The sequence below is a fragment of the Camelus bactrianus genome, chromosome 6 (assembly GCF_048773025.1).
Source record: "Camelus bactrianus isolate YW-2024 breed Bactrian camel chromosome 6, ASM4877302v1, whole genome shotgun sequence".
Taxonomy (NCBI): Eukaryota; Metazoa; Chordata; class Mammalia; order Artiodactyla; family Camelidae; genus Camelus; species Camelus bactrianus.
This window is the reverse complement of record NC_133544.1, coordinates 65568601-65629548: the sequence shown is the minus strand read 5'-3', so window position 1 is coordinate 65629548 and position 60948 is coordinate 65568601. Positions and strand designations below refer to the sequence as shown.

At 34.1% G+C, this 60948-nt stretch overlaps 4 protein-coding genes and 1 pseudogene across 5 annotated transcripts; all 5 read right to left on the bottom strand.

The window, feature by feature from the left end:
* Positions 1-349: 349 nt before the first annotated feature.
* Positions 350-9511, bottom strand: LOC105076136 (olfactory receptor 4F4). 2 transcript variants are annotated; one of them, XM_074364804.1, is made up of 2 exons: positions 8275-9511; positions 350-380 (listed from the first exon to the last, which is right to left on the bottom strand). In XM_074364804.1, the coding sequence occupies exons 1-2, from the start codon at positions 9267-9269 to the stop codon at positions 350-352; spliced, it is 1026 nt and encodes a 341-aa protein (XP_074220905.1). In that variant the 5' UTR covers positions 9270-9511. The 2 variants fall into 2 exon arrangements, with proteins under 2 accessions (XP_074220905.1, XP_010962453.2); XM_010964151.3 differs by lacking the exon at positions 350-380 and having other exon boundaries at positions 8089-9511.
* A 3909-nt stretch (positions 9512-13420) lies between these two features.
* On the bottom strand, positions 13421-16825 carry LOC105076148 (olfactory receptor 4F21-like). The gene has a single exon (XM_074364802.1). It carries the CDS (start codon positions 14967-14969, stop codon positions 14031-14033), a length of 939 nt encoding a protein of 312 aa, XP_074220903.1. The 5' UTR covers positions 14970-16825; the 3' UTR covers positions 13421-14030.
* A 7971-nt stretch (positions 16826-24796) lies between these two features.
* LOC105076147 (olfactory receptor 4F15-like) lies at positions 24797-25777 on the bottom strand. The gene is given in 2 exon segments (XM_074364801.1): positions 24797-25575; positions 25578-25777. Coding segments are annotated over 2 exon segments (936 nt in total). The 5' UTR covers positions 25735-25777.
* A 10629-nt stretch (positions 25778-36406) lies between these two features.
* LOC105076145 (olfactory receptor 4F15-like) lies at positions 36407-37342 on the bottom strand. Its single transcript, XM_010964160.2, is given in 1 exon segment — positions 36407-37342. A coding segment is annotated over 1 exon segment (936 nt).
* Positions 37343-50444: 13102 nt separating this feature from the next.
* On the bottom strand, positions 50445-51375 carry LOC105076144 (olfactory receptor 4F21-like; annotated as a pseudogene).
* Positions 51376-60948: the final 9573 nt, after the last annotated feature.

Below are 60948 nucleotides of genomic sequence, written 5' to 3'. Positions count from 1 at the left end.
TTGCTTTGGGTAGTATGGACATTTTAGCAGTACTAATTCTTCCAGTCCAGAAGCACTGAATATCTTTCCATTTCTTTGTATCAGTGTCCTTCATCAGTGTTTTATAGTTTTCCGAGCATAGGTCTTTCACCTCCTTGGTTAAGTTTAGTCCTAGATATTTTATTCTTTTTGATGCAGTTTTAAATGGGATTGTTTTCTTGCTTTCTCTTTCTGATAGTTGATTATTAGTGAATAGAAAGTAACAAATTTCTGTATATGAACTTTATGTCGTGCAACATTACTGAATTTATTTATTAGATCTAACAGCTTTTTGGTGAAGGCTTTTGGTTTTATACATGGGTCTTGTTTTTTATACATTCAGCCACTGCCTTTTAATTGGAGCATCTAGTCCGTATACAGTTAATTATTGATAGCTATGTGCTTATTGACATTTTGTTAATTGTTTTTGTAGTTCTTTTATGTTCTTTTCTTTTTTTGCTCTATTCTCCTGTGATTTGATGACTATCTTTAATCTCATATTTAGATTCTCTCTCTTTTTTTTTAATGTGTATACCTATCACAGATTTTTGGATTGTTGTTACCACAAACTGTATATACAGTAATATACATGCTTTAAGTTCCTGACCTCTTAAGTTTAAGTGAGTTCTAGCAACTCTACATTTTTACTCCCTCCCCTGTTTAGTGTTTTTGACATCATATTTTACATCTTTTCTGTGTATTTACATTTACCGATGAGATTTTTCCTGCTGTAATTTTTATATTTCTAGTTGTGGTCTTTTTTACTTAAAGAATTCCCTTTAACACTTCTTGTAAAGCCAATTTAGTGGTACTGAACTCCATTAGCTTTAGCTGGTCTGTAAAATTCTTTAACTGTTCTTCAAATCTGGATGATAGACTGGCTATATAGGATCTTCTTAGTTGTAGGTTTTTCCTTTCATCACTTTAAATATATCATGCCATTCTCTCCTGAACTGCAAAGTTTCTGCTGAAAAAGCTGACAGTCTCTATTTCCTGCAGTCCTCTGGCTCTCTTATATGCCAGCCCTGCCAGCTTTCACAGCATGATATTTCGGGGGCTCATCTTTCCAGTGTAGGATCCCTGGCTGGGAGTCTGATGTGAGACTCAGATCTGTTATTTCTTGGGGAGAAACTCTGAAGTTGTGATTGTCCTTCCATTTGTGGGCCACTTACCTGGGGATGTGAGTCTTAATTCTGCTGTGTCTCTGTACCTCCCACCCATCTTGTTGTGGGTTAGTCTTTATATCTGTAGATGTGAAAAATATTTTCTTCTAGTTGTTGCCTTATTCTCATTAATAGCTTATCTGTAAATAGTTATAATTTTGTTGTGTCCATGGGAGGAGGTGAGCTCAGGGTCTTCCTACTCTGCCATCTTGGCCACCTATCATCAGTATGTTATTTTTACATCTGGCTTCTTTCACTCATCCACATGTAGTAGGTTCTACTAAACATGTAGTAGAGGTCATCCACATGCAGTATTTATCAGTACTTTATTCCTTTTTTTGGTTGAATAATGTTCCAGTATATGGGTACCCCAAAGTTTGTTTATCTGTCTTTTGGCTATTCTTAATAGTTCTGCTATGAACATGTATATTTAATTTTTTGTTTTGAATTCTTGTAGGCATATTCCTTGGAGTGGAACTGCTGGCTCACCTCCTAACTCTGTTTTTAACATTTTGAGGAAATGTAAAAAATGTTTTTCAAAGTGATTAAACCACTTTACATCCTCATGAGTGGTGTATCAGGGTTTCAGTTTCTCCACATCTTTACTATTTTCTGGCTATTTTGTCCCCACTCTCATTCTTTTTTTTTTTTTTTTTTTGGTTTCACGGTGAGTGTAAAGTGTTATCTTGTGATTTTGATGTGCATAATAACTAATGATGTTGGACATCTTTTCATGTGCTTCTTGGTAATTTGTGTATCTTCTTTTTTTTTTTTTGTGGACAATGCCTATTCAAGTCATTTGTGCATTTCTAATTTTTTTGTATTTTTGTTGCTGCACTGAAATTTTTCTTTATATATTCTGGATACTAAACCCTTACCAGAAATATACTTTTCAGTATTTCTTCTCTTCTCAATGTTGTGTTTTTATTTACTTGATAATGTCCCTTGTGCCACAAAATTTTATAATTTTAATGAAGTCAAATTTCTTTTTGTGTGTGTGTGCTTTTGGTGTCATATTTAAGAACTCATTGCCTGTAGAGGGCCATGAATTTTTTTCTTTTTTCTTAGAGTGTTATAGTTCTAGCTCTTGTTTTTCACTCATTGATACAGTTTGAATTAAATTTTGTATGTGGTGTGAGGTATAAGTTCAACTTAATTTTTTCCCAGTTGGCTATCCAGTTGTCCTAGTACCTTTTGTTTCAGTTATTGTACTTTTAAACTCCTTTTATAATTTTGATATCTTTATTGATATTCTTTATTTGTTCATCTGTTGTTCTCTTGGTTTTCTTTAGCTCTTTGAGCTTTAAAACAGTTTATTTAAGGTTTTTACCTAGTAAGTCCAATGTCTGTGCTTTCTCAGAGATAGTTTCTGTTTATTTCTCCATGAATGGGACATACTTTCTTTTTTATTTGCATGCTTCTTAATTTTAAAAAAACTGAATATTTTGGATATTATAATATGGTAACTTTGGAAATCAGATTCTTTCCCCTCCTCAGGGTTTATTTCTGTTAATTGCTGTGGGATATAGCTGGATTCTTTTTTTTTTTTTTTTTTTTTTTTTTGCCATTGTTTAGTGACTTCTAGATTTATTTTTGTAATTTCTTTATTCTTTGTTATGTTTGTTCTCTGAAGTCTCTATTCCTTTAACATGTCTTGAGTTAGTGATTTGAAAAAGAATTTTTTTTTAAAAAACCAATAGCCAAGAAGAAGAAGAAGAAGAAAAAAAGACAGGTAAAGGAAAATAAGAAAGGAAAGAAAAACGAAAACTAACAAGTTCTTCCAGTCTTTGCTGGTTGGTTGTGTGCTGGGGCATTCCTTCAACACTTAGGTTATATAAAACTCTACCTTAGTCTTCACTTTCTCCTTACATGAGAAAGCAGCCAGAGCTGGAAGCTTAGGGTCTTCTCAGGCATTTTCTGAGTATGTGTTCTGCCCTATACATGAATATAGCTTTCTTAATTCCCCAGTGTAAATGAGTGGTTTTAAATATGTTCATTTCCTCAAAAAAAAAAAAAAAAAAAACTGTCTCCCAGTTTTTTCTTCCAGGCTTTCAGGGCCGTAGAGTTGGTCTCAGTTATAACCTTTTGTCCCAGATGGCTGTGGTTTTTTCATTTGCCTTACATTGTTTTTGAACAATGCCTGCCTGTCTTTCACCTTGAGTGATTTCTGAGTTAGGTGAAACAAAGATGAAAGTCTTTTCATTATTGATTCGCCAGAGTTCTTTATATATTTTGATAAGATATTCTTATCAATATATAAATAGCAGATATTTTTCCATTCTGTATGTTGTCTTTTTCTTTTCTTGATGGTGTCCCTTGAAGAAAAAAAATTGAATTGTGATTAAGTCCAATTTTATTATTTTTTTATTAGCTTATACTTCTGGTGTTACATCTAGGAAGGCCCTGCATAATAAGGCCCTGCATAATCCAAATTCATAAAATTTACTGCTATTTTCTTCCTCAGTATTTTGTAGTTTTAGTACTTATATTTATGTCTGTTATCTACTCTGAGTGAATTTTTGTGTATAGTGTAGAGAATGGGGTCCAACTTTATTATTTTGCAAAAACTACTTATCTTAAGAATTTTATGTTAGTTTGTTAAATGATTAATGGTAATATTTATATTTAACTAGTTTAGCATATCTCAAGATAAACATCTTGGGGGAATTTAACTGTGAGTAATGGAAGAGTAGCTGGTGTTAAAGTTTCCACAGATATTAACTATTAAGTTTGGACAAAATACAAAAAGCAACTATTTGAAGAAACTGGAAAGTAACTCAGAGCAGGCAGAAACTGGGTATAAGTCAGATCTTGAGAGAAAATACAGATTTTCTTTATATAGATTTTTGCCTGAGGGAAAAACTCTTATTTATGCAGCATATGTTAACTAAAAGTCAAGGAGAAAATTAAATTCTTAAAGACCTGCAGAATCAGAGGATGAATTTGGGGACTGCAAGAATGGCTGAAAAATGAGGGGTGACATTCAATAAATGAGGGAGCTTCAGTAATGGTAGTCCTAAATTTTGTTTATAATCTTTACTCAGATCTTTGGCACTTCCATAAAACTGCACATAAGTAGGGTAGGCTTTGTAAAGTAAAAGTTGATAGGTTAAAAATGTTGAGCAGTTTGAGCAAGGCAGACATAAATTGGAACATAAGATGACCTGCATTAACTGCGTCCTAGAACAAGAATCAGTACTCTTCATAGGAAGATAATGAAATCTAGACTCTGTACAATGCATTATTCACAATGCCTACCTAGCTCATATGAAAAAAATAGACATAGAAATAAATAGAGAAATGTGAAGTCTAATTAAAAGAAACAATGATCAATAGGAACTGACATCAAGATGATCCAAATGTTGGAATTAGGGGTCAAGGATATTACAGCATCTATTATAAATATACCCAAGGACTTAAAGAATTCTATAGTAATAATGAATAAACAGATGAGAAATAGAGAAATGGAAATCAAAAGAAAGAACTTAATAGAAATTCTAGTGAGGCTAAATAGCGAATCGAATATTGGATAAAAGTAAATTAATGTAAAATAAAGCAATAGAAATGATCTCATCGGAAAAAGTAAAGAAGATTAAAAAATATGAAGTGAGCTGAAGTGGTCTATGGGACAATATCAAGCAGTCTGACATATGTATAATTAAAATCTCTGAAAGAAAATGGAGAGAATGGGGCCAAAAAATTATTTGCTGAGTTAATGCATTAAAATCTCTCAAATCTTGTGTAAATAAAATGACTTACATATCCAGACACCTCAATTAAATCCAAGTGGGCAAATATGTATATAAAGATAACCACACCTAAGCATGTCCTAGTCAAATTGTTGAATACCAAAAATGAAGAGAATTTCTGAAAAGGAGCAAGAGAAAAATAACTCATTACTTGTATGACACAAAAGATAAGCATAGTAGTTGATATCTTATTAGAAATAGTAGCCAAAATATAGTAGAATGGTAACTTCAGTATTTAGAAAAGCCCATGTATATTAAAATTAAACATAGTATTTATGAATACTTTCAAGGATGAACTTACAAGGGAGATTGGAAAGTATTTTGAACTTAATTTTAATAAGATGACAATATGTTAAAATATGTTATGCAGCTAAAGAATAGCTTAGAAATGTTTTGAATTAATATTCTGATTAGAAAAAGAAAAAAAAGTAAAATAAATTACCTAAATGTCTTACTTAAGCTAGAAAGACAAGCAAATCAAGTTGAAATAAACAGAAGGAAAGAAATGCTACAGATAAGAGAAGAAACCAATGAAATGGAAAATAGAAAAAAATGTAGTAAATTTATGTGTTAGTCTAGGTTCTCCATAGAAACAGACCAATAAGGGGTGTGTGTGTGTGTGTGTGTGTGTATTTTAAGGAATTGTTCTCACACAGTTGTGGAGACTTGCAAGTGCAAAATTTGGCAGGCTGGAGACCCAGGGAAGAGTTGATGTTGCAGCTTGAGTCCAGAGGCACCCTGGAGGCAGAATTCTCTGTTCCTCAAGAGGTGTCAGTATTTTTTCTGTGAATGCCTTCAACTGATTGGATAAGCCAACCCACATTACAGAGGGGAGTCTGCTTTACTCAGTGCTTATTAATTTAAATGTTACTCTCATTTAAAAAAATACCTTCACGTTTAGTTTGGTATTTGAGAAAATTTCTAGCTACTGTGGCCTAGCCAAGTTGCCACATAAAATTAACCATCACAATTAACTAAGTGAAAAATTAAATTTTGAGTTGTGCTTAGAAAAGAATCTCCTTATTTTCTTATTTTAGACAATTTACAGACACACACATAGAAATACCATTAAATCACTTGTTTCTGTTTGAATTACATTTTACAGATTACTATTTTTTATTTAATTTATTTTAAATTAATGTAAAAGCATTAACATGATTTCAAAGTCAAAACTACAAAATAAGACATTTAGAATAGTCTAGCTTTTATTCCTTTTTTAATCTTGTTTCATTCTCACTCCATAAAACGTTTTTAACTTTTAAAATTTGTTTATTATTTAAAATATATAAGTAATTATAAAATACATATTTATAATTATATATACATATAAAGCTAATATATGTATCCCTCTTTTAACAAAAAATTAGCATACTAGAGACATTTTTTCCACCTTACTGTTTTCACTTAACATATGCCTAATTGATTCACCCAGAATGGTAATTAGAGATATTCTTCATTCATTTTTATAGTTGCTTAAAGTTCCATTGTGTATAATTTATACATATAATTTATGCAGTTCTTATTGATTGTCATTTGAGTATTTTCTATTCTTTTGCTATTAAAAATAATGCTTCAGCAAGTAACTTTGTGCATTGGTTATTTTATATTTTGCAAATGTATCTTTACAGTATAATTAGGATTCCAGGGTAAAAAGTTAGTAACGTAGTAATATTTGTAGATATTATCTTGCCGAGAGGTTATACTAGTTTGTATTCTCATAAACAATATGTATGAGTCCTCTTCTTCTGTACAGCTTAAACAATAGTTTGTTTTATTAACTACTGATATCAGATATTTGTGTTATATGTAAAAACTCACATTTCAGTTTAATTTTACTCTGCATATAATCTTAACATGACACATTAAACATTTTTCACGTAACTTAAGGTTCATTTATATCTTCTTATGTATGAACCATAAATTCATGATTTCTGCCAATCTTTCTATGTTTCTTGGTGTTTTTTGTTAGAAGTTCTTTAAAACCGTAGCTCTATTCTTTGTGATTGAGGTTTCAATGCTTTCTCCTAGAATCTCATTTATCTTTTCTCATGCATTTACAATATTACTCTTATGCTGTCAATATTATCAGTCTTTATCATATTCATAGATTACAAAGATACTTATATTTTCTCATAATCTAATAGTTGTATAGTTTAAAAATACTTATGCTTTCGCTCATTTAGAAATTTTCTTGGCATATAGCGTGAAGAATAGACCCAATATATCTTTTTCCATATTGCTATTCAGTTATTCCACCATCACATTAATAGGTCCTTTCTCCACTGACTTGAGATACTGTCATTATCCTATACTAATTTTTTTATGTGTTTTTAACCCACTTATGGAGTTTCTATTCTCTTTTTTTTCTGAGGTAAATGTAATTTTAGTTCTCTTATCATCTGATCCTGTTTATTACTTTAAGCCACACTTTAAAAAATTATATTTCTTTTTTACTTAAAATATTTAATCTTCAGTTTTAGCCTGGTTCAGTGATTCTTTCTGGAGAGAGGAGCTATTTATCAGAATCACCTGTTAAGCTTTTCTTCCAATCTATATTTTCCTCTCCTTCTATGTTGAATTTTTGGCTTGTCTTCCTAGAATGGCAGAGTACATGTGCATGAGTGCACGCCTGCACATAAATATACACACTTCCACTTACAACTACAGTGCCCCCAAAAGAGCATCTGTTAAGATTGGAATGTATCAAGTCCCTCATGACTATTGGGATAAGATAAAGGTTGATGAGTTTTGGCTTGTTGATATATAGGATTTATTATAATAATAGTACCTAATATTTATTGAATCCTGAAAACATGCCACAAAAATGTGCTATTTAACTTTTGTGCTTTTAGAACTTTTAAAAGTTGACTTATATATGTCCTTATAACTAAGCATATTTTTTGAGTTAGGTGTATGGCAATTGCTTACTTGATGTTTTTACGGAAAATGAGGCAAGTAGAAATTTTAAAAATACTGTAAGTCAACTTAGCTTCTGTCCTTCCCTCTATTACCCTAAGACCATTCAGGAAGGCACAGAAGTGTACAAATACTAACATATCTATGCCTTTGATTGTTCTAAGAATTAGTGAGATAGTATTTTCAAAGTCTAATATTAACTTAATATCTGTATTCAGAAATATAACAAGATTGTCAAAGGAAAAATTAAGGCTGTGTATGTGAATGTTCTTTGACAATTGCTAAGGGATATGATAATGGAAGTTCTAGTTTGCATGAGATTTATTAAGTAGCTTATCAACTTTATGCTATGTCATTATCTCTGATTAGTCACACAGTTGTAGGAGGTCTAAGACTTTATCCTAGAATTCATATTCCATTTTCTCAGTCGTCTCATGGCAGTCTTCATGTCTTTGTTCCTTAGTGTGTATATAATTGGGTTCAAAAGAGGAGTGACCACAGAATAAAACACAGCAAGGAATTTATCTAATGATTTGATAGGAAATGGCCAGGCATAAATGAAGATACATGGTCCAAAGAACAAAAGAACTACTGTGATGTGAGCAGTCAGAGTGGACATAGCCTTGGATGACCTCTCAGAAGGGAGATACTGGATGGTCATGAGGATGACAGTGTATGAGATGATTAGGAGAACAAAGGAACACACAGTGAGCACACCACTGTTAGCAATGACCATGATATCTAACCTATAGGTGTCTGTACAGGCGAGTTTGATGACCCTAGGCAGGTCACAATGAAAGCTATCCACCTCATTGGGACCACAGAAAGGTAAGTTCACAGCAAAGGCCAACTGGCTCACTGAGTGGAGGAAGCCAGTTCCCCATGCAACAGCCACAATGCCAACACATACATTGCCACGCATAATTGTAGTGTAGCGAAGGGGTTTACAGATTGCGACATATCTGTCAAAGGCCATGGCTATAAGGATCACCAGCTCACTCCCACCAAAGAAATGAAGGAGAAATATCTGAGCAAAGCAGCCCTTGAAAGAGATAACTTTGCATTTACTGAAAAAGTCAGCAATCATCTTGGGGGCTGTGACTGAGGACAGACACAGATCAATGAGTGAGAGGTTGGCCAGCAGGAAGTACATGGGTGATTGAAGGTGGGAGTCAGAAGCCACAGTTATGACAATAAGAAGGTTTCCAAACACAATTCCTACATAGAACACAAGAAAGAACACAAATAGGAAAATCTGGAGTTCCTGAGAATTGGATAGTCCCAGGAAAATGAACTCAGTCACCATGGTGTGATTTGTTTCACTCATTGATTCATTCCAGGAAATAGCCTCTGTAGTTACCTTGGAAAAGGGAGTGAGAGGAAAGTCAGTATTATTATATTCAGATTCCTCCTTTCGTGTCATTCTGCTCACACTTGAATGACCTTCTATGGTTTGTTACATAAAGGCTTTCAAAATGCACGCAATCTGAACCCACTATTTTATCTCATATTCCTCTGGATCTGCTTTATAGTCCAGTTATCCATGTCTTCTCAGTGTTTCCAATTATGTCAGGCTTATTCCTAATAAAATACCTTTGTTCATGTTACCCTTTCTGCGACAGTAAGTCTGCCTTGCATTTATGTCCTTTATCCCTGAACTCCATATTTACATAGGCTTATTATGACACACATTTTTGAGAAAGTATTTTTAGGGGCCTAGTAGATTGTCAAACTAATTGTGTGTATGGTTATTAGAAACCTTCTTTCTGTCAAACTAAAACTAATCCTCATTCACAATTTTGCTGTGTGAGGCAATTGCAGTGTTTCCGTTTTGTATGTAGTCTATCCTTGAATTCATCCTCTTTAAAACTTATTTTACCGTTTTTGTGAATGTGAATACTAATTATATTCACTTCTTACAGTTATTATGAATTGCAAATGAAGTAGCAAATTAAGGTATTTTGCAGTTTTTATATTTAGTAATTGCACAACATACTTAGATAATTGGTAGTAACATTTATCATCTAGTTCATAGAGAAATCCTAGTTCCTCAATAATTATTTAAATTGTTACTTGTATTCTAGAAATGACAATAATAGCAAGATTTCAGTTGCCTGTATCCCTCTGTTACCCTGTCTTTAAAATGAGTGTACTGGGTCAAATTTTACAAAATTCCCACTAGTCCAAAACTCTGTGAGTTTTGAGGGAGGGACACAATTCCAAAATAATTTTCATCATCTCTCAGAAGCTTGGATAGAAACATGAAAACTAAGACTAATGAAGTGATTCAGCTTTAGGGGAAGTTTAAATTTATGAGGACTCTAAAAGAGAAACAAGGATTTATAAGAACTTGTAGTGGATAGAATTTATACTTAACATTTGGCAATATAAAGATATTTAGAGGAGAAAGACTTAATCCAAAGTAAAATGAAAAATAGAAATAAAATAACAAAAATTAGATTTAAAAATGAGGGAAAGAGGATAAAAGAAAGGGAATGACAAAAAGTGAGGAAAATGTTTGCTGAAAGAAAGGGATTTAATGGGAGATGAAATTGAAAAAGGATTCTGGAATGCCTACTAAAGGATTTGTGTTTTATTTTGTAGAAGTGAAGAAGTATTGAAGAATACTGAGTGATTATTTAATACATTTCTAACAAATGGTAAATAGTTAATACATAATAGTCATTATTAAGATAGTGATAATAGAACATGTGGACAGGATGTGGGAGATAAAAAAGATGATGCCAGTGTTTTTATTCTGAGTAATTCTGAGTATGGTAATAGCTTTAATTATAATAATAATTATGATAAGAACTAGTACAGCAATATGTAATATACAGATCACTTTTAGGAGCAGAAGTAAATTTGGAAGGAAGTAAAGGATAATAATAATGTCACGTAGAGTTACTGTTGGGGTATTTTTGTAAGTTGCTATCTGCTAAATAAGAGCCTGAAAAGTGATGGTCATAAGTTGGGAAAGCCATTTCACTTGTGTATTGGGTAGAGCAAATAAATACTGTCTAGAAGTTTTGCAGTAAGTGAATGGAATGGTAGCCTGAAGGAGAAGCATGGCCATGAAAATACTTGCAGGATGAGGTGTAGGAGTTAACAGGCAAGGAAGATGTAAAACAGAGGAGTGGAAATCAATGGTTCCCTGAAAGACATGAGGGGATGGTTACTCATCAAATTTCTTGGGGGAGTAGTATTACTATTTTGTCACTATTTCCTTAATCAGTTATTCCATGGCCCTTGGAAATTACATTTTTCTCTTCTTTATCCATTCCTTAGCCCTATCCACTAAAGCTCCATGTTACTGTTTTCAAAGTTCTATAAATATTTAGCAATTTTAATTTTATTTCCAAGTATAAAGACAAGTCTAATAGTAAAACAAGTCAGAAACATTCACTTTAGTTCTCTTCTGCTTAGCACAGTGATAAATATAATCATACTATTCAATGACAGTAAAGACGATGGCATTCCTATTGTGAAATCACTTCTAATGTGATTAGTTAGTTGGAATGTTTCTTTAGATTCAAGGAATGTAATTTAGAATTGACCTTGGATTTTTACTGGTATGAAACCATTTCATTTCACTGAGAGAGGACAAACTTGATAGTTATAGCTCTATAGGTTATATAACAAGGATTATGGTTTACCAAAGGATTCTTATTTGCAGCAAAAATATTTTCTATCATGGTAACAAGTAAGAATTCGGATATGCTATTCTTCAACAGAAGGAATTTCTTGCTCACTTAGTTAAGACATCTCATTTCCTAAGTATATGCTGCTGAGGAGACAGTGATAATATGTGACCCTTCACCACTGTAATTCTTTCAAAGCTCATCTCTAACTCTTCAAAAATGATTTAATAAATTTTAGAAGTATTATATATTGCTTCTAAGTTAAACATTAGTTTAGATTTATTAAAGAAGTTCTCCAGAATCTTACACATTGGTTGTAGCAACCACGAAGGGCCAGCTTCAGTTGAACAAGAAAATCCTTCTCTGTGCACACTTGATTAAGCTTAGAAAGTCAGCATTTAACAAAACTTAACAAGACTGTTGTTAAATGTTTGTTTTATACATATTTTATCCCTTTTTAAAGAAAAACACTTTAAATCTTTACAAATTTTACTGAAATTGAAGTCAGGAGACTTGGGGGTTCTAGCACAAATTCACTGTGTAAACTTTGTTCAGTCATTCAAAATCTCTGAGCCTTTGTTTTCCTGTTTTTAAAATGAGTTCATTGGATCGGAAGCTGTCAAAAAAAAAAAAAAAAATCCCCAAACTCTTAAGATTAGGATTTGTACCTTTATGTGAAAGAAAAGTCCAAAACTAGGTTTTATTGGGGTTGCAGGAAGGAGGGAAGTAGATAGATAAGAGAACACTGGATTTGGAGAAATATGGGGAAAGAACCTTCAAATAGAGGGGAAAGAATAAATTAGCCCAGAAGATTCAGGAGAAGGAATTTACACTTACAAGACTTGTATAACACTTAAGTTGTATATCATAACAAGGGCTATCCTTGTTTACATTCATACTAATTCTTCTAAGTATTTAAGTCAACTTCATGATCCATTTTTCCTGAAAATACACACACAGTGAATTCTGCACAATGAGTTATTACTAATAGAAGTATCTCATTGTTAATACTACAGTTTGATTAGTTCTGCTAATATATTTCACTTATATCATTCCACCTACCTCCTTCATAACTGTGAGACTACAGCAATTTTCAGGGCAAAGAAGAGTGCAGATTTTTCTTTTATTTGCACTTTCCCTTGAAGCATAAAATTTCCAATAGAATAAAATCTATGTAAATTTTCCTACTTAGTAAATCATTTGGTTAATTAAGAGCCATTTATGAAAATGACCAGAGGCAGGTGAAGCAATCTGGAAATAGCCAGCCTGAACTTTGGGTACCGAGACTAACTCTTATAGTCTCACAAGCTTTCCCTTGAGGAAATACACACCTTTTTTTTTTTTTTTTTTTTTTTTTTAATTTAAAAGTTATTGTCCCAGTTTCTTGGCTCTGTTAGGTATTTTTACTCCATCACTGAATCTGAAGGTAAAATTTTAAAGAATCATAGTAAAACAAAAAAGATAAAGTTGTGAAATTAAAATCTAGATTTGTTAACAAGACAATAATAATGCTTTAGATTTTATAAAAAAGAAGATAGCTTAGAATTTGTTGAGAAAATATAGGAAAAATACTTTGACCGATAATAAGAAAGTCTCACTTCTTGTCATTTATCATTTTATTGAGCAGCTTTAATTACCATGCAGTGGTTAAAATTGAGCTGAGTTACCACAATTGATGCCCCTTAAATCAGTCATAGAAAAGCAGACAAGTGATTTTTCCAGTATGTTCCTTGATCACCAGACTTTAACTGAAGGATGTCAATCATCTTCTTTGTCCTAAGCAGCCTAGCTTAAGAACGATCATGTTAAATAAGCTGAGATCTGAGTGGGGTACCCTCCTCTAGGAAATAAGTCCCTTAAATACTTTTGGAATTGTAGATACCTTTGTAAAGTGAATCAAGAAATGCTTTGAATAAACTGTTGAAAAAATGGATTATAGGCAAATTTTGCATAATGTAAAGATCAGAGTCTATTTCTAAAATAACAGTGTACAAAATACATTAATAATCAAAGCCTGACAACAGTTCTTAAGAGTTTTAACACAGTGTCACAGTGTTTATCTTCCTCTTTATCTAAGTAAAAGTACAATTAGCATGAGAATTGCTTCCTCCTTAATTTTAATGTCTGCTAGTTTACATAAACCCATGTTTTATCCATTGGATCCACATAATTTCCATAAGAAATATTAATTGATATCCAATAATGCTTATTATAAATATGAAGATACTGATACATTATATATATGTACATGTATATATTTACATGTAGATATAAAATAGCTACATTAAAATTGAATGTAGCCATTGGTGGTACAGTTTGGGTTTGTAGCTTAGTCAGAAATATATTAGCACTTTATTTTTTATGATTAACAAAATTGCTACAACTCTATGTAAATGAAATTCTTTGTTTCAATACTTTCTTTTCTGTAGACTTCCAGTTTTTGAAGGCGATAAGGAAAATGTACACATTCTATAATGTTCATGGTGATCACAAGGGTCTTCATGGTCCATGACATTCATCTGTGCTCTCATCAATGCAGTCTGTTATATCATCTCTCTAGAACTTACACCCTGTCTACTTAGCCTTCTCATTGCCGCCTTCATCTCTCTGTTCCTTAAAGTATAGATGGCAGGATTTAAGACAGGAGTGACAACAAAGTCCACAATGGCAAAAAATGTATCTAGTGACTTAGTAGGGAAAGGCCACACATAGAGAAACATGCATGGAAGGAAAAACAAAAACACTACAGTGATGTGAGCTGATAGAGTGAAGAATGCTTTGGATAAATCCTTTGAAGAATGTTGTCGGACGGTGACCAGAATAAAGATATATGATGCAATTAAGAGAAAGAAGGTGCCCATAGATATGAAGCCACTGTTGGCAGTGACCACAAATTCTAGTCTGTAAGTATCTATGCATGCAAGTTTAATAACCCTTGGAAAATCACAGTAAAAGCTCCCCACATTATTGGGCCCACAGAAAGGTAAATTTATGACAAAAACAAACTGAGACACAGCATGAATCGGTCCAGTGGTCCAAGCAGCCACTACCAAAAGCATGCACTTTTTGGGGTTAATAATAGTTAGATAATGGAGAGGCTTGCAGATTGCTGTGTACCTGTCATATGCCATGGCTATGAGCAGCACCATCTCAACTCCTCCTGTGACATGGATGAAGAACATTTGTATCATGCAGTTGTGCAAGGAAATGATTTTACAATCACTGAAAAGATCAGAGATAATCCTAGGAACTGTGGTAGATGAAAGGCCCAGGTCAACTAATGATAGATTGGCCAGCAGAGTATACATGGGGGAGTGTAAGTGAGAGTCAAAAATCACTGTAAATACAATGAAGAGGTTTCCCAGGATAATTACCACATAGAATATAGAGAAGAAGAGAAGAAGTACAAGCTGCATTCCCCAGGATTGTGCAAGTCCCAGTAACACAAATTCAGTTACCACAGAACCATTTACTTGGTCCATTGAATCATAAAGAAGTGAAGACTCAGAAGTGACCTGAAACGAAAGAAGGAATCAACTTAGAGGTACTGAGCACATGGTGTTAAATGTTGATAATTAAAAATTGGTCCTTTTATTTAATTGACAGTGGACAATTTACAAAGTAATAGGAACCCAGGTATAAAAAATTTAATCCAGCAAAGCTGCGCTTAGCAGCAATCTATTGCTTTAAATGCTCCCATTTATTCAAATACATGAAGTAATTGGGCAACATATGGTATTAGGAAAGAATGCACAACATGAACTTGAGGAATTTGGGTGAAAGAGAATAATAAAAATTAAAAACATAAATAAATAAATGTTGAATCCCAGAAAGTTAGAAGAGTGTATAAGAGCATATAAAAATGTTTAAAAAATAAAAAATGGATAATCTTTAAAAAATATAATCAAGAATAATAAAATTAGTTAGAAATGAGTATAGAAATGCATAATAACAGTCACTATATGTTTCCTACCTGTGCTTAAACACAACCTGCCCCATTAAATTTAAAAGCTTTTGTACAGCAGAGGACCATAAACAAAACAAAAAGACAGCCTGTGGGCTGGGAGAAAATACTTGCAAATGACATGACTGACAAAGGCTTAATTTCCACAATGTACAAACAGCTCATACAACTCAATAACAAAAAACTGAACAACCCAACAAAGAAATTGGCAGATGACCTAAATAGACATTTCTCCAGTGAAGACATACAGATGGCCAATAAGCACATGAAAAGATGCTCAGTATCACCAATTATCAGAGAAATGCAAACCAAAATGACAATGAGGTATCACCTCACACTGGTAAGAATGTCCATCATTAAAAAGTCCACAAACAAATGCTGGAGAGGGTGTGGAGAACCCTCTTGTACTGTTGGTGGGAATGTAATTGAGTGTAGCCACTATGGAGATCAGTGTGGCTATTCCTTAAACAACTGGAAATAGATTTACTATATTATTCAGCAATCCCATTCCTGGGCATATATTTGGAGAAAACTGTAATTCAGAAGGATACATACACCCCAGTGTTCATAGCAGTATTATTTACAATAGCCAAGATGTGTTAGAAACCTAAATGTCCATCGACAGATGCTTGGATAAAGAGTATATATGGAATGGAATACTGCTTAGCCATAAAAAAGAATGAAATAATGCCATTTGCAGCAACGTGGATAGACCTAGAATTTATCATACTAAGTAAAGTAAGCCAGAGAAAGACAAATGTCGTATGATATCACTTATACGTGGAATATAAAAAAATGACACAAATGAACTTATTTACAAAAGAGAAAAAGACTCACAGACACTGAAAACAACCTACAGTTCCCAAAGACAAAAGAGGGAAATATTCAGAGTTTGTGATTAGCAGGTATAAACTACTATATATAAAATAGACAAATAACAAGGTCCTACCGTATAGCGCATGGAGCTATATTCAGCATCTAATAATAACTTATAATGAAAAAGACTGTGAAAAAGAATATATATATGTATAACTGAATCACTCTGCTGTACACCAGAAACTAACACAACAGTGTAAATCAACTATACTTCAATTTGAAAAACTACCTTAAACCACCACATGAATCATATACTTGAATTTGAAATGTAGAGAGGTGAAAGATTGATATCTTCAAAATATAAAAAAGAGTTTAAACCATTTAATAAAACCTCTGAGACCTAACAAATGGACTAATGATAAGAAGAGAGAATTCAGAAATGTAAACTATATAGGTATACATTTGTGTGTGTGTGTATATATATATATCTTTAGAAATCACATAAGATAAAGTATAATACTATTGTTTTCCTATTATATTAGAAAGAAAGTTTTACAATTATTACCAAAACTGACAAAGGCTCTGTCAAATAGTGACCTTTATATGGTGCCAGAGGAAATATAGACTGATTCAAACATTAAAGAAAATATTTTGAAATCATGAATCAAGAATCTTGAATCCATATCATTTGTTGCAATAATACTCCTTTTGGAATTCTATTTGTACAGAAAAATTTTTTCGCACAAACTGTTTATCACACTTTACAGTTGGTAAAACTTTGAACAATTTAAATGCCAATCATTAAGTTTAAGTCTTTTTTAATGTATGTACATGATGGAAAGTAATATAGTTATTAAAATGAATGTTAATGAAAGTTTATAATAGCATTAGGAAGATTTTTCTTTATAGTGTTAAGTGTAATAAAAGTAAATGAATAGCTTAGGACGAAATTTTAAAAACAGTAGTTGATTTAGGTTTTCTTTAGAGCTTTAAAAATCCTTTAGATTTTGAAGTATTTTTCAGTATGCATGTTATACTGATTGATTTTTTTGATAAAAATGTAAAGAGCATGAAGAGTTAAAGGAAAGATTTATTGAGACTATCTGAAAACAAAGATTGACTTATAATTATCAGAAGACAAACTAAGTGAGGAAGTAAAGGACTCTAATATTTGTTTCATCCAATCAGCCCTTTTTTAAAACTGTCGGAAACTGATTCATAAATGCTATTATTAAGGGGGGTGGGATATAGCTAAATAAGCAAAGGGTCCTGATTAAACTTCTTGGAGTTTGTATCAAACTATCGTGAAGTTGAAACCTCTTGAGTTATTCCATTCAAGTAGTTGACAAAGCATCTCCTCTGTTTCACTTTGCCAGGGTTGGCTATTTGAAATGAATTCAGGTAATCATGAAATAACTATAAGGAAAATAGATGTTCTTGTGGTTTCATCCCATTCTGAGTGAGCAAGATTAGTATTATTGCAATGGGAAATATTAAAAGAGATAAAGTAAATGGTCAAAAATAGAGTCAATTAAGTACAGTGGGATAGAAGAGATAATATTTGGGAAGAATATAGGAGATGGAACCAAGTGGGTTTGATTCCTTTCCTATTTCCACAATTACTATTGTTTTGTTGCTTCTTGATAAATTTTTACATCATCTTCTACCTTCTTTCACCTAGGTGTTCTCCTAAATACTCTTCCCAGCATTTTCTCTGAAAACTATGTTTAATCATTTCAATTTATTCATACTACTACCATTGGCCTTCTCATCCATATTTAAGTCAGTTAGGGCACAGGGCATAATACAAAGGATTTTGGGAGGGGAGTTGAAATTGTGGTGCATTATAGAGTTGAGAAGGTCATCCCTGGAAGATTTCATGGTGATACCCTCTACTCTGCTTAGCAGAAGGTGTTTGATGACTTCCTGATTTCACCATCCAATTCAGTGTTTTTGGAGAAATGAAGTTGAATCTGGAGCATCATGTTGACTGCTTAAGATCCAATTTTTATTCTGTAAAACTAAAATGAAATATACAAACCCAATTCTTCAGGACTGTCATCATGCAATTGGGTGTTTCATCTTATAAAAACAAATAAAATCTCTAAATTAATTTGTCAGATTTGGAAATTTCCATTACTATTAGGTTAGTACTGCTGAAGTGGCGTTTGTCTTGGAGTGCAAGTGATAATTAAGATTTTTAAACAGGAAACTCCCACATTATATAAGCCTGTCAGCCTAAAGACTAAAATCTTCCCTTTATAAAATATGATTTAATTTATTTATAACTTTTAGTCATTCTAAAATGGGATAATCACAATACAAATATTGGAACACGAGCAGAGTTAAGGTGGTGGAATCAGAGTCAGTAGCATGTTTAAGGGCAGGAAAGAAGACCCAAAGAAAGAGAAAGAGTGAAGATGGATTAGAAAGAGAGTAGGAGAATAAAAGTAGGGCAGGGAAGGGAATAAGAAGAATCCTAAAGGACAAATAAGGAGGATAAAACGATGGTTAAAAGAGGCATTGGTGGAACATTGCACATCTTTGCTTAGGTTGCCTGTCATGGTTTTAATCAACACATATCAACACATTTTTAAGAGTGTTAATAATGTATTAATATATTATTAACCCAAGAACTTTATTTGGGTTCTCATTTACTGTTTTAGTATATTTTGACTGGAAGGATGGAAAGTAATAGTAAAACTGTAGGGAAAATGGTCACTGATACAAAGAAAAGTTAAGACCTTAAACATATGAGCAATGGCTGTGGCAATGGGGTTTGGTAGAATGGAGTGGGTAGTTGGGCATGGTGGTTCAGCTGACAGGTGAGCCACTTCTGAGATATTAGGATGTAACTGATCAGCCTCCAGTCAGTATTTCACTTTCCCTAGTTCTAATATTCATAGCTTTTTGTAAGTGTTAAATTTAAAGTTCATTATGTAGGGACACTACTTTGTCCAACACTGTATCACTTGACTGAAGCAGACTGACACATAGAGAAAGCTCCAGGAATATTTTAAGAATCAATTGTCTGGAAATAGGTACTAAATTGTTCATATAAGAAACAAAATAATAGTCCTCACATATATAGAGAGAAATTGAATTTAATAATAGCTTCTCTACAAGCTTGTACTTCCTGGTGATAACCCAGTCATATATAGAATAACATGGGTATTTAGGTAAGTGAAGAAGGTCCCACTCTTCCTGGTATAAATATCGGAATTAGTATGTATCATTGTTGGAGAAGTCTTGATGACCTAGAGAGCTTGTTTGGAGAAAAAGGACACACACTTGGTTTCTCCGCCTTCTTAGGAAACACTGGTGACTGTGTGATGTTCCCAGGAGTTCTTCAGAAGCCAAGTCCCCATAGAATTTACTGTCTCTGCTGTTGGAAATTTAAAATTTATCGATTATTTAGGGCCTGGAGAGATACATCTTTAAACAGAAAATGTAGATATATATTAAACAGAAAAGATTATTGGAATTACAGGTTTGTGTAGAGTGGGGAAGAACTTTGAGATTGTCTTGTCCAGTTACTTCATTCTCCAGATAAACAGCCCAGTGAGATTAAATGGATAGCGAGTGTATTCACAGCAGTGCATTCATAGAGCCAGCACTGGAAGTCAGACTAACTTCCAGTCCAGTAGTCTTCCTCAGTCATCCTCTATACCTGCTTAATAGAAAAACTCATTAAAAAGCTATAATTATTTATATTTGATAGGATCACTCTAACCTAATTAGAAGAGCCCTATTCACCCCTGAGTTCTCTTTTCATTTAAAATAAAATCGGCCTTCCTTTTCTAAAAGACTATTTCCTTTTTCATTGGATATTACTCCTCATGATCGCCTTTCCTATTTCTTCAAACAACCTGGCCAGTCCTTGAACAGATCTGTTTCAGAATTTATAGCCCCTAGCACAAGGACAGGGTTTTTTTTTTTTTTTAAATCTGAGCATAGCCTCTCAACCTAGGCATTGGCTGGAGCCTTCAAATGCAGGGAAAGTAACAGCAAAGTAGAGGGAAACACACTAGAATCCTGGAGGTTGATGACTGAGATTTCCTTCTGTTTTAAAATAGAATTTGGTCCTCAAATAGGGTGGGCATAGGTGAGGCCAGCTCTCTGTTTTACACAAGGGAAAATGAAGTTTAAAAGGAGTTGGAAAACACAAAATCAGAAACATGTGAATCCTAAAAATATCTTCTTAAGGAGATAAATTTAAAATATCAAAGAGTATATGTGTGTGCATGAAATTAATTTTATCAGACAATGCAATTCTGTGATTAAAATTTGATAATGGGAGAGAGTTGGTATAAAATAAAAGGACAAAATTATTTCAGAAAGGAGAAAATTTCTGACACAGTATTTTTACAGAGGAGCAGAAATTGAAGGAGGATTGAGAGGGCTAGGGAGAGGGAAGCAGCCACTGCTGGGGCAGTTTTGTAACTTAAAAGTGTCTTTCCTACCTGCCTGTTCAGTCACAGGATGTACCTTTTTAGGAGAAGAGAAATTCAGAGAGCTTACTCTTCATTGTAGTAATCACTCCTAACCCGCCCCTGCGCCAAAGACAAAGCTATATATAAGATTCTTCATAATGGGGAAGTACCTAATTAGCGGCACAAGAGAGTGACCCACTGCTGCTGCAGAGACGGCCAATACCCAGTCCATTATTAGTTTCTCTTGGGGACTAAATCTTCGAGTCACATTGGTTTCCCCAAGAGAGAAGTATTGAAAGAATTGCCTGGTGTTGAAACAGAGGGAAAGAGGGAAGGTTTTGAGGTATTAATGTTGGTTTATATTAAAAAAAAAAACCCTATTTAGGGTGGATGATCTTAGGGTATGAATTGCTTAGAATGACTGAGAAGGTGTGAAAATATATGTCCTGAGTGGACAGGATATTCATAGTACCAAGAATGAAACTTGAAGAAATAAATCTAAACTCTTGATATGCAAAGATAATTCTTATAATTGATAACAGGAGAATAAATTAATCATTTCCCTGTTTTTAATTATAGCAGATGTTTACCTGCAACTGTCTATCTGTGCTCCTAAACTTTGAAATGTTGGGGATGAAGGTCTTGAACGTTTTTGAACTTATCCTTCCTGAGTTGATTGGTTACAAGTCAATTTTGTACTTTATTGGGTCAGTTTCTTAGGAGGTCACAGGAAAACAGATACAAACATAAAAGAGAAAAAATGTAGGGAGTTATTTTGAGTTGTCTGTAATAGAAGCATGTTTACCTGAGAGGGAGATAATCATTCAAAGGACCAGAAACAAGTCATGAATACAAGCCTATTGGATCTCTCTGAAGAAGCCTGGCTTTATCTTTGATGTGTACATGCAAAAAATCTGATCTCCAGGTAATCATGGAGGCCTCAGTGTGTCAAGGCTCTGTTTGTTTAGAGTTATATTTGTTCTAGAAATGTGTTTCTTTTTCTCCTGTTCAGAAACAAGGGAAAACCACGTTCTATAGAATAGCAGCAGAATGATGGCTGGTCTTAAATTAATTTTTTTAAATAGTGACATTCCGGATTGGTGGAAAATTTCTCCTGTGTCCCTTTTCCTGTCCCTCCCCAGAAGGCCCTTCTGCAACGCTGAGCAGTACAGAGCCCCATCATTCTGCCATGCTAATGTGTTCCTGTCCTGATGTGCCTTACTCTAAGTGGGAGAGGTACTAAGCAAAACAGCATGTTAAGATGAATGGAGGAGAATGTAAGCAGAAATAAAGTCCTAGGAAGTGGGCCAGCTAGGCACAGAGCATCTCCTGGAGCTATTTAAGGACTGTCTTCTGGGGCACGGATGAGGGGTTTACTTGGCAGTGAAGAAGGGTCCTATGCCAGAGGAGGAGGACTTGTTAATGCAGAGTCTGTGAGACCTAGGAGTATCAGAGAGGTCTGAGACCAGTGATTTACAGGCTGCCTCAGCTCAGATTAGCTCAAGATTTGAACTAGACAAGCCTGCAAAAGAACTGATCAGTAGATTTCACAATACATTTCAATTTTACTTGAGGAGATAGAGGCAGAGAACATTAAGAAGAGAAAAGGAGAAAGAAAAGGGGAGGAAGTTCTTTAATCCTATGGTTTTTGATTAAATGTAAAAAGAAAACCCAAACACTAAGCCACAAATTATTCTCATTGCTAGCTTATTATTCTCTGTTGGGTTTATTCACTCATTTAATGATAAATGTTTATTGAACCTTTTCTATACTGTTACTGGTGTTACAGCAGTAAACATGATGGGCACAGGCCCTTTTTTATGGAATTTAATATGTAATGAAGAAGAAATACATTATATAAGAAATTATGAGTGTAATTCATGTTACAAAAGTCGTAATAGGGAGTGCTATAATAATACACAATGAAAGGAGAACTCCTGGACCCAGATTTGAGGAATTTTTCCCTGGCAAAATGATGTTGAAACTGAGATTTGAAGAATGAGTAGATGTTAATAAGTGACGCATGAAGGACAAGTGCTTCAGACACAGTGATTAGCCAATGCAGTCTCAGAGGTGAGAGAGTTTGAAGTTTTCAGGCAAGTAAAAAACCCATCACATGGCTCTGGAATTGCAGGGAGAGAGCATGTTGTTCTCTGAGGCTGGAGAAGGGGCTGGAGACCAGGTCTCAGATGGCCTGATAAACTTCGAAACAGAATTAGTGTTTTAATTCAAGGGCAGTGGCAAGTATGTGAAAGGTCTTAAGCATTAATCACATATTTAGATTTGTATTTTTAAAAAATCTCTCTTACTAAGATGAATATATTGGGAATTAAGGAAAATAAGATTTGAAGTTTGGAGAACAGATAGCTAACTTAATATTCTATTCCAAAAATGACATGAGAAGCCTCCAACAAGAATGGTGATATTGTAGAAGAAAATAAGGACACATATTTAAGAGGTGTTTATAAGGTGGAATTAATAGGATTTGCTGATTTACTGAATATTGCAGATCAGAGGGAGGGAGGCGTCTGTTATTACTCCTGATTTTGTGTTGAGCAACTGGGTAAACATTGGTGCCATTTATTGTGACTGGGGACCTTGAAAGAAAAGTAGGTTTGAGGAGGAGACAATTAGTTTAGTTTTAGACTTGTTGAGTGGAAGTTGCCTGTAAAGCATCCAAGTAAGTAGGCAATTAGATTTGTAGACTAGAAACTCAAGAAATAGTACCCTAGCTTTGATAGAACTTAGCTAAAATCTAGACAGAGTAATTAAAGCCATGGGAATGGATGCCACCTAGGGACAGAATATAAAGTGAGAACAGGCCAAAGGTGCAGTTCTGAGGAATATTTATTTGTTGGTTGAGCAGATGAGGGAAATTCAACTGATACTGGGAAAGAATTATCCAAGAGGTAGGAGGAAGACCAGGAGATGGTAGTGCTTCAGAAGCCCAGCAGAGTATTTGAAGGAGGGAGCTGTCAGCAATAATTTAGTAAAAAAGAAATTACTGTTCAGATGAGTAACAAAGCATTAAAAAGAAGTATTAATGACTTATTTATATAGAGGAGGCCAGAGATGTTATTGCAAAGATTTCTGGAGAAATACAAGACAAAAAACTCCACATTAGTTTCTTTTAATTGAGGAGATTTTATTTACAGAGTAGTAGAAACAAATATATGAAAAAGTTACGTGTAACTTCAATAAAGCCTTTATTTCAAATGTAGAAATCTTTAATTAAATTGAATATGCCTCACCATTTTTGGTTTTACTCTTATCCAAGGCTATCAAATGCAGATAGTAAATCTACAGGAGGATTTTTTTTTGACAGACTAAGAAGCCATGTTCAAACACACATCCTAGGATGATTATTCTCTTGTGAAACAGCTATTATTTCTATGCCTTTTTAAAGAATAAACTGGGATGATTGAATATTAGAAGGCATTTATTTTCAAAACAACAGTGAAGAAGAAAAAAGTGCAAAAATCTCTGGTCTATATTTATCTAAAGAATTGTTTCTGTTATAGGAATTCTCTACCTGAAGTCACTCAAATTTAAATACAAAACTGAAATAGCACCCAAAACTGAAAAAGCTCAGGGTATAGTCAGGTTTGAGTTCATGGTTTAACATAAGTAATACATAATTGATTTTATTCTTATTCTAAGTTAAACTAAAATTAAAATAGAAATTTAAAAAATATACTTTATTTGTGATTTACCCAAACTCACATTTTATCTATTGAGTCCACAAGCTTACAGTGATACATATTTACCCATTTTTGAGGTATTTATTTATAATTGAGAGTAATTATAATTAACAAGTCCCAAAAATTGTCACCCAGAAAGTGATATTTGAATGTTAAGTTTACATCTGGAAATCATCTCACTTTTCTCATCTCTCTTCCCCATAAAAGTAGATGAAGTCAATTTATTCTCTGTGATCGGCAAAATAAAGTCACCTCTGATTTGACAGTCAATTTCTGCAGGTGTACCTTTGTTGAACTCTCCAAGTAGTAATTCTTACCATCGTAATGGTGAGTCACGTGACTCTCAGTGTTTTTGGAGAGCCTGAAGCATTTGTACTCTAGATCTGCGCTATTCATTATGAAATCCCACCAGAACCTACAATCCGTTTGCCCAGTCTTCTCATGGCAACTCTCATGTCTTTGTTTCTTAATGTATAGATAGCAGGATTTAAGACAGGGGTGATGGCAAAGACAACAATAAACAAATACTTATCCAGTGCTGTTGTAGAGAAATGCCACACATAGAGAAACATGCATGGCATAAAAAATAAAATTACTACAGTGATATGAGCTGACAGTGTGACAAACGCTTTGGATAAATCTCCTGAAGAACGTTTCCAGACAGTGACCAAAATGAAAATGTAGGATATAATTAAAGAGAAGAAGGTAGCCATGGATATAAACCCACTGTTAGCGATGATTACGAATTCCAGCTTATAAGTGTCTATACAAGCAAGTTTCATGACCTGAGGTAAATCACAATAAAAACTATCTACTTTATTAGGGCCACAAAAAGGCAAGTTTATGACAAAAACAAACTGAGATATAGCATGGATTATCCCAACTATCCAGGAAGCCACTACAAAGGAAACACACATTTTGGGGCTCATAATTGTCAGGTAGTGGAGAGGCTTACAGATTGCAGTATACCTGTCATATGCCATGGCTATAAGCAGCACCATCTCACCTCCACCCATGACATGAATAAAAAATATCTGTGTCTTGCATTTTGGAAAGGAAATGATGTTGCAGTCCGTGAAAAGATCAGAGATCATTTTGGGTACTGTGGTAGAGGAAAGACCTAGATCAAGAATAGAGAGGTTGGCCAATAGGAAGTACATGGGGGAGTGTAAATAGAGTCAATAATTACTGTGAACACAACGAAGAGGTTTCCCAGGGTAATTCCCATGTAGAACACAAAGAAGAACCAAAAGAGTAAAAGATGCATCTCCCATGAATTTGAAAGTCCAGTTAATACGAATTCAGATACCACAGAGTCATTTACTCCATCCATTGATTCAGTCAGTAGAAAAGTTAAAATACTCTGAGGGTAGAACATAATAAAGAATTGAGAAATATGGGTATCATTTCAAACATTAATATCTTGTTTGCCCATCAATGATTCTGTGGGAAATATGTTACAAGTACCAATATGTTGAAGTTAGAAAACATATAGTGAGGGCAACTGAAAAGAAGATAAATGAATAGGAGAAATGAGACAATCAAAAGGTAGACCAGAGAGACAAGAAAAGAAATCTTGGTGATATAACAGGTAAGGTGGAGGAATTAGGTGCAGAGTAACATTTTCCTAGCTGAGAGCTTCTTTACCAAGCTTATTGTGCAATAATAATACTGGCTTCTTTAGTCTTGTTTGTATATATTTACCGTAACACCTTTCATGTCATAAATAATCAGCCATATTTGGAGTGTTCAAACTATTAATCACATTAGTTCACACACTTTAGGAGAATGCACTCTGATTATTCTTTCACTTTACACTTGGGAAATCTTATGCATGAATCACACATAGAATAATGACCAACCAATGAGGGAACAAATGTGGAACTGAAGAGGGATGGTAGCATACGTTGAAAAGCCTTACTTCTCTGATAATCCAATATTTATGATTGCAGCCAATCACTTGGAGAATTAAGATACACTTTAAATCAAGGGGGAACTCCAAACTCCAAAGATGGAGTGTCAGAAGACTCAAAAAGAGGACTTTTCACTACTTTAGAATTGAGAAAGATTTTGAGAGCTCTGTTCTAGGAGTAATGACTGGCAATTCAAACATGAAACAGAAATACTGGTGTTCTTCACTGAAATAAAATATTTAGTCATGATGCACTAAAAGCATGTAAAAACTACAAGCCATGAAGGTCATGACAGCTTGCCCTCAAATATTTGAAGCTTAGTTCTGCAAAAATGCTATTTAAAGGCGACTAAAATTGCTACCAACAATTTAAGAGAGAATATCTGTCATTATTACTACAAATAAGTAGAAATTTTGAGGATGTTTATCTATAACATATATTTGAATCTATTCATTATCTAATCTAAAGTGAAAAGATAGAAGTACATTTAAAAGAGATGTGAGAAGATATGCAGAAAGGGGCTATTGGTAAGATTGATACCAAAATGAATGTGACCCTTATAAATGATGCAAATTTGGATTTGTTGACATGTCTGCTAAATTATTAAGCGGCAAAAATTGGTTACAAATAGGTGTCTTACGTGATATGCTCTTGATATGTAAACATTACAAAACATGTAAGTATATATGTTAATATCTCAAGAAGATCACTTTAGATAATGACACTTAAGGTAATTTTAATATTAAAAAGCTTGAACATCTGTATTTTATATTTTGCTTTGTTGGCCATGTGTTTGTTATAAAAAATTATGAAAATGAAATGAAAGGAAAGCAACAGGAGAGAAAGAAGGGCAAGAAAAGGAAAAAGAAGAACGCTGATAATTAAGGAGTGAGTGAAGTATGCATATATGTGATAGAGGTAGAATATTGTTATTCTTTCTGGCACAAGTTTCATAGTTTTATTAGCCCTTGTTAAACCACCATTTCTTAGACAGTGGATGACAATTACTGGGTGTACTATGAAGGAAACTTGGGTGTTTTATGCCAAATTTGAACCAGATATGTACATGCTTCCTTGTTTAGAGAAAAATTAATATTTGCGAAATTTTTATAGAATCCTGGTGTGTCTTATTTGGAACAGACATACACTGAAAACAGTAGGAAAGCACTAATATAAGTGACCCCTTTAATGTGCCAACTGAATTTTATTATTTCTAATATTCCCTTATATTTTCTAAAACAGATAAGACTGACTGAAGAAATATGTCTAAAGAGAAAAGCTAAAAACGTGAGGTAAAATCAGGCTTACTCATAACTGTGCATGTTGTGCCGATTAACCTGTTTAAAGAGGATTCCATCTTCTGTTCAAGGCTTATCAGGAATTGGTTCTAACATTTAGTTAGTTAATCCTGAAATATTGAGTTCATGCTTAGAGTATGAGGGAAGAGCATATTGAAACCAGTTAAAAATGGTTAGTTCTTTTGTTTTCTTAGAAAATATTAAAGAATCAGAAATTCTCCAGAGGCAGAGTCTCATGAGTTGGTTGCTATCCCCACTGGATATTTTGGCTTTAACATTCAGAACATGGGAAACTCTTCAAGTAGGTAATGCATAAAATCAGAAAGAATGTAGGTCTTCTGTAGTGATTGAAAATTCCCCCTCCTCTAAGGACCAAGAGGAATTATAACCACCCTAAGACTGAAAACCCAAAGGAGCAAAGCTGTTCAAAACTCATTTTGCCAATGTCCTGTTAACTGATGTACTATATTCACTAATTTTTTAAAATCTCTACTTTTAACCACCTTAGCTCACTTGTTATAGAGGTCCTTTTCAGAATCAGTGGACACCATGTTCATTTTTATTATTCTCCCTTTAATTCTGGACCCAGTCATTGGTTCATATCATCAAATGCTTTATTAAATATCCCAAGAGGAGAGAACTGATTGCCCCCAGCATTCTATACATGAGGGCAGAGAATCACTTCCATTGGTGTAATCTGTTAGGAGAATGGGTGGGAATGGAATGGGCAAGACACAGACATATTTGGTCCCCACAACAGGAAATATGAAGTGTCATGTAAGGTAATGAAGAAAGTTGTGAGACAGACAAGATCCTTGAGATACTAACTTACCAAAGAGAGACATTATAAATGTCAGTGCTTTCAGGAGTATCTCCATCTTCAGGCATAATATACTTTGGTAATTAAAACAGCAAGAATGGTACCCAAAGGACTGGAATAACTGGAGACAGAGGGAAATAAAGACAAAGTGGAAGAGAAATATAAGGAGAGAGAGATGCCTGGGATAATTGCTCAACATAAGGGGCATTTTTATGACCTACCTCTTCTCTTCTAGGTTGTGCAGCAGCATTTGTAGAAACTTAATGATTTTGATTTCTTCTTTATAGTGTAATCATGTCCAGGACAAAAATATGTAAGTTCCTTCCCGGTGAGAATACAGTTAATTAAGAGCACTAGGTATTGGTGACCCATTGGTACTTCTGAGATCCCTGGTTTTTATTAATTTCTCCTGGGTACCAGGTTCTACAAGTCATGCTAATTTTCCCAAGAGAAAGAATATCAGAAGAGTTACTTGGTGATGAGAAATTGGAAAAGAAAGAAGATGTATAATATCGCCTGTATATTGGGAGAGATAATGTGCTGGGTGGGTGAGAAATAAGCACCATTTAAAGGAGAAAATGTAGAACCACGAGCTGATTATAGAGTTTCTGAGGTGGGGAAGGGTGAGAAGTCACTCACAGTTCTTGCTGATGCTCTCATTCATGGAGTGGGAGAGAATGAGCCCCATGTATCAATATTTTTTCCCAGAAACAAGCAAGAGGCTTTATGAAGGGGGTTATTCCCATAAACATTCTTGATTCATTCCCATTCAACAATTTTTACCTATTAATTGACATATAGACAGCCAACAGACACGTGAAAAGTTGGTCAACATCACTAATCATCAGGGAAATGCAAATCAAAACAACAAAGATATCACCTCATGCCTGTCAGAATGGTTATCATCAAAAAGACATGAAATACAAGCTCTGTCATTGATGTGGGGAAAAGTGAACCCATCTGCAGTGCTTGTGGGAATTTAAATTGGTACAGCCCTTATGAAAAACATCATGGAATTTCCTCAAAAAGTTAAAACTACAACTATCATACAGTCCATAAATTTCATTTTGGGAAATACAACCAATCAAAGGACACAAAAACAATAGTTCAAAAAGATATCTGCACCTCCAAGTTTACAGCAGCATTTTTTATAATAGCCGAGATATGAAAACAACTTAAGTGTCCACTGATGAATGAATGAATAAAGCAATTGTGGTACATACAGATGTCCCTTCATATCTGCGGTTCCACATCTGATGATTTAACCAACCACAGATCAAAATTATTGAAAAAAATTTCAGAAAGTTCTATGTAACAAAACTTCAGTTTGCCACATGCTGGCATCTATTTACAAAAGCATACACATTCTATTAGTTTTTATCAGTAATCTAGAAGATCTAAATCTGGGAGATTTAAAGTATATGGAAGGATGTGCAAAAGTTGTATGCAAATACTATATACAGCGTTTTGTATAAGGGGCTTGAGTATCCTTGAATTTTGTTATCTATTGGAGAATCCTGGAACCAATCCCCTGGAGGTACCAAAGTGTAAGTATATATAATAGAGGATTATTCAGTCATGAAAAACAAGGAAATCTTACCATTTTAAACAACATGGATGGACCTTAAAGAAATTATATAAGTGAAGTAAGTCAGAGAAGACAACTATTGTATAATCTCACTTATACATGGAATGAAAAAAAAAAAAAAAAGAAAACACCAAATTAATAACAAAAGAGATCAGCTTTGTAGTTACCAGAGGTGGGAGGAGTGGGAGGAGGAGGAATTGGAGGAAGGTGGTTAAAAGGCACAAACTTCCAGTTAGAAGATCAATAAGTATTAGGGATGTAACATATAACATTATGACTATAGTTAACAACTGTGTGTTATATAGAAAAGTTTTCAAGAGAGTAAATCCTGAGAGTTCTCATCACAAGGAAAAACTATTTTTCTTTTCTTTTTATTGTATCTGTATGAGATGATGGACGTTAACTAAACCTATTGTGGTAGTCATCTCACAATATATGAAAATCAAACCATCCTGCTGTACACTTAGTGATGTATGTCAACTATTTTTCCATAAAACTGTAAAAAAAGCTTTGTTTTAAAAATTTTAATAATATATATTCTAATTTTTAATTGAGGAAACAGTTGTTTATAACATCACATGTTTCATGTGTACAAATTATATTTCTAATTTTGTATACCCCACAACGTGATTGCCACCAAAATTTTAGTTTTCATCTGTTACCATAAAGTTAATCCCTGTTACCCATTTTGTCCTCCCCACTGACTCTTCCCTTTTGATAACCACTACTTTGTTCTCTGTATCTAGGTTTATGTTTTGTTTGGTTTGTTCATTTACTTATTATTTGTTTTTTATATTCCACATATGAGTGAAATCATAAGGTATTTGTCCTTCTCTGTCTTTCTTATTGAACTTAGCATAATACCCTCAAGGTCCATCCATGTTGCAAATGGCTGTGTAGTATTCCATTATGTATCTTCTTTATCCATTCCTCTGTTGATGGGCACTCGGGTTGCTTCCATATCTTGGCTATTGTAAATAATGTTGCAGTGAACACTGGGTTGCATGTATCTTTTCTAATTAGTGATTTTTCCTCTGGATAAATACCTGTAAGTGGAATTGTTGAATCATATAGCCTGGAGATTTTTGTTTTGGGAGGTTATTAATTATTGATTCAATTTTTTTAATAGATATAGGCCTACTCAGATTATCTATTTCTTCTTGTGTGAGTTTGACAGATTGTGTCTTTCATGGAATTGGTACGTTTTATCTAGGGTATCAAATTTGTGGGCATAAAGAATATTTATTATTCTTTTAACATCCATGAATCTGTAGTGATATCCTGTTTTAAATTTTTGATATTAGTGATTTGTGTACTCTCCTTTTCTTATTTAGCTTTGCAAGAGGCTTCATTTTATTGACAGGCTCTTAAAGAGCCAGCTTTTGGTTTCATTGATTTTTCTCTATTGATTTCCTGTTTACAATTTCATTGATTTCTGCTCTAATATTTATTATTTCTTTTCTTCTGCTTGTGTTAGGTTCGACTTGCTTCTCTTTTTTCAGTTTCCTAAGGTAGAAACTTAGATTTTAGATCTTTCTAATATAATCATTTAATGCTATAAATTTCCCTTAAGCACTACTTTCACTGTATTTCATAAAAATTTGATAAGTTGTGTTTTTATTTTCATTTTGTTTAAAATATTTTTAAAAGTTTCTCTTGAGATTTATTCTTTGACCTATGTGTTATTTAGAAGTGTATTTTTTTAAATATCCATGTACTTGGGGATTTTTCAGTTATTGTTCTGTTACTGAGTTTTAGTTTCATTCCTTATGGTCTGAAAGCAGACACTGTAAGATTTCTGTTATTTAAAATTTGCCAGGTTATGTGTTATGGCCCAAATTGTGGTCTGTCTTGGTGAAGCTCCATGTAAGCTTAAGAAGAATTTCATATTCTATGGTTGTTGGATGAGGTAGTCTACAGATGTCAATTATATCCGCTTGATTGATGTTGTTGAGTTCATTTCTATCCTTACTGATTTTCTGTCAGCTGGATCTGTCCATTTCTAAGAGAGGGGAATTGAAGTCTCCAACTATCATAGTAGATTCATCCGTTTCTCCTTGCATTTCTGTTTTTGTCTCATGCAGTTTGATGCTGTTTTTAGTTGCACATTTTTAAAAAATTGTTATGAAATCTTGGGGGAATGAACCCCTTTATCATTATGTAATGCCCTTCTTTATCCCTGATAACTTTCCTTACTTTGAAGTCTGCTCTGTCTGAAATTGATATAGCTACTTCTTCTTTCCTTTGTTGTGTGTGTGTGTTTGTTTTTTTGTGGGACGAGTAGGAAATTAGGTTTATTTATTTACTTAATGGAGGTACTGGGGATTGAACCCAGGACCTCAGGTATGCTAAGCACACACTCTACCACTGAGCTATACCCTCCCCACCTGCATTCCTTTGATACGTGTTAATGTGGTATATTTTTCTCCATCCATTTACTTTTAATCTATATGTGTCTTAATATTTAAAGTGGATTTCTTATAGGCAACATATAGTTGGATTGTGGTTTTTGATCCACTTTGACAATCTCTGCCTTTTAATTGATACATTTAGACTATTAACTTTCAAAGTGATTGTTTACATAATGGACTAATATCTATCACATTTGTTATGGTTTTCTGTTTTTTGCCCTTGTTCTTTGTTTTTACTTTTATCTTCCACCCTTTTTCTGCCTTCTGTAGTTTTAATCAACCATCTTCTATGATTCTGTTTGCTCTTCTTTCTTAGTGTATCATTTATACATTTTTACTTTTTTTTTTGGTTGTTAATCTAGAGTTTGCAATATACATTTACAACTAATCTAAGTCTACTTTCAAATAATACTATACCACTTCATGGGTAGTGTGAATACTTTATAATAACAAAAAATCCTAATTCCTTCCTCCCACTCCTTCTATCATTGCTGTCATTGATTTTACTTATATGTAAGCATACATAAGCAAGCATAAACATATTCAATTGACTACATTGTTGCTATCATTATTTTAAACAAACTTATCTGTTAGATCAATAAAGAATAAGGAAAATAAAAGTTTTTATTTTATCTTCACTCATTTCTTTTTCTATGCTCTTCTTTTGTTTATGTAGATCAGAGTTTCTGACCTACATTATTTTTCTTTTCTCTAAAGAACTTCTTTTAAGATGTCTTTTGTGGCAGGTCTATTGAAACAAATTTTTGGTGTTCATCCTACTTGGTATTCTGTGAGCTTCCTGGATCTGGAATTAAGTGTCTGACATTAATTTTGAGGAAATTCTCAGTCATTACTTTTTGAAACATTTCTTCTGTTCCTTCCTCTCTTCTTCTGGTATTCCCATTACATGTATGTTATACCTTTTTTAGTTGTCCCACAGTCCTTGGATGGTCTGTTCTGTTTTTTCTTTCATTCTTTGTTCTCTTTGCTTTTAGGTTTTTGAGGATTCTATTGATACATTATCTAGCTCAGAGATTCTTTCCTCTTCTGTGTTCAGTCTATTGATAAACCCATTAAAAGCATTCTTCATTTCTATTACAGTATTTTAAATCTCTATCATTTCTTTTTTATTCTTAGGCTTTCCCTCTCTCTGCTTATAATGCTCATCTGTTCTTGCATACTATCTCCTTTATCCATTAGAGCCCTTAGCATATTAATCATTGTTATTTTAAGTCCCAGCGTAATAATTCTGACATCCCTGTCACATCCAGTTCTAAAGCTTTCTCTGCTTCTTAAAATTGTGGTTTTTGCCTTTGGTATGCCTTGTAATTTTTCTTTGATGTAGTAGATATGATGCACTGGGTAAAAGAAACTGCTGTAAATAGGCTTTTGGTAAAGTGGTGGTGAGGTATGGGCGAAGGGGAAGTGTTCTATTGTCCTATGTTTGGTCTTTGTCTTTCAGTGACCCTGTGTCTCTGGATTGCAGTCTTCACAGTGTTTCTCAGTCTTTTTCTCCTCCCTTAGATAAGATTAAATGGCTAGAGTGGGCTGTGGAGTTAGATATTATCCTTGCCCAGGTCAGTTAGGCTCAGATAATACTTCAGTAGGTTAGGTTCTGGTTAACTAGTTTCCTCTCAGGGCAGGGCTTATTTTTAAAACAAACAAACAAAAAACCCCAGAGCTGATAACCTGAATCAGGCACTCCAGTGCTAGCACAAAGGCCCATGAATGAAGAAATTATAAATGGCAAAGATGAAGTCTTTCTGAGAGTTTTTTATTGTATAATGGGCCTATGAATGAAATAATTATAAAGGGAGAGAATGAAGTCTTTCTATGGGTTCTTTCTGCATGGTCTCATCTCACTAAGGCAGTTACAGCCACAGCCATTGCTAAATGTTTGACCTTTCAGAGTCACACATGGATGCTTGACATGGTTTCATCCATTGTGGCATTTAGTAACTTGGCAAGTTATTTACATTCGATCTCTTCTATGCTGAAAGAACAGCAAATTGTTCTTTCTGTGGTAATGTGTTTTCCAAGTATGGCTTTGAGCATTCTTACAGCAGTACCTTGGCCATTAGATGATCCAAAAACACATAGAATTCCTAATGCCCTTCATAACATTGCTTAGGACAAAGGAATATCTTTACAGCAAACGAAGTACAAATGAGCACACAGTCAAGTGATCCACTGGTGCTTTGATAAACAAGCTGTCAGCTGATAGAACATGGGAGTAGCTCTTTAAAGGTGCAAGTTAGTACCAGTTTGAGGATGACACTTTGTGCTTTAACATGTGACATATACTTTGAGCCCATGGACATTATAAGATATTGCGTCCTAGGATGTATATGTTTGGAAACCAAGGGTAGGTGGTGAGAGTGGCCCCATTCGCCATCACTTCTTTGGACAACTTGAATTTTCTGGACCTACAGCTTTGACCTCTGCTGGGTGGGGAGAATGCTGCTTCTTGGGACAGAGTAAGCATCCCAATAAACCTACAGTTTAAGTAATTCCCTGGTCATTTTGATTTCCTTGTATTTGTAGATCATCAAAGAAACAAGTTTCTATCATGCAAGGGATAATTAATCTTCATTACCATGAAGAAATAGAGTTGCTGCTACACTTACATCAACAGTGACTGACAATAACTAGAATGGGCAATTGCAGAAATTAATAGACAGGAGCATGATAATCATGGACTCAGGCTGCTCAGGGAGAAAGATATGGATCTGGGCAAGTGATCTAAAAAAACTGAAGTGCTGGATAAATGTGAGGGGGATCTAGAATGGGTTGTGAAGGAGGAGGATTATGGATATCAGATATAAACTACTATGTGTAAAATACATAAGCAAGAAGGATGTACTGTATAGCACAAGGAATTATAGCCATTAACTTGTAATAACCTATAATGGAGTATAATCTGCACAAATCATTATGCTGTATACCTGAAAAGTGTGCAGAGGTCTAATATAATATTATAAATAACTATATTTCAATAAAAATAAAAAACATAAAAAAGATGATTAATATCATCCTTGGCACATGTACAGTGACAGGGCCCATTAATACTTTTACTGTTTACACTGCTATGTTTAAAGAATGAATGATGGAGTGAACTTACATGGAGCATGAATGCATCTAAACATGGGAATATGTGGAGTGTATCTGATGCTCTTGGTGTCTCACACGTGTCCCTCTGCGCTTAATATTCCCAAGAACGTAGATTGTTCTATACCATAAGTTCCAGAGACTTCTGCCTGAGGACTTTTTTTTGGAAATCAAAAGTGTTCAACCCACTATGTGGAGTAGCCTGAAAACTTCCACGGAGTTAATGCCTCGGAGTTACACCAATACAGAAATACACAGCTTCCTCGCTTCTCAAGTGGGACCACTGTTAAGTCATAGAATCTATACAGTTTCTTACAGGGTCACAGCAAGATTGCCCCTCCAGTTGTCTGTAGTAGTAAGATACAAATTAGTATACCCTTCCCTGGCATCTGTCCTCCTTGGCCCCTTCTGAACCAGTGTCTTCTAGGAAACCTTTCCAAATAAACTACTTATATTCAGATTTTTGTCTCCTTTAAATAATAAGTAAAGCGATTGGGCCTACATGAATAACATTCAATGTAATAATACTTGATATTCATCACAACAAATTTACAGGTTATTTTTAAATTTTATGAATAACAGAAACAATGTTATTATATCCTTTTATTTGAAATATAATCCAGAATTTAAAATTAAAATGTTATTTGCCAGACCATGGCTGTTCTCTGTAAGAATATCAATTCTTAGTGTGACGTATTTACATTTCCCATGTTGGTAATAGTAAATGGTCTTATACTCTGCAGATAAAGTAGTAGCAGGTTTAGGATGGCAAATGATGAGTTTTTCCTGGATATGTTAAGTTTGAGGTGCCTACATAGAGATGGGTCAGCTGAATGTACCATTTTAAAGCTTCAAAAAAAGATGTGATCAACAAAATCTGGAATAAGATATCTTTTTTTGCAATCTTTTTATTGCTACCTTTATGTCCTTGTTCCTTAATGTATAGATGGCAGGATTCAAGACAGGTGTAATAGCAAAGTCAACAATGAACAGATTTTTATCAAGTGACGGTGGAGGAGAAGGCCAGACATAGAGAAACATGCATGGAGTGAAAAACAAAAAAACCACAGTCATGTGAGATGACAAAGTGACAAATGCCTTGGATAAGTCTCCTGAAGAACGTTTCCAGACACTGACCAAAATGAAGGAATAGGAGAGGATTAGCAGGATGAAGGTGCCCATGCTCATGAAGCCACTGTTGGCAGTAACAATAAACTCCAGCTTGGCCCCATCTGTGCATGCAAGTTTTATGATCTTAGGAAAGTCACAATAAAAGCTGTCCACTTTGTTAGGCCCACAGAATGGCAAGTTTATAACAAATAAAAACTGAGACATGGCATGGATCACCCCAATTACCCAGCCAGTGATTACAAATGAAACACATATTTTGGGGTTCATGATGTTCAAGTAGTGAAGAGGCTTACATATTGCCGTGCACCTGTCAAATGCCATGGCTATGAGTAACACCATCTCCAGTCCTCCCACGATGTGGATGAAGCATATCTGTGTCATACAGTTTTGGAAAGAGATTACTTTGTATTTGTTTAAAAGGTCTGTGATTATCTAGGGGACTGTGGTAGAGGAAAGGCCCACATCAATGAGGGACAGATTGGCTAGCAGGAAGTACATAGGACAATGTAAGTGAGAATCAAATATTATCAAAAACAAAATTAAAAGGTTTCCCAAGATGACCCCTAAATACAGGAACGAACATATCAAAGTGAGAAAAAGTTTTTTTTCCCAAGAACAAGAAAGGGCCAGTAATACAAACTCAGTGACCATGGAGTCATTTAGTTCACCCATTGACTGGGGCAGAAGAGCTGCTTTTCAAATGACCTGAGGATAAATATTAAAAAGAATAAGTATCACTGGCACAGACATAGATTCTCTATTCATCTTGCTAATAAAACTAGATACTGAGAGGAGAAAAATGAAGCATTTGGAAGAAATATGGTTAGCAATAAATTTATTGTATATATTTATTAAATATTGTATATATTTATTCCTCAGGTGATAGCTGAGGAAGAAAAATGCGACTGTAAAGTTTTGCAGATAGAGCCAAAAAGAATTACTTTACTTTTCATCCCATAGCTAAATCTCTTTTAAATTTATTTTTCTTTAAATTTCTGGATCATTTTTCTGACCATTGCCCTAAGTGTTCTCACACCAAATATTTGTCATCTCCTCTGTCACCCCGCTGTTAATGGTACTTTCACACTAATTCTGTGCATTCTTACCTGCACCTTTCTTTGCCCATTGATATTCTCTTACTTCACTGAACCTGTAGAGATCACCAGGACAAAAGTATTTGAACATAGGCCATCACATAGGCTTTTAAAATTTTTATGAAACTCAGGTGCACAGGAGTTAATAATTGAAATACTTGGTTCATGGCATGATATTATCTTTGGTCCATGAGCACTTTTAATAAGTAGATTAATGAGAAACTAAAAATAAAATAAAATATTGGATATCTGAGTGTAAATATTGGTAAATGTAGTGATGATAATTAATAATTACTAATTGACTATAATGATCACAGATACCACTTAAGTGTCTTCTACACTCAGGGAATTGTGTTAAGTACATTATCTCTTTCAAACCTCGTAATGACTTTGTAAGATAGGTTCAGTTTTAATATACCTATTTCACAAATGAAGAAAGTGAGCCTCAGAAAAATAAAGTGGCAAAGCCAGGACTAGAATCAAGAACTGTAGGACTTTAGAGTGCGTGCTCCAAACACTGTTCAATGCTCTTCAAGGCCAGCACCTCCAGGTATGCTTTAGATCTCTCCAAAGATCTAGAAGCATCAATCAACCTGTTTCCCTCACCCCAATTTTTCATTTCTCTTCATCTCTTACACACAGAATCTCTCCTTCAAAAATAAAATCTGTCAAGGACAGCATGGGGAGAATTCCTTCTGATTTTCTATTTCTCTCTCAAACACTTCACAGATAAGTTTATTTTAACTTATACGTTCCATTTATTGACTAAGCCAAAACAAACTAGCTTCCTCCAGAAAATCCTTTTACAGAGGTCACCAGGGATTCAGCACTCAATCGTCTACATATAAAAGTATCACATACAATAATCACTTTTTAGTCTTTATCTTACTCATTCTTCAAATTTGTTACCCATGATCATCCACTGTTCTTGAAATCTCTTCTGAAATTGGCTGCTACATATGTTGCCTGTCCCAAAGCCCTTTCCATCCCCTTTTCTGGATAACAGAACACCTACCTATTTAGTTATTTGGAAGAGATTTCTCAGTTTTGGCAGAAGATAGGTCCTTTTCCTTGCCCCCAGATGAAGCATGATAATCCACTGTCACTTGGCCATGGATTGGTTTAAGAGGGACATGTAACCTAGAATTGATTAATGAGATATAGAATAATGTCTTCTGTGAAAATTTTCTTCCCCAGGTTAAAATACAAAGTTTAATGTGGAGAAGGCTCCTTTATTCCTGCATTCAATGTTAATGTGATACCTAAAGGTGAACCAATTGTGAGCTTTGGAAGTCTACATGTTAAAGATGATAGTATGAACAGATAGAAAAAGAACCCAGTCCAAAAAAATCTTTAACTGACATCAGCAAAGGTCTGCCTTCTGACATCTTGTCATGTGAGAAAAATAAAAGCTTGTTTGTTTAGCAGACTATAAATAAGGCATTGTTACTGGAAGCTGCATGCATTCCTAATATTTATGTAGCAAAGCTCCTAAATTTTCTGTTTCTCTTTACTCTTTTGTGTCTTTTACTGACACATAGATTTCCCCCCCCGATTATCTTTGATTGTTGATGTGACTCAGAAGTCTATCCTAAACTATTTTTTCATTCAAAACATACTTCATTGTTTTAACTAATCTCCACTTACTGAGCTCGAGCCTTAGATTCCAGCACAGTATATCTAAGGCTATACTGTAGAACATAAATGGACATCCCTTAAGCACTTCAAAGTTAAGATGCACAAGTCTGAAATCTTAAAAGATTTTATCTTCTTTTAAATACCTGAGAAATATGACCATTCACAGCGATGCCCAAACCCAGGGATCTACGTGGTACCCTTGTCTCCTCTTTGACCTCACATCCCAGGTGGAAAATTACACCTCCTGAATATTTCTCAGTTTTTTTCCTCTTCTTCATTTCCACTGTCAGTTCTTATTTCTGATGTATATATTTTCTCATCTTAATGACTGAAAGCCTTCCAAATGATGTTCCTGCCTCCATTCTTACCTAAGTTTAGTCCTTTCTATACTCTGTTTTCAGATCTGTCTATACCTAAAGATCGAACATAACTTTGTTACTCTCCTATTTGGATTTGTGATTCTATCATTAAAAACATTTAAAACTTAATAGCATATTACATAAGACCCTTTGTGAACTGAACATGTTACTCTATTTTTTCACATTTCTGTGCCTTTGCATGAACTTTCATTTGTGTTATTCCTGGTCATCACAAGGTGGAACTGTCTTTGGCTCTAAGGCCTGATAAACTTTGGTTGCCATTCCAACTCTGCCACTTACGGGCTATATAAACCAGAGCAGGCTATCAAATGATGAAATTTATTTGTCCATAAAATAGGAGAACTATAACTTATTTTTCCTGATGTTATGAGGATTTGAGAGGATATGGGTAAAACTACCTGGCACAAATGTTACTTCCCTTTTCCTTTTATCCTTCAAGATACAGATTAACTGCCAGACACTCTGAAGTATTTATTGAAGACCCTAAGCAGAGTAAATAGCTCCTCTCTATGAACTATTGTTATATCTTGTGCATTCTTTATAATAATTAAAGTATACTATAATTTTTTTTGTATATTCTTAATTTTCAACTATGATTTCCGAGAAAAGGAACTTTTAGCTGACTTTGTATACCCCAATACTTAGCACAATTTCTGGCACAGTGTAGGCATTATTAGATGATAGTCTTCACTAACATTTATATGGTAATGAATGTTAAGCAAAATCGAGGGCCTAGAAATCCCTGTGGGGGATATGGAGTAAATCTCCACCAAAGGACTTTGAGAATTGAGTTCACTGACACTTGTATGCTGATGGGAGAATCTGGAAGCTGCCCACTTCCCTGTCATGAGCCTTCCTTCTCAGAGTGACCTAAACACCGAACATGTCCAACTAGATCAGAAATCTAATACAGTAAACTAGAAAAATGCACACTTTCCCCTTTCTTTTTTACCTAAAACAAAATGTGTATAGGCACTACAGAGTATCTGGCAATTTCCCTTAAGTGACAGGGAGTATTAACATAAAGCATGCTATAGAAATATTGCTGAACAGAAAAACGTTACCAGGTACTTGGAAAAAAATCAGTAATTCAAAGGAACAGTACAGTTTTCACAATTGAAATCCCTATAAAAAGTAATTTGCTACATGAATATGGAAGAGAACTTCTAAATATGCTTGAATTTTTGTTCATAATATTTTTCAATGCACATGAAATAAATTAGAAGCTCAGATAAACTAACCTGAAAAAAATACATGATTTGAAATGAAGTTAAAAAGATTATAAAATAAAAAACACTAAATATAAAGTAAATACATATATGGAAATATTTAGACTTTACACGGCAATGCCTCGAGTTTGTGGGATTTTAGATGATTTTATATTTTCCCTAAATATTAACTCTTATTTCCTATATTTTACAAGTAATATTTATGGATTTTCTGATTTCTGTATTTAAAAAAATGTTTTTTGGATTTTCTAATTTCTAAGGAAGATTTGAAATTAGTGGAGGAAATAGAAAAAAATGATATAAGAGCAGTTTCATAAATAGTTTAATGTTGTAACGAAGAGCGCAGATTCTGGGGACAGACTACCTGGATTTGAATCTCCATCTCCTTGATTGATGAGCTATGTGTCGTTGGGTGAGTTGCTTCACTTCTCTGTCCCTCAATTTTCTCATCTGTAAAATAAGGATGATAATAGTACTTACCTTATATGTTGCTGTGAGGATTAATGAATTAATATATGAAACACATCAGAGCATGCCCTGGCAAATAATAAGTACCTGATAAGTTTTCTTCCCTAGTAATTATAATTTTTAAGACTCAATCACTCAATTCTTTCCAAACATAGAGATGGCTTGCTTTGCCAGTTTATGTTCAGTTGGAATGAAATAGCCAGACATAATTTTTTTGTTTCCATGAATCTAATGGCAGAGAGAAAAAGGGTGGAAAAATATGAAGTCCCTTCACAGATCAATTTAATAAAGATAAGGGCTTTTGGAAGAGAATTCTCCTCACAATACAATTGAAATTATGAAAATGAGACCAGGAAGATATAAAACAATATGAGTGAAAATCAATCAGATGAAGAGCATGAGCAAAAGGAACCTGGAGATAGAAAGAGGAAAGAAGACTTGGGAACAAAATGTAACCAGTTGCTCAGATTTAGATAACAGATTTTCTAGGTACCTGTTCAGGTTCAGGTACCTCTCAGCAGCAGCTTCGAGAGATTGAGACACACTGGAAGTTAACGCCCTTTTTGAATTGCCACCATCTCTGAATACTGAGAGTTAAAAATAGTTCATACCATTAGGAAGGAAGTCAGTTAGAAGGACTGAATATTGTCCATAATTTCTTCTAGTGGAAACAACATCTTCCATGTGCACTTCTGTTTTCCCCAGGGTAAATTATCTCAATTTGCAGAGAAGAATTACAGGGAAACTGAGCAGTTCAATGTGATGTTGATCAGTAATTTTTTGTTCCGCTAATGTATTCTTTTTTCTCAAAATTAGAAAATTTTAGGTTTACTTGAGATGTTCATTGGGTTATTGCATGTTATACGAACCACTATTTGACACCAATATAAACTTTAAGGAAACTATCCCTCAACACCCTTAGCTGCTCATCACATTTGGAATTTGGAGAAATAATGAATTGTTATTTGAGCAAATTAGGGGAGTTTCAAAATAGTGCAAAAAGAGACTGGGAAAATCTTACTTGGTATTTTTATAAATTTATAAACTTTGTTTTTTAGAGCAGTTTTAGGTTTACAAAAAAATTGAGCAGAAAGTATAGAGTTCCCATATTCCCCTTCACACACCCTCCACAAGTTCCTCGCATTGTTAATGTCTTGCGTTAGTGTGTTGTATTTGCTACAATTGATGACCCATAGTAATACATTATTATTAACTAATTTACATTATGGTACACTCTTTGTGTTGTATAGTCTGTAGGTATTGAGAATGGTATAATGACATGTGTTCATTGTTATATAATCATACAGAATAGTTTTACTCCCTAAAATTCCTCTGTACTCAGCCTATTCATTCCTATCCCCTAATCCACCTCTGGCAGCCACTAATCTTACTGTCTCCATAGTCTTGCCTTTCCAGAATGTCATATAGTTGGAATATAGTTTCTAGCCTTTTCAGATTGGCTTCTTTCACTTAGCAGTATGCATTTAAAGTTCTATCATATCTTTTCATTATTCGGTAACTTACTCTTTTTATTGCTGAATAATATTCCATTGTCTGCATGTACCACAGTTTATTTATCCACTCACCTTTTGAAGGACATTTTGGTTGCTTCCAAGTTTTGGCAGTTATGAATAAAGCTGCTAAAAGCATTCATGTGCAGACTTTTCTTTGAATATATATTTTCAGTTCATTTCAGTAAATACCAAACAATGCAATTGTTGGATATGTGATAAGAGTATATTTAGCATTGTAAGAAACTGCTTGTCTTCTAAGGGTTGTTTGCCTTTTTATTTTAAGTTACTTATATATTTCTATATTCTTGATATATGTGTTCTATTTATATATTCTAAAGTATATAACCTGTTCTATATATTAGTTCTTCATGTATATATGTGTGTATATATGTTCAGTGCTTGTCTATTCATTTTCTTAACAACATCCTTTTTTTAAATTGAGGTATGATTGACATGCAACATTATATTAGTTTCAAGTGTATAAAATAATGGTTTGATATTTGATATTTGATATATTGTGAAATGAACATCACAAGAAGCCTAGTTAACATCTGTCACTATACATAGTTACAGAAATTTTTTTCTTGTGATGGTAACTTTTGAGATTTACTCTCAGTAACTTTCAAATATGTAATCCAGTTATTTACTATAGTCACCATGCTGCACATTTCATCTCTACAATTTATTTATTTTATAACTGGAAGTCAGTTCTTTTAGACTCACTTCACCCGTTTTTGCCCACCCCTCCCAACTGTCACTTTTGGCAACAAAAAAATCTGTTCTCTATATTTATGATCTCAGGAGTTTGTTTAGATTCCATATATAAGTTAGATAATATGATATTTACCCTTTTTTGTCTGAGTTATTTAACTTAGCATATAATACCTTCAAGGTCCATCCATGTTGTCACAAATGGTAAGATTTCACTTTTTTGTGTGGCTGAATAATACTTCATTATATATGTATATATATGTATATCACAATTTCTTTATTCATCCATCAGTGGACACAAATTGTGTCCATATCTTGACTATTGTAAATAATGCCACAGTGAACATATCTTTTTGAGATAGTCTTTTTGTATTCTTCAGGTAAACAGTAGAATTGCTGGATCATATTGCAGTTTTATTTTTAACTTTTTTAGAAAACTACATACATGTTTTTGACAGTGGCTGCAACAATTTACATTCCTATCAACAGTGAACAAAGGTTCTGTATTTTTAAATCCTCACTAACACTTGATATTTTTTATTTCTTTGATAATAGTCCATTCCAACAGGTGTGAGGTGATGTCTCATTGTGATTTTGATTCGTGTTTTCCTGATAATTGGTGATGTCAAGTATCTTTTTAGGTACTTGTTGGCTATCTGTATGCCTTCTTTGGAAAAATGCCTATTCTGATCTTCTGCCTATTTTTAAATTGGATAGTTTTTTTTTTTGCTGTTAAGTTGTATGAGTTCTTTATTTGTGTTAGTTATTAACCCCTGTTTAGAATATGGTTGGCAAATATTTTCTTCCATTCAGTAGGTTGCCTTTTCATTTTGTTGATTTCCTTTGCTGTGCTGAAGCTTTTTTGTTTGATGTAGTAACACTTGCTGATTATTGCTTTTAATTCTTGTAATTTCAGTGTCATATCCAGGAAATTACTGCCAAGACCAAAGTTACGGAACTTCTTCCCTAAGTTTTCTTCTAGAAGTTTTAAAGTTTCCGTCTTACATGTAAGTCTTTTTTTAACTTTTTTTTTATTGAGTTATAGTCATTTTACAGTGTTGTGTCAAATTCCAGTGTAGAGCATGATTTTTCAATTATACATGAACATGCTTATATTCTTGTCACATTTTTTTTCGCTGTGAGCTACCACCAGATCTTGTATATATTTCCTTGTGCTATACAGTATAATATTATTTATCTCTTCTGCATATGCCTGTCAGTATCTACAAATTTTGAACATGTAAGTCTTGAATCCATTTTACATTAACTTTTTAATATGATGTAAGATAGTGGTCCAGTTTCATTATTTTGCATGTGGTTATCCAATTTTCCCAAAACTATTTATTGAAGAGACTGTCCTTTTCCCATTAAGTATTCTTGGCTACTTTGTCATAAATTAACTGGGTTTACTTCTGGGCTCTCTAATTTATTCCATTGATCTATGTGTCTGTTTTTTGTCGATACCATAACTGTTTTGGTTAATATAGCTTTGTAATAGGGTTTGAAATCAGGGAGCGTGATGTCTCCAGCTTTGTTCTTTCTCAAGATTACTTTGGCTATTTTGTGTGTGTGTGTGTGTGATTCCATACAAATTTTATAATTGTTCGTTCTATTTCTGTAAAAAAATTCCATTGGAATTTTGATAGGGATCACTTTGAATATACAAATACGCTCTGAGTACTATGGATATTTTAATAGTATTAATTCTTCCAGTTCATGAACACAGAATATTCTTTCATTTATTGTGTCATTTTCAATTTGGTTCATCAGTGTCTTATAGATTTCAGCATGTAGATTTTTCACCTCCTTGGTTAGATTTAATTCTAGATATTTTCTTCTCTTTGATGCAATTGTACATGGATTGTTTTCTTTGTTTCTCTTTCTGTTTGTTATTAGTGTATAGAACACAAAAGATTCTTGTATATTGATTTTGTATCCTGATACTTTACTGAATTCATTTATTAGTTTTATCAGTTTTTTAGTGGAATCTTTAGTGTTTTCTACATAAAGTGTCATGGTATCTGAAAATAGTGACAGTTTTACTTCTGCCTTTCCAATTCTGATTCCTTTATTTCTTTTTCTTTTCTAATTTTTTTGGCTAGGACTTCGAGTACTGTGTTGAGCGAAATGGTGTGAGAGAGTATCCTTGCCTTGTTCCTGATCTTAGAGGAAAAAAATTTCAGCTTTTCAGCATTGACTACAGTGTTAGCTATGGGATTTTCATATATAGGCTTTATTGTGTTGAAGTAAATAAAGGAGAGGTTTTATCATGAAATTATGTTTAGTTTTTTTCAAATGCTTTTCTGCATCTATAGAGATGATCATATGATTTTTATTCTTTATTCTGTTAATGATCTGTAAAATAGTAATTTGCTTTTGCTTATGATGAACTGTTCTTGATTCCCAGGGATCACTTCCACTTGATCATGGTGTATGATCATTTTAATGTGCTATTGAATTCCATTTGATAGTAATTTTGTTGAGGATTTTTGCATCTATGTTGATCAGAGATATTGGCCTGTGGTTTTCTTTTCATGTAGTCTGTTCAATTTTGATATGAGCTTCCTAAATATTAGTGTTGGTTTCATAAAATGAATTTAGAAGTATTCCCTTCATTTTAATTTTGTGGAAGAGTTCCAGAAGGATTGATGTTAATTCTTCTTCAAATGTCTAGTAGAATTCACCAGTAAAGCCATCTGGTCATGGGTTTAATTTGCTGGGAGGTTTTGATTACTGATTCAATCTCCTTACTAATTATTACTCTGGATTTTCTGTTTGTTTATGATTCTGTCTTGGTAGGTTGTACATTTCTAGGTTATCCAATTTGTTGGCATTTAATTACTCATGGTAGTCTTAAGGTTTTTAAATTTCTGTATTATCAATTTTAATGTCTCCTCTTTCATTTCTAATTTTATTTATTTGAGTCTCTTGTTTTCTCTTAGTCTAGCTAAAAGTTTTTAAAATTTTCACTTATATTTTCAAAAAACCTATAATTAGATTGATTTTTCTTTACTCTTTATTTGTTTCTATAGGAAGCCATCTGCCCATTTCCTTTGGTTTTAGTTACCCTCAGCCACCAGAACTATGCTGGTTCTATCAGTGCCTGTGTGAGGCAAGATAGAATCTGGCCCCCCTGGGCAGTGTACTGTAAGGCTATGGTCCTTGTAACAGCTCCACTCTCTCTTTTTCCATGGGAGAAGTCTAGGGCTGATGTAATCTTTCTAAGCACTGAGCTGTGCTGGCTTGGGAGAAGTGTTTGTGCGGGTAGAGAAATTGCTCTTCTTTCCAAATTCAGTGAGGCTGTTCTCAGTGTTTTGCTCATTTGATATACTGCCACTTGTTAACTGAATTCTGGACTTATCATAGAGGTATTTTAACATGCAAATCATTGTTAAATAAGTGTTTCTGTGGGGTAATAAGAGCCAGGACTTCCTATTCTACCATTTTGCTGACTTCACTCTCCCAAAGATGCAGTTTTTGATTCCTACTACATTGTCTTTCAACTTGTAAAGACTTATAGGTCTTTGAGAATGATAGTATATTAAGAATTACTTGGATTGATTTCCAACTTTAAAACAACCTTACATTCTGGGAAAAAGAACTAACTTACCCATGTGTTTCATCCTACTTTTATATCACTGATTTTAGTTTGTTATTGCTTTTTAGATTTTTGTATCTATATTGAAGTGATACAAAAATTAGGGTGTAATTTTTCTTTCTTATAATGTTACTGGCCTTTAAAAATATTCTGTTTATTGAAAGGAAAGGATTAATAACTAATCTGTAACCCATCTACTGTTTCATGGTAATCAAAAGAAAGAGGGAGGTTGGGAGAGGGTGGAGAGAGAGGGAGATGGAGAGAGAGAGAAAAAGAGAGAGAGAGAGAGGGATGGAAACAGAGACAAATGGAATGGTGGGTGGTGGGAGACTGAATGGGAATAACAGGAAGAAATTACCTGATCAGATGTTCACAAAAATATACTAAGTGATCTCTTCCTAGTGGTATTAATTAGAAGATAGATAATGGAATGTTATTAGCAGGATCTGTCTTGTCATCTAGTTTGCTCTTGGTAAATAAACTTGGAGTTTAGGCTTTATGGGACACAACCACAGAAATATACTAGTGTTTCATCTGTAATTATTGGAATATAAAAGGGAGAGATTTCATGACCAAAACAGATTTCATAACTTTTTGTAAGTGATCTCCTTCATGCATCATTGGAGACCTCATTTTATGTCTGGGTCAGAGAGCATCCTATTGCAACAAGAAAGAACCTGGGGTAATTACGTTGGCAGTCTCAGACTTCTGTTTCACTGTGTCTTACAGTTACCTATATCTTTGGAATTAGTAGAAAAGTTTGAAACTGAGTGAAGACTCTGATTTCCTTTGTGTTTGATTTGACACTCAGACCCTTTATTTTATCTCAGCCACATAAACTGTCTTTTAAAATTTTTAATATGCTTCTAGAGAATTATTTTTCTCTTTAAATGTTTGGCAAATTCACTAGCAGAATCACTTAAATATTTATTTTTCTTTTTTATTGGAGTGGAATGTGTTAGCCAGATTTCAGCCAGGTGATAGAAATCACACAACTGATTTGTGTAATGAGAATTTAAAGAATCATTACCTATGTATAAAGTCTTTAACCAGGTAATTGAAAGGATGAATGGTTATTAACCTCTCCTCAGCCAACCTAATGCTTGCACAATGGTTCCATGAAAATGAAGAGGACATCATGGTAGAAAGGAAGGCTCTGTATAGGATCTACAGAGTGGGCTTCTACAAAAGCTTTTGCTAGCGTCTGCTGCTGTAGAATGTTTGGCCTTTCCACAGCACAGGTAGCTTCTTGAAATGATACCATCCTTTGAGGATGGAAATGAATCACTTGAAAGTAGTTATTGACATTGAACCCCTTCTAAACTGGAGGAGACAGAGACTTGTCCTTTATGGCATTGATAAATATTCTCAGTGTGGATTATCTTTCCTACTTTCAGTGCTTTGGCCAGTACCACTATCCAAGTGTTCATGGTGTCTGATATCCAACATGAAATCGTGCATAATATTTCCTTAGGCCAAGAGTACCCACTTTATAGCAAAGAAAATGCACAAAAGCACATATAACTAGGGAATCAATTGATCTTATCATATATTGCACAACTGGGATCTTATAGAACATTGGAATAGCCCATAAAAATTACAGCTGAGTCACAAGGTTGAAGATGACACTGCAGAGTTGGGGCCTGTGCTTTAAGATATATGTTTGACTAGCTTTTAGATGGTGCTATGGCACCTATAGATAAAATACATGATTCTACAAACCAAAGGGATAGAGAAAAATAGTAATATCTCTTATTATGAATCTCAATAAACTTCTTCTGCAGTTTCTATTTTTTTTGATCCTAAAATTTTAGGATCTGGTGGAGTGGAGAGAATGCTTATGTGATGAGACACAGTATGGATTCTAATAAACCTAATTTTTCAGCTGCTTTTCTGTCATTTAGGGTTCTTCATATTAGAAGAACAACATTCAGAAGAATGAGTTACATCATTTTTATCCCATATTGGGTAAAGACAGAGTTGCTGGTTTTTTATGGGTGATGCAGTGGAGAATATTTCTGAAATTAGGCATCAGCCTAAGCACATCTGGTGGCTCCATGGCTGACGATAACTGTAAAAGGGCAATTGTAGCAACAACAGACTGGCAAAGACATTTTAACCAGCAGCTCAGACTGTCTCATAAATGAACTCACTGGGCAAGCAACGTGGATCAGCACAAGAACTGCCTGAGGATGAGGGGGATTTAAAATGCTTAACAGAAGAGAATATCAATTAGGAGCAACAATGCTGCCATAGCTTGTCCCTCCTGTTTAGACTCTTTCTTTTGTGAAATTGAAAACAGAGAATCTATGACAGGATGAAGTAAAGTCAAGTGGGGATTAAATTACTTTAAAAGATAGAATATGCCTTGGAATTTACAATTTCAAAACAAGGAGATGGGTCTCCACTGCCAGCGCCTGAAAGTCTATCTGACAGCTTATCCCTGGCTTCCTCACATATAGTTTTCTGTGTGGGAAGGGCTAGTCATGCCAAGGAGTTAATGCACCCTCTAAAAATGAAAAAAAGGACTCCAGCTTCCTTTCCCTTAGTTGGGACATTCCTAAATCACAGAATTTATACAGCCCCCCTGAGGGCTATAGTAAGCTTACACCTCAGTTATATTTATCTACATTCTTCACTTCTGTGTCTCCCTTTTCTACTCCCTTAATGATGTTTCCAAAAGTAAGCTTCCAGATAAACTACCTGCGATCAAGTTTTGTCTTTGGGCCTTTTTCTGAGGTCACACAACCTGAATAACTACATAGAGCTGCTAGTTCTATATATATATTTGATGTGATGATTCTTGACATTCAACAAAGCAAGTTTGCAGTTTCTTTGCAAACCTCATGGGAAGCAGAAGAGATGTCATTATATCCTTTCTGTTGTCAAGATGATCACATTTTAAATCATAAATATTATTTACTAAAAAGTGATACTGTGTCCTAAAATAACGAATATTTTGGTAGATTCATTTTTCCCATGGTAGTTAAGGCAATGAGTAAATGCTCTATAGAATAGTAGAAATGTGTTCAACAAGGTAGACAGCATGTCCAGATCTGGCCATGTTAAAAGTCAGATGCTTGGTATAGATGTTGAAAAGGCAGGTGGATGTATAGTTTTAGAGCTTCAAACTCAGATCCAGTCAGCAAAATCTGACGTAAGGTCCCCCTTTGCTCATCCTTTTTATAGCTACCTTTATGTCTGTTTCTTAATGTATAAATGGCAGGACTCAAGACAGGTGTGATAACAAAGTCAACAATGAAAAGATATTTATCAGCTGATGATGTGAGAAAAGGCCATACATAGAGAAACATGCATGGAGTGAAAAAAAGAACCACCACAGTGATGTGAGCTGACAAAGTGACAAACGCCTTGGATAAGTCTCCTGAAGAACGTTTCCAGACAGTGGCCAAAATGAAGATGTAGGAAAGGATTAGCAGGAAGAAGGTGCCCATAGTCATGAAGCTACTGTTGGCAGCAACAATGAACTCAAACTTGGCTCCATCTGTGCACACAAGTTTTATTATCCTGGGAAAATCACAATAAAAGCTGTCCACTTTGTTAGGACCACAAAAGTGCAAATTTATAGTGAAAGCAAACTGAGACATAGCATGGATCACTCCAATTACCCAGCCAGTGATTACAAATGAAACACACATTTTGGGGTTCATGATGTTCAATAGTGAAGAGGCTTGCAGATTGCCGTGTATCTGTCGAATGCCATGGCTATGAGTAACACCATCTCCACTCCTCCCATGATGTGGATGAAGCATATTTGTGTCATACAACCTTGGAAAGAGATTATCTTGTATCCATTTAAAAAGTCTGTAATCATCTTGGGCACTGTGGTAGAGGAAAGGCCCACATCAATGAGTGACAGGTTGGCAAGCAGGAAGTACATAGGAGAATGTAAGTGAGAATCAAAAATTACCAAAAACAAAATGAAGAGATTTCCCAGGATGATCCCTAAGTAGATCAAGGAGAATATCCACATGAGAAAAACTTTGGTTTCCCAAGAACCAGAGTCCCAGCAATACAGACTCAGAAACCACTGAATCATTTGGTCCATCCATTGACTTGGGCAGAAGATCTGATGTTCAGTTCACCTTAGGATAGAAAATAATGAAAAGTCAGAATCAGTGCTATAAAAGTAGATTTCCTATATATCCTGCTACTTTTTCTATGGATTTCACTTCTTGAAGTGAGAAATCATTATTTTAGATAAAAAAAGAACATTAAAAACATGGTGATCACGAGAATTACTTAAAGAGAAAAATATGAATGTTTTAGATGGAAGTAAATGGGGTTGTTTTCCTTCTTATTTCATTATCAGACAATTATTTTGTTTGCCTGTCAAGAATTTTGAGACATTTTTCTTGACTACTTACCTAGGTGTTCTCTCAACCAAATCATTTCTGTCAACTTGACATTCATGCTCTCATACCAACTTGCAACTTTTCCTTAGCTGAATTACTTATTTCACTCGTCAAATGGAGATCTTTCAGCCAAAACTGGCTTTTGTAATGTATTTCACCTTGCTTCACCCAATATGTGTGTTTTGTTTTTGTTTTTCTACAATTTACCTTGGAAGTCAGGGGCTCAGATTGAGATTATTCATGTTTTGCTCACGACACATTATTATCATGGTGCCTTCGTGAACCTCTATATCAAATAAAATTTTGGCTATAAGAGCATTAACACCAGTAAGAAAATATATTTTAAATAAAATCAGTATTAATAGAAAACATTTATTGATTCCTCCATGCTAGGCAATGTACTTACTAAGCACATGATCTCATTTTCACTTTATAAAATTCTGCAAGATGGACACTTTTATTAGATTCATTTTACCTATGGAGAAATTGAATCTCAGATAGATCAAATGTCACAGTTAGAACTTGTGTCTGTAGCTATGGGGCACCATAATCCATACCCTAAACCATGGCACTGTGCTCTTAAAGGCCAGCCCCTTCAAGTATACAGTGGGTGTTTCCCAAGGATGGACCAATTAACTGTCTTAAACTTTTTATTTTCCTTGACCTATTAGCATAGTGAACTCTCCTAAAAAAATAAAATCTTTGAATCTTGTGTCCCCTTCTAATTATTCCCTTCTCTCTCCAATTATTCATTGGCAAGCTTTCGTCACATTTTGTTCATTCATAAGCTAAAACTGCTATCCACAGATTTCTTGTTTATAGAAAGAAATGCTAGATTCTCAGTATGTCATATAATAATCACTTTTCAATAATTATTTACCTTAAGCTCCCTGAAAGATTTGTTTCTATTTATAATCCCCCTGTTTCTGTGACTCTCTCTGCTCTTGGTTCATGCCTTCCTAAAGCCTTAGCACTCCTTGCCAATAGAAATTCCATTTTTTCAGTTAGTGGACTAAAATCTCTCAGTTTTGGAAGAGAGTAGCCCTATTCCAGCTTGAGAGCATGTTATATGATTTTTGTAAACCAGTTACTGTAATCCCATTTTCCTTGGTCATGGATTGTTACAAGAAGGGGCATGTAGTCTGGAACTGTTCAGTGATATGTAAATCAATAAAAGGAATCTTTCCCAGTAAAAGGAAAAATCTTCATGTCTAGGTGGATTTTCCTGATCCATTTTTCCTGCATTTGATGCTAATGTTATGCCTGAAAGTGAAGCAACCATGAAATTCTAAAGCCCATATACGAAAAGTAACAGTGAAAAGTTAGAAAGGACTCAGGAACCCAAAACGCATGTTGAATCACTTAATAAAGCCCATAATTGCCTTCCTTCCTGTGCCTTCTGATATCTACATGGTCACTTCTATATCTGTAGCTTTAATGCTGGACTCCAGAGTAACATATGCGAAGCTGTGTGTGGTATACACAAATGGAAGTCCCACCCCTGCCTTCAAGTTAACATGTCAAAATTGAACTCATAATATTACACCCACCCAAATGCCTTAATAAATGTTATTACCATTCCCCGAGATGCTCAGTATAGGCACCTGTGTGGCACTCTTGTTCATGCTTCACTTTCCATCTCTAGCTGTGCAATTTGCACTCTCAAATACTTCTCAATTCTCTTCCCCCCTCTTCTTTTCTGTTGTCATTTGTTTTTGCTACTAGTCTTTATCTTTTCCTACCTTGACAATTAAAAAGCATTCTGAATGATCTCTCTGGTCTATTGTTCCCTAGATCCAAATCATTTATAGGCTGATTTCAGATATGTCTATCTAAATTCAGATATGATCATGTGGCTGTCCCACTTAAAGACTTTGATGACTCTATCAGGAGAAACTTCTTGAAATCCACAGCATATCAAAAATATCTGAGAGGGAATGAGCAATTTGATTTCAGAGGCTATTTACATAAAGATTAACAATATAGCAAATAGATAGTAAATATATAGAATATAGCAAATTTTTACTGAATAAATTTCAAAATTGATTCCTGATAAAAACTCTTAGTAAAACAAGGAGTAAGAAATATTTTAAACATAATGCTTTTAATAGAATTTTGAAACCAACAATCAATATCTTCTTGTGGATGAAACATTAAAATCAAGAGCATAAAGAAGGAAGCCTGAGGCACTATTTTTCAATCATATGCTATAGACGAGAACATTAAATCAAGCAATACTATTGAAGAGAAGGTAGCATACCTATTTTCATTTGCAAGTCACACAATTGTCCACCTCAAAAACTTAAGACAAATATTAAGAAAATATTAAATCTAGTAAGATAGTTTCTGTTGAATTTAGTAATAACCTAAATAAAATAGAAAGATCTCACTCATAAATAAAATGTAAGTAAAATATAAGGGAGCGCTCACTCATAAATTAAACAAATGTGCAATTTATGCATGCTACTGAAAGACATAAATTTTTCTTAAACATTTGAAACCTTGCATAAAATGGAGATGAAACCATGCTATTAGTGGAAAAAGGACTCCAGGCTATAAAAATATAAATTATGATTGAACTAATCTGTAAAGTAGTTGCAGTGCTTATTAAAAGTCCAGTGGAAATTTTTTGCAATATTACATTGTGGTTCAAAAGTCCATTTCAGAGCTTTGGTAAACTTGAAAAAAGATACAAAATGGCATTTGGGGGAGAAAAGAGAATGTTTCCTGTTAAAGATATTCAAACATATCCTAAACCTATACTAAAGTAAGCTAAATCATTTGAGTAAAGTTGAACAGGTGAATGTAACAAAACACAGTTAAGAATTAGAGACAAATTAAGAAATTTAGTATATGATAAAAAGGCATTGAAATTATATAAGAAATTAAAGAGTTAGTAAATGCGCAGAGTATTCAATAGCTGTTAAGCAGGTTGCTCAACACTGGAAACATCAAATTTTATCTTACTTTATATCTTATAGCAAAGTAAGTTCTGGATGGTTAGAAAGCTTAAATGTAATAGTAAAATTATAACATTTTAATAAAATATGTATGAATTAGTTTTTAAAACAAGGTTGAGGAGGTCTTTCCACTATTACTTTAAATTCAGAAATGAGGTTCAATTTTTATATTTTTTTCCTCAACAAAATGAGAAAACATGTTGTTACTGTGGGATGGGGAGGCAGTGCTCCTCATTCTCAGCTGGTAGGAATGTGAAGTGGTGCAAACATCCCAGAGAGCACTTGAGTAACAGAGTAAACAAATCTCTCAACACAGCAGTCCAGTTGGAGTTACTTTGAAAGGAAATAAATAGATAAAGTGAACAAAATATATTTGTAATGTTATTTTACTTCTCAGCATTTTATATAATAGGAACTAATTGGAAACATACTGTTCAAGAGTAAGGGACTGATTAAATGGATACACTTAAAGTAGGTTTAAAAATGATTGATAAACCTCCATTAACTAGCATGCAAAGATATCACTAAGTCAAGGAAACATTTATAGATTAAAAATCTTTTTATTTTAGGGGTGACATGTAATTTGCATGCGTAAATATTAGAATTTGCTCCAAATTTCTACAGGTGGTATGATTTTCAGTATTTTTGTGCCTATTTCTTTAGCCTCAACTTGATCTGCTATATTTTCAGAGACAATATTTATTGTTATTTTTAAAAACAAATGTATCAAAATTAGTTGAGGAAATAGGAACACTTACATAGGAGCCCTTTCTAATACACAATAGAGTGCAGTGTTTAAAAGCACAGACACAGGCACCTGTCTGTATCCCTAGATCATCCACTGACCAGCTCTGTGTTCTAGGGTGAGTTACTGAACTGCCAAGTTTCTTCCTCTGTTAAAGACAGATACTGAGAGTCATTACTTCATATAATCATTTTTAGGACGAAATGAGTTGAAACAAGAAAACATCAGAAAATGTGACATACAGTGAGTGCTAAGTTAAGTGTTATCTGTCATGATAATTTGTATGATTTTTTAGGAAACAGACCTAAAGTTTTTCAGATTGGTAATAATGGTGGGATAAATCTGGTAGAAAGAAAACTAGTTTATTTTTTCACGTTTTGTCATTGCTTTCTAATTTTATAATCCGAATCTTCAGAAAAAACTGGACGGAGGATGAAAAATATTTCACATACCGTTTTAACAAAGATATTAGAACCTTGAAGGATATTTTATGTTCATCTCATAATGTGAACTATGAGACTAAGATGAGAGGATATAAAATAATATGAGTGAGAGTCATTCAAATAAAGTGAATTAGCAAAGGAAAAAGGTGACAGAAAGATATAAATTGTGGAGAGACAAAAAAGGGTGATAATTATGGAGCCAGATGCTGGATAATTAAAGAGTGGGTCCCTCTTACCTGCACAGGCTCATATTTTACTCTCAGCAGCTTCAAGGGGTTGGGAAACAGAGAGGTTAACTCTTTTTTAGAGTCATTACTGTTTACGGCACATTGTTATAAATAGTTCTTACCATTAAGATTAAATCCAATTAGCCGGACTAGGTATTAATGACTAATATCTGTTCCATTATTGGCTTTCTATAGAAATTAGGTCTTTCATGAACGCTGACTTTTCCCCAGGGTCAAGTATCATTAAGATGCAGAGCCGAGTAATAAGGAAATCGAAAAATTGGTGTAATGAGTAGTAATTAATGTGGTCCTGGCAATACTTTTTCCAATTTGAGATTATAGATGTTCATCAGATTATTGATGCCAGCATTATAACTGATTATATCTGTTCAGCATCAGTATCATGTTAAAGACCCAATACTACAACATACCCTTTAATTACTAATCCCATTTAGAGAAATAATGAATTGGTATGTGAATATAGACTCAAAAATTTCAATTGGAGTTTTAATACCAAAAATTATTCTGTGTGGAATTTTAGAGACAAAGACATTTTTGTGTTTTGGAAAGAAGGCAGTGTGTGTTCATGACTTAGATATATGTAAGTGGTGTTCTTCACAGTCTTCACAAACCACTGTATGACGGAGTATCCTACCTCGGGCTTCCCTGCAGGATTGCTTTTGATTTTCATTTGTACAGCTGTTGCTTGGGATCCCTTTTGTGAAAAATAGTTCCTGTCTAGAGAAAAGGGAAGCTATTTAATTAAAGTGAATCTATGTTCTGGAGGTACCAGATCCAGAGTATCAGTCCTTTTTGGCCAAAATAGCAAACAAAGATTTATATGGCATATGTATATCAATCAGTTTACATGGAGCTAGCCCTCTCCAAAGAGCTGACAAATAGTGGATTACAAAATGATGGGAATATAATGAATCTGAGAATAACAAGATTGCAGTACAGTGTAAGAAGTGTTAATTGTGTGGAAGAGGGAAAACCAAGACAAGGAAGCAGTGCAGAGAAAACTTAGTGAGCTGAGGATGTTTTGTTTGCAAATTTGATCCATAAATATTTATTGCCTCCAGCCAGGCCTAATTAGAGGGTGGAAGGCAGTAGGTTCACCATTAAAGAATTAAGGACACAGTTTCCATTCACTACTTGTTCTCCTTCTCATCTTAGGAGTATAGAATACAAGGAAGGGTGAGGCAGTGTGAACATGCAATTACATGATTTATTTTCTAAACTGACTTGACAGAAGTCAGAAGTATTGGTCAATTTTCTGTGGCTGCTAGTTTAGAAGCATGAACATTTTGATGCATATTATTACTAAATTAAAAAACCCAATTTACTTTTTGTTTCTAATATAATGATACCAACTTTTCCAGGACAATAAATGACCCATACTTACAGTACATTCTACCATAATATCATTATAATGGGGGCTGAGGGGGTGATTTGGTGTCTGAGACAAATTTGCTGCTTGATCACTCAATTTTTGGTGGTAATCCTTAAACTGATATTCCTGTTAAGTATTTTGATCACAAATTCCTCATTATTCAAAACCATGTTTAGGATCAGTCCTGGTACTCTGTGAAACAGGCAGCATGGCAGAATTGTAAGATCTTTCTTGGGGAAGTATCTGTAAAGGGGATGGAGCAGAAATAGGCAGGGAAAGCCTTCATAACAAAAATGCCAGTGTGGCTCCTGTGAAAGAAGAGGGGGAGGGAGAGAGGATTGAGTGGAGTAGCCACAGAGGGCAGTGCAGCTTTGGGAAAGTCTCAGCTGGGTTGTTGAGCGAGCTCCACAGTCATTGGGCAGGAAGGTCCCTGCTCCAGTACACCCACTGTTGTCAGTCACTGTCTGGAGCAGCCTGGGGACAGATGGCCTCTGAATGCTGTAGTATAATGTGAAATTTCAACAGCTAGAAGTTGTCAGCTAAGTACATTCCCTGAAGCAAGTTTTTCCTTTAAGGGAGATTTGAGTGGTGCACTCCTATGGCTAAGAACAGTGGTGGATATTCCATCTCTATTGTATAGCAGACTTCATACCATTTGAAGCCATTGGTTTTTTTCACTGATCTGGTATTTTTTTGGTTTTGTTTTGAAAGAAACCCATTTTTCTTTGCTAATAACTATTTGCTTCTAAAACACTATTAAACCTATCTTTATATTCATTTTCCAACAACTCCTCATTGATGGTACTCATCAAACTTACCATTTATTGAGGAAAACAAATGAAACAGGCAATATTGTGTATTCAGTGCTATTATAAGTAAGTAGACTTGAGGGGTCTATAAAAGGGATATGTAACTTTCAAACAAAAAATTACATGTGAAGAATAGCAGTTTACTTCTATCTTTTTATACATTTTATTTAGTTCTCTTACCTCATTTAATTGGCCAGGCCATCCAATAAACATTAATGTTGAGAAGGATGCATCCTATTCTCATTTCCATTTTTAAGACATAGGAAAGTTTCCAGTGTTTCATCAACAGTTACAACTTGTGCTGGAAATATTTTTAAGATACCTTTATCAGATCAGTAATTTTCATTCTGAGCATAAACCTAAGAGTTTTATCTTAAAAGTTTAATGGATTTTATCAGATGGTCTTCCTGTATCTATTGAGATATTTGTATGATTTTTCTCTTTTTTCTTAACCCAGTGATTGATTTCTGATTGGTAAATCAACCTTGCACTTCTGATATAAAAATAATCTGTTTTAATATATTATTCTTATATATTGTTCCACTTTATTTGCTATTACTTTTTTTTTGCCTCTATGTTAATAAGTGAATTTTCCTTTATGTCTTTGTCTAGTTTTCATGTCAAATTTATACTTGCTTCATAAATGAATTGGGAATAGGGTTAGCATCTGGTCTGAAACTCATTCTCTGTACTTTGTGGACATCTTGGAGAATGAAAAAAAAATACAGAAGGAAAGATGGTAACAACTTAGTCACTCTCTTGCAAGCATGTAAATTGGACCTCTACATGGTATCTAGATTGCTAATGGTAAATCAGCCTTGGAAACAGTAAATTTATAAATTTATTGGATAGAGTCAGCTGAAAATGTCAGTGAGCTATGTAATTATCAAAGTAAACATTGAAGATGTATCATCACCAAAATAAGCTCCCTCTTAAAAATGATGCTGTACATGCATGATTAGGTTTGACCCTTCATTGGTAATATCTGCTTCAGGGTATGGATCTGAGTGATATTTTCATGATTGTCTGGTTGGGGAAAATGTAAATTTCTGCAAACATCTCTTGATATAGTTTGCATTTCTTGTTTTTTTATATTTTTGGGAACTAATAACTATAATTATTTGTATATCTTTGTTAGATCAGTTATATTGTCATCATGAGCCCTTTAACTTGTTGGCATAGAGAGAAAGATTGATATGTCATTGTTGACTTTTTTAGGTATTGCTATAGGGATCTCACCCAAGAAATCATGACCCTCTTCTCTTCACAGGAATAAAGTAGAAATTAATATATTGTAAACGTGTGATAATACAATTTTATTCAGCAAGTGATATACATCATTCAGAGGTGTGAAATATGCACTATTACACATGCAGTTTAATTTAAAAAGATCATTTAATGCCAATATAACTGCTCTTGCGCCAGTTTAACCCTACTAACCATAACAGTAAGCTTCATGCCCTTTCTTTCTGTACATACTTTACCATCTATATGTGATATATGTGTCCATATATATGTACATTTTGGGGAGGGGGTCAGGTGAGCCTTCCCTAGAAACCTACAGTGAAATGAATGGGCATTGTATTGTAGGTTTTTTTTTTTGATTTGTAGAGGGCCAAAGAGAAAGCCTTTCCTTTGTATTTTCCTTAACTTGGCACTATATAATATTTGAAGTGTACCAAACAAAATAATTAAGTTACAAAGAAAAATGCACAAATGAAAAATGGTACAATGATAAATACCACATTACCGATACCATTTAAGTTGTCTGGTCTTCTTCTGTAGTCCATACATCTTCGGGCTGGATCATTGGCTCTGCTCCTCTTACCTCATGGCTTCTATTACTGACTCCAAAGCACCTGCTCCAGGTGTCCTGTATCCCAGCGCATGGGACAGGGGAAAGAATCTGGAGCTGATGTCTTTAAAGTGATGACTTGAAAGGTGTCCATATCACTTCTCATTTTCTGTTGACACAACTTAATCATTTACCCACAACTGTCTACAGAGATTAGGAAATCCACTCTGTAGCTGTGTGGTCATGTTTCCAACTACAATTTGGGTGATGTTCTGTTAGTAATGGGAAGAATAGGCATATGGACACTGGGGAACACTTAGCAGTCAGTTACTGACGAATTATTTGCATGTTTAGCTTTACAAGACGATAAAACAATACAGATTGTTATTTAAAGTAGTTAAATCAATTTACACTGACCAGTAGGACATAGAATTTCCGTGAATGCACATTCTCAACAATTGTTATTATTGTTATTGTTAGATGTTTTTTTAAACCCGTTTAACAGGTGAAAAATGGTATTTCATTATGGTCTTAATTATATTTCTCTGCTTACTAATGAAGTTGAGTGGCTAGTATCTATTACTGTTTTGTCTTCAGTGAAATAAACATTTGTTCAAATCACTTGTCCATTTCCCCCTCTATTGGGTTTTTATCTTTTTTATTCATTTGTAGGAATTTTCATAAAATTATATAAAATTATTGGTTTAAAAATTTTTTTTATTGATTTATAATCATTTTACAATGTTGTGTCAAATTCCAGTGTTCAGCACAATTTTTCAGTCATACATGAATATATATATATTCATTGAGACTTTTTTTTTCTCTGTGAGCTACCATAAGATCTTGTGTATATTTCCCTGTGCTATACAGTATAATCTTGTTTATCTATTCTACAATT

Excerpts from the sequence above, each read along its gene's own strand:
- LOC105076136 (XM_010964151.3), bottom strand. The coding sequence starts at position 9,269 with ATGACACGAAAGGAGGAATCTGAATATAATAATACTGACTTTCCTCTC.
- LOC105076148 (XM_074364802.1), bottom strand. The coding sequence starts at position 14,969 with ATGGACCAAGTAAATGGTTCTGTGGTAACTGAATTTGTGTTACTGGGA.